Raw genomic sequence first — 72089 nt, forward strand, 5'->3', positions numbered from 1 at the left:
GCACTACTATAAAGGGATTAATGGAAAGGAGGAGATGAGAACCGGCTTGACAATATAAATACAATTTTAATTATAATCTTAACCAAAAAGTCAAACACACACAGTGGTGTCGGACCACTGTCTATAAATCTCTCTCTCTCTCACTGCCATCATCGGTCAGCCTTTATCCCTCTCAAGGGCTAATTAGCCTGATTAGGGGCCGGGTGTGTGGAATCACGACCCGGCCCCTACTTTTCAGTATAACACACAATGTTTGCTTTTCAGCAGGGCACACACTCAGGTCGGTCTCTCTCTCTCTACCCGCTCCAGCAGTCCAGCAGGCTTCCCTCTTATCCCTCTCCAGCTCTCACTGTAACACAGAACAGATGTTAGAGATAATTTCCCACAGATGTCAAACCTTACCGTTCTTCTTCTCCTGGCCTCAATCTCTACAGATGTCACTTGTCCATGCCCCCATCACCACAATGATGTATACCTAATTTTGTGTGAATTGGACAAATGGTTTAGGAGGAGTTAGAAAAATAAACACTTTCGGAAAAATATTATAGACAGAAAGTCAGACATAAACATTTTGTTTGGCTGGGCAAGAATTCAGGTGAAAAAAATATTTAAATTCTTGCCCATACAAAATCCTAAAAGTGTTTAAAATTGCACTAGCTGGTGCCGTGTGTGTGCATGCCTGATTAGCTGTTGGGATTTGGGACCACTCTGCCAAGTTTGTGATCTATATGACTTCGACAGTAAGGATTTCTCCTTCATTGAACATATTTGGCGGCAATCAAAGCTAAATTTCAGGTCGCTGAAGCAAATTTAATGATATTCATCTTGTGTTTGGCACTTTGTAAGTGCTAAATATGCTTCTCATCTGAAGCCACAAAGTGATTAGAAAACAGGAGAGAGATGGGAGCTAGTGGGGATTTGAGGAGAGAGATGAGATATTATAAGTGTATTCCAATGGAATAAATAATGGTATATTGTTCATTATTCGCATGACAAGATTTCAAGATGGCATTGTTTGTTGTAATTTTCACATTGCAATGGCAGAATAAACAGAAAAAGGCAAGAACACACAACACAGCACTTTAACAATGACCTCATCACATAATTATTTACTTATGTAGTAAATAATAAAACACATTTGCATTGACATCTGCTTTGAATGTGCTCAGAATCTGACCCTGACCCCCTCCGAATGTGGTTTCAGTGATCTAATCAAAATGCATCTTGGGAGCATTTACACTTGTCATTTAATGTGGTCAAGTGCTATCCGATGGTGATCCGATCACTGAAAATGCATGTCAATGCAAGGTGTAAATGGGGCCACAGAGTCACAAATGTTTAAAATGACATTCATATAAATACATCGACTTGTATTATTTACTTGTATATTTAATTTAATCAACTATCACAGTTCAACCACAAGTCAGCTTACAACCTCTCATGCAAGTTTAAATGGGGCCAATAAAGTGGTAACCATTCACAAGAGCTAGAACAATCATTGCTAGAACCAATCAAAACTGATTATCTTAGAATGCGATGACATCATGTAACAGCAAAACGCAATTTTTATGAGCAAAACAAGTCCAATGGTGGCAATGGCTGGCTGATGCAGTGGTAGGAGAATTAATAATTTAAATAACTTGACAAAATGGAGGATTTTAGCACACTGATCAACACAGAACTCTGCACCGACATGAGAGAATTCTCTGAAGAAATGTTTATGTAGTGCGTTTGCAATTAGTAAAACTACATGGGATGCGACCATCTGGACTGCTGTCATATGCCATGAGTTCCATATTTCCTTGGAAAATATGAAATAGAGGTTAGGTATCAATAGGTATCAGAGTAAAGTAAGATAATCTCAATTATCATCAGAGAACTGTTCCAACAGCTAAAATATGATTCATTATTATTGACAAGAGACATGATGCCTGATAAGCTGATAAATCCTGAAATGTTCAGAGTGCAGCGCTTTGCTATATTTCAGTCCTTTTCTGACATTTAAATGTCTTCACTTTTTATTTTTATTATTCAAATATTTTAAATATACTAAGTCTGGTATCTTGTTACTTAAGTGCTTGTGTAAACCGCACCCAGCTGTGGCACAATTGAACCCATTCCATGACTGTTTCGAAAGGCCACAAGGACAATTTCCCTCCTCCCCGTACCAGACCGCTCCTATGGTGGGTATACAGAGGCAGGTAAGTGCTTCAATGTCCCCAGACTCATCATGGCCAAGAGTGGTGCCTCAGGCTCCACCTCTACGTGAGGTCCAACCCGCCAGTACGTCCGATGCGATTGTACCTTTGGTCCTCCTCGCCCGGAGCTTGGGGCCGTGGCTTGTGCTCCCCAACCCATCGCGGTGGCTGAACGGGACATCCAACTCGGCTACACGATTCAGTTTGCCAGGCGTCCGTCCAGGTTCAACGGCATCTGCTTCACCTCGGTGAGGGGCAAGAACATCGCTGCCTTGCGTACAGAGATTGGGTCCCTTCTATGGAAGGACGTGATAGAGCCTGTCTCTCCAGCTGAGATGAAGAAGGGGTTTAACAGCCCCTACTTCATCATACCGAAGAAAGGCAGTGGGTTACTGCCTATCTTGGAAATGCGAGTTCTGAACCGGGCCTTGCACAGACTCCCGTTCAAGATGCTGACACAAAAATGCATTTTAGAGAGCGACCAGCATCAAGATTGGTTCACGGCGGTAGACCTGATTTGGTTCAACTGGGAAAAGAGCAAGCTCTCCCGGATCAGAGCATCTCTTTTCTTGGCATGGAGTTAGACTCAGTCTCTATGATGGTGCGCCTCATGAGCGAGCGCACATAGTCGGTGCTGAATTGCCTGAAGTCATTCAGGTGGAGAACGGCGGTCCCACTGAAATGATTTCAGAGGTTTCTGGGGCATATTCTGTCACCCACGACCAGACCTCTGAAATCTCCACGTCTGGCCCTTGGATGGCACACGGAGAACCTACGTGGCCTTCCGCCCACGGTAGTAGACACAATCACTCAGGCTAGGGCTTGCACTATGAGGCACTTGAATGCCTTGAAGTGGTGTCTGTTCGCTAAGTGGTGTTCTTCCTGATGCGAAGACCCCCAGAGATACACAGCCGTGTCAGTGCTTCCCAACAGGAGAGGCTGGAGGGGTGGCTGTCCCCCTCCACCTTGTAGGTGGATGTGGCCGCTCTAGCGGCACACCATGATGCAGTTGACGCTAAGTTTCTCGGGAAGCACGACCTGATCATCAGGTTCCTTAGAGCCGCGGGGATGTTGAATCCTCCCAGACCGCGCCTCAATCCCTTATAGGATCTCTCCGTGGTCCTGCGGGTCCTGCAGGGAGCCTCGTTTGAGCCCCTGTAGTCAGTTGAGCTGAAGGTGATCTCTTTAAAGACTGCCCTCTTGACTGTGCTCACATCCATCGAGAGGGTTGGGGAACTGCAGACGGTCTCTGTTAATGACACATGCCTGGATTTCAGACCGGAATACTCTCACGTGGTCCTGAGCCCCCGACCGAGCTACATGCCCATGGTTCCCATGACCCTGTTTAGGGATCAGGTGGTGAACCTCCAAGTGAAGCTGCCCCAGGAGGAGGCAGACCCAGCCTTGGCATTGCTGTGTCCGGTGTGTGCTTTGTGCATCTATTTGGATTGCATGCAGAGCTTTAGATACTCTGAGCAGCTCTTTGTCTGCCTTGGATGACAGTGAAAAGGCAGTGTTGTGTCCAAATAGAAAATCACCCACTGGGTCATTAGCGCCATCGCATTGGCATATCACGCCCAGGATGTGCTGCCCCCTTGGGGCTCCGGGCACACTCTGCTACCTTTTTACCCCCAGTTGTGTTCACGAAGTCATGGGCTCTGTATTTCTTTCCTCCTTAGCCCTGTGGCAGGCGAGATTGAGGATAAACTTGTTGCCGGCCCATGTGCTAACTAGGCCCTGTACTGTTGTAGGTGCTCCACGTGCGCTCGTTGCCCATATGTAGGTAGTAGAGTGTGCCCGTAGCCCCAAGGGGGCGGCACATCCTAGGTGTGAGGGAGCCAGTGAAGTTCTGGTTTCTACTAATAGCGAAATGTCCGAAAATATCATTTGGACCCAGAGATCAAAATACCAAATTATTCCTTTGGTAAGTAGCTACATTAAATTTCTGTACATTTACACAATCAAACATTTTAAGGATTTAGCCAGTTTTGAAGATGTATAAATATCAATCATTATTGCAAAATACATCCCCAAGTAATTCAAATTGACTGTAAATCTAAATTACACCATTCAGCTTTCATTTTGAAAATGTTAAAATGCTCAAGAACTGAAAGTACATCACAAGTTGCTTTTGAAAGCAAATTTCTTCACATTTACAGTGTTCAGCTAACATTTAAGGGATTTACATCAGCAATCCACAGTCTTTACACATTAAAATGCAAGTATACAATTTTACAAGTGTATACAATCTAAATAGTAAAATTATAGTGCAGTTGACTACTGTAAAGAATAATTTTCTGTATTATTTTTTTTATTTATTTCATGGCATAGAAATGAGGCACTTTAAAGTATAAGGCCAGTATACAAACCCCATTTCCAGAAAAGTTGGGATATTTTGTAATATGCAATAAAAACAAGAATCTGTGATTTGTTAATTCACTTGAACCTTTTTTAACTGACAAAAGTATAAAGAAATTACTTTTAATGTTTTGACTGACCAACTCGATTGTATTTTGTAAAAATAAAACAATAATGTATCTGATGCCTGCAACACACTCAAAAAAAGTTGGGACAGGGGCATAATAAGAGTGAAAAGTTTATAGAATATTCAAGTGATGATAACATTTTGAAACATTCCACAATAAGCAGGTAAATTGGTAACAGGTGAGGGTATTCATGATTGGGTTTAAAAGGAGCACCCACCAAAGGCTTTGTCTTGGCAAGCAAGGAGTTGTCGTGCCTCACCACTTTGTGCCAAACATCGTGAGAGAATTGTCAAACAGTTAAAAAATTAAATTGATCAACGTAAGATTACATAGAATTTAGGTCTTTCACCATCTACCGTACATAATATTTAAAAAAGTGTGTGACCTTCGAGCCCTCAGACGGCACTGCGTGAGAAACCACTCACTGCGTAAGTTACACTACTGTGTATAAATATAGGCACATGGGCTCGGGAGTACTTTGGAAAACAGCTGTCACTTAACACAGTCCACCGCTGCATCAAGAAATGCAACTTGAAACTCGATTATGCAAGGAGAAAGCCATAAATCAATTCTATGCAGAAACGCTGCAGAGTTCTCTGGGCTTGAGCTCATCTCAGATGATCCAATAGACAGTGGAAATGTTTGCTGTGGTCAGATGAGTCCACATTTCAGTTTGAGTTTGGAAAAAATTCTCAGTGACAAAGATTAAACTTTTATCAGCAAAACGTGAAAAAGCCAACATCTGTCATGGTATGGGGGTGCATTAGATCCCACAGCACAGGTGACTTGCATATGTGTGATGGTACCATTGACGCAGAGGTGTATATTGGGACTTTAGAGAGACATCTGCTGCCATCAAGACGGTGTCTTTTCCCAGGAAGTCAATGGTTATTACAGCAAGACAATGCCAGGCCTCATTCTGCACATGCTACAACAGCATGGCTTCGTAGACACAGAGAGTGTGTGCTTGACTGGCCTGACTGCAGTCCAGATCTGTCTTCTATTGAAAATGTATGATTCATCTTTAAAAGGAGAATCAAACAAAGATGACCAAAGACTGTTGAGCAGCTAAAGTCTAGTATCAAGCAAGAATGGGCAAAAATTCCACTTGTAAAACTGCAACAATTAGTATCCTCAGTTCCCAAATGATTACACTGTGTTAATTAATTAAATAGGAAAGGTGATGTAACACAGTGGTAAACATACCTCTGTACCAACTTTTTTTTTTAGTGTGTTGCAGGCATCAAAAAAAAAAAAAAAATAGCATTATATTAAGAAAATACAATTAAGTTGTTGAGTGAAAACATCGGAAATATTTTCTTTGTGCTTTTATCAGTTAAATAAAGGTTCAAGAGAATTAACAAATCACAGATTCTTCTTTTTATTGTATTTCTCAAAATATCCAACATTTTCTGGAAATGGGGTATGGCGAGCAGGGTGGTACCGAGCAGAGTCTGGGCAGAGCGAGCCCAGGAAGATAAGTGGTGAATGAGTTCCACCTGTGTGCCACACCGGTTTTGCATTCCAGTGAGGGGTGGTGGGAGTATTTAAGGAGAGGAGACAGTGGCAGACGTGGAGAGAGTGTGTGTGCCAATGTGTTATTGTGAAGCAGTGTTTTATTGTGTGCGACTGAAAAAATGCAACAATAAATACCTCCTTGCCCATTATATGAATCCTTTCATTGGTGCCAAAACCCAGGAAGGAGGGATGCGCTGTCGTGGCCATCTGTCGGGGAATGTAGGTGTCGCTGCCAGCCGCAGGGATTAGGAGGAACTACTGCCATCCGCCAGGAAGGAAAGTAGCCGTTCTGTCAGACAGGGGTCAGAGGACTCGCTGCCGTCCACCAGGGGAGGAGAGTCTGTCATCCACCAGAGGGCGGAGGAGTGGTTGAGGACCAGGCAACGGAGTTCCCAGGGAACGGCGAGCGAGTTTTTCTCTCTCTCTCACTCAATCTCTCCCCTTACTCTTTCCCTCTCCCTCCCCTCATCTCTCCCAGGCCTCCAGAGAGGTGGGGAAGACCTGCTGGCAAAAGGAACGGCCAGAAGGGAAACATCTACCCTCCAGGAGGTTTCCCCGGCCTGAGTTATGCGGTGGAGGAGTGTGTCGAGGAGGAGGGTGTGGCTGGGACATGAGGATGTGCACCCGGCCCTGAATTGTTCTAATCAGCCAGGAGGGGATAAAGACAAACTAGAGTTGCCTGTTCAAGAGAGAAAGAGAGAGAGAGAGACAGACAGACAGACAGACAGACAGACAGACACACATGGCCGCTGGGTGTGTGTGTGTGTGTTTAAGTTGATTTATATCTTTAAAGGTTGCACTGACTGCTCAGCCGGTCCCCACCTCCTCCTTGCCCAAGTATATGTTTATACTTATTGTCATCATGGCCTATGAAAAGTGGCCTTTATAGCCACCATCAGAAACACCTTATATTTTGTAACACTGAAATCCACAGCATTCCAAAAACCTGTGAAAACAAGTAACAAACCTATATATTTCCTTTGATCAGCATAATTCACAATTTCACTTTTCTGGGAAACAACTTCATGAAGTGTCATGGTAACAATAAATTATGCAGACCAAAGCAAAATTGCAAGTTTGTGACTTGTTTTAATTTTAGAATACCATGGAGTTCAATTAGTTACATGATATGAAGTATTTCTGGTGGTGGCGAGATGGACCATAGTTGTTATTAACAGAAAAGTAATGCTGTTTTTGCTCTTTTCACAGGCCATGTATACAATAAGTAAAATACAAAATTACACCGGCTTTATCCTTTAATAGAATAATGCGGGGGGAAACCCGACGCGTGCTGAAAAATGGCAGATGTTAAGGATTAAAGGCTGAAAACGGATATATAAGCAATCCTAAAAAACTAGCAGGCTATAAGCACAGACTCGAGATATGCGCCATTAGCAACAGGTAAAATACACGCAGATTAAACAGTAGAAAAACAGAAAAACCTGAAACTTGCAGTAAAGTGACAGAGGATAAAACGATGAACGTATGAGCATAAGAATAAGCAATGCTAAGCAGGCTACAAATGCAAACACTTGTGCAGTGTGCCGTCAGCAACAGGAATCAATCCTGCAGAGGCCACATCCTGCCCAGACTAGGGGGAGGTGATATGTGGCTAATACACCACGTGGGTTGTCAAGCCACACATGGGAGTGGCGCAGTGGTAGGTCCTGCCTGATGAGGGAGGAGCTCTACAAACACGGCAACCGGGGATAGTGGGATTGCCCAAGGGAGACGCTGGTCTGCCAAAAGGGGGACCGTACTGTGGAAAATACATCACAGGGAGTTGCCTGAAGTTTAAATTAAGCCTGTGGAGCCCTACCCCAGTACAGAACCCTTGTAGCTCGTAGTGGGTCTGGTCGCAAATTGCTCCGCTGAATTCGCAGGCCAGAAGGCTAGGGAGGAGGAAGGCGAGGCTTAGTGGCTAACCTGGGAGAGAAAGCGCACTGGATCAACTTGGTGAAGGGCGCTGGGTGCAAGTGGATCACCCGGTCGGCTGTTCCACATTACTGAGTTCTACCAGCTCGGACCTGACAAAACACTGGTATTGGGTGTTTCCCAGCCCGCTGCTCTGCAGATGTCTGCTAGGAAGGTGCCATTGGCCAGTGCCCGCAAGGATGCCACACTTATCGTCGAGTGTGCTTGAACCCGCAAGGGGGTGGGTACGGCCTGTGTCTGGTAAGCCAGAGAGATGGCGTCAATGACCCAGTGGGCTAACCTCTGTTTGGAGATGGCGTTCCCTTTCCGCCTTCCACCAAAGCAGACAAAGAGCTGCTCAGAACATCTAAAGCTCTGCATGCGGTCCAAACAGATACGCAAAGCACGTACCGGACACAGCAATGAAAGGGCTGGGTCTGCCTCCTCCCGGGGCAGAGCTTGCAGGTTCGTGACCTGATCCCTGAAGGGGGCCGTAGGAACCTTGGGCACGTAGCCCTGTCGCAGTCTCAGGATAACGTGAGAGTGTGCCGGACTGAACTCCAGGCAGGTGTCACTGACAGAGAACGCTTGCAGGTCCCCAACCCTCTTGATGGAAGCTAGCACTATCAGAAGGGCTGTCTTCAAGGAGAGAGCCTTGAGCTCAACTGAGTCAATCGGCTCGAAGGGGGTCTCTGAAGGCCTGAAAGGAACCTGATAATCAAGTCGTGCTTAAATCAAATCAAATCACTTTATTGTCACACGACCAAATGCACAAGTTAAATCTTTTTTTTTTTTTTTAAATCAAACACTTTGGAAAGAGGTACATGTAGTGGAAAGACGGGTATATGTTAGAACTTACAGGACAATAGCATGTTTCAAAACAGATAATCTTTTAGGGAAAAGATGAAAAATAAAATAACAAACAAACAAACAAAATAGTGTATGTATGTATGTATGTATGTATGTATCTATGTATCTATGTATGTATGTATGCAGGTATACATGTGTGCAAAAGATTTGGGTGTGGATGTTAACAATTTAAAGAGAAAGAAAGAAAAAAAAAGAAAAAGGGGGGGGCAAAGAAAACAAAAACATTGCTAATACAAATAATAAGCGAAGACATATATAAAGAGAGTAATAGAGAAGGAAGGGGAAATTGTCTGTGAATGTGCTTATTGGGTATGATGTATTATATTTTTGGGGAATTAGATGTTATAGCTGGGGTCTGTGGATATGTGCGTGGCTCATTAAAAATATATCCCATGTTTCATTAAAGGCTGATATATTGCTTGTTTTGTAAGCGGTTATTTTTTCTATTGAGATATATTCTGTGAGTAGATTAATCCAGTTATCCAGAGTGATGTGACAAGAATTCTTGGATTTCCAGTTTTGAAAGATTACTTTCTTAGCGACAGTTAGAGAAATGAGTAGCTGTTTTTTATATTTATTTGGTAGAGTAATTTGTGTAGTATCACCCAGTAGACATAGTGATGGGGAAAATGAAATTCTGCAGCCCAAAATCTGTGAGAGTTTGTTAGTTATTGCTATCCAGAGGAGTGAACTGGTTGGCAGGTCCAAGTGGCATGGAGGTACTTATATGTGTTACCTAAAGTGCATTGTGAAAAAATACCTGTATGGGCCAGTCCCATTTTAAACATTTTGTCTTGGGTGATGTGTGTTCTGTGTATATAGTTTTATATTTTATGAGTTGCAAGTCTGTGTTGGTGGTCATTGAGAAAATATTATTGCAGATTTGTGTCCAGATCTCAGAGTTGGGAGAAACAGCTACATAATTTTCCCATTTTGTAGTTGGGAGTGTTATGGAATTATCTATGTTAAATATGAGTTTGTAAAGTTTGGAGATATTTATTTTTTTTAATTTGTGAATTTTGATCAGCTCTGGCTTTTTCGCCGCGTATGGAAGTGGAGCAAATACCGCTGAAACGAGGCGGGAGCCGGGCGAATTGAATCGCATAGCCGAGTCAGATGGTCCTAGCCAACCAACGCGATGGGTTAGACAGTGAAAGCCACGCATCCAGACCCAGCATGAGGGGCACTAGAGGGACGATTGTTTTTGACGTACCGGGTGGGGCTTTCGCGGCGGGGGGGAGCAGGTAATAGTGCTTCGGGAGGCAAAGACGCGTCCCGAGGCTTGTGTACTGAGAAAGGACTCAAAGCACTTACCTTGCTCCGCACACCCGGCAGAGGGCGGGTTAGAGACTGAAAAAGAGGTCCTGGGAAGGCGTCTTGGAACTCATCAGCACTGGCCTGCCGGGGCTAAGCAAGTCCGGAGGCGAGGCGGCTGCTTCCGGGGAGCCGGGACTGTAGGATTTTGGAGCCGGAGAACGGCACGCACCGGCTGGATGACCCAGGGAGTGAAGAAATCACTCTTTCATTGAGAATGTGGATATCGCAGCCCGAAGGGTGTGCGGCAAAGGAAAATAAGGAAAACAAGGATTCTCCTCCCGGCCCTCCATGGGGACGGTGTGGTCTTGGTACCAGCTCTGGAGCGAACATCTGACTGCCCGGGCAGTCCGTCTAATGAGCATTTAGGAGCTTTATGGATCCTGGAAGGGGTTCTAAAGATGGGGGGCATACGCCGCCTGTGGGTTGCTCGATGCGGGGGCTGAGAGCTGGGCCCAGGTTGAGGCGGAGGTGCCTGTTCTTTGGCCGCAGGGGGACGCCCTTGGTGGGCAGGCTGGGCGCGCTGGGGCGACGTTGCTGCATGATGTGAGATATAGCCTCCATCTGCCTTTTCACTGCCGAAAACTGCTGGGCAAAGTTGTCGACGGTGTCCCGAAGAGACCAAGCTGTGAGATGGGGGTGTTGAGAGAGCGTGCCTTGTCAGCGTTCCGCATCTCGACCATGTTCAAGTCTGCGAGTCTTCCTGGTAGAACTGTTAATGTTGGAGCTTATTATTACCACAGTCTTTAATCATTTAGTTATGGGCCTGTTTACTACCGGGTTTCAGTACCCATCCCTAAATCAATCATACAAACTGAACCCTCTGCCACAGCAACCCACATATAATTAGCATTAACTTGCTGAACCAGAGCAATTTGAAAATTAAGATAATTGGCTTAACTGTGTTTCAGACATTGACGATTTGCCTTAGTAGACTTGCCAAATTTATTAAGGTTGGATAACTATAATTACAGAAGAAATGTATCTGAGGAAAGCTAATATCAGCTTCAAGACTCTCAACTTGACAACACAAATGTGCAGCCACACGGTATGACACATTAACATTTCTTTCACATGTGTTATCTGAGAGATATTCTCAACCGGTGGTCGGTTGAAATGTCCATTGTGGCTTTGATAAAGGTTGCTATGTTTGTGGTGTAGGTGCCGTGCAGCAGGCTCACTGAAAGGGAAACTTATTTTTTCTAACACAGTCAGCCAAGACACATCCGATGTTGGTCATTGTGAGCAGAGTGAAGCAGACTGCAAATTTGAATCTGCATCGTCTGATTGTATGATGGACACACAAATATATACCTCCGTAAAGTGTGTTGTTGATTAAAAATTTGGAGTTGAATTGTGTTTTAATTATGCTTTGGAAATAATCTGATCAATGTCAAAATGCACAAATCTTTGACTATTACTATCAATATATATATATATATATATATATATATATATATATATATATATATATATAATATAAAATAGATGCCTCACAAGTCCTCAGCTGACAGCTTCATTGAATTCTTCCTGCTCAACACCAGTTTCATGTACAACAGTAAAAAGAAGACTAAGGGGTTCATGCCTTATGTGAAGAATTGCAAAGAAAAAGCCACTTTTGAAACAGAAAATCAAAACGAAAAGGTTAGAGTGGACAAAGAATCACAGACATTGGACAACAGATAATTGGAAAAGAGTGTTATGGATCTTAAACCAGTTGAGTATTTGTGGGATCAGCTTGACTCTAAGGTGCATGAGAAGTGCCTATAAAGACTGCCACATCTATGGCAAGTGCTACAGGAAGCATTGGGCAAAATGTCACCTAACTAGAATGCCAAGGATCTGCAAAGCTGTCATTGCTGCATGAGGAGTATTTTTTATGAGAACTCTTTAAAGTAGTTCTGAACATTCTTTTTCAAATTGTAATAGTAATTTTTCACGTTATTAATATTGTAACTATACATTGTGATCAGTTGAATGCCACTTTGGTGGCAATTCCAATTTCTATATACAATACCATATTAGGCTGCTACTGTTTAGAACAGATATTGTTTAAAACAGACCTGCTGAAAACCACTAAGACTCCTGGACATTTTTTTACAATTTTGGGTATTTTTATCCAATTGAGTGAAATAGGCATTTCTTTTGTATGTGTTTGACTATAAATGAACCCAAGGAAATAGGCAAGGCTAAACTATAACCTGAACATTAATTTAAATGTTTGCTTCAAAGTCGAAATGGAAATTTCCTGAAGAATGCATGTGATTGCTAATCAACAATGTTGATGGATGCTGCTGAAGTATAGTTAAATTCAATTCAACGGGGCTTTGTTGTCATGAAAGTTTGGCGAATTTTTTTTAGTAAAGCATAATTGTTACAACCCTTCACTGTTTTTAAAAAAAAATCTAGGAAGTTAGAAGGGGAACATTATGTCACCCGTCAACAATATTTGCTATTAGAACACTGGGAAAGTAAGTGAACCCCGAAAGCAGCAGAACGTTTGAACACATTTATTATGTGTTACAACTTGCTGAAAGATATCTATATATAAACATATATATATATATATATATATATAAGAAAACAATTGAAACAATTAGTTATTATTTACAATCAATAAAAGAAACCATAGACAAACCGGCAAATTATTATAATTATCCCAGACCTGGGAAGGAAAAAGGGAATAATTGGACAGTGCCAACTCAAAGAAACGAATAAAACAAAAAGAATCTTTCTAACCCACTTTCAACTAATCTAACTAATACCAAAAGGAAAATGTAGAAAGAAAAAGTCTTCGACGCCCGAGACGTCTTATACTTCGCTACCTTACCTATCAAAACAAAAATTACAACGAATGGCACATGCCCCCTAAACCTGGTGTGTTTAAACAAATCATAAACCTAAATGTGTGCGATGTACGTCACGTGACATCTCAAAACACAGCGTTACCGCTCTCAAAATATTCAAATAAGGAAAAATGGGACGGCAAAATAACGTGTTCTCACATGACAAATTAAGCATTAACAGAGCTTAATAAATTACCAATCAAAATTGAAATCGAGCAAAGCAAGCATAACAGACAATACCAAATGCACAAGTTCAAGTTCACAAACAAAAGGCCCTGCCCCTCGGGTGCGTTCATGTCCTTTTATAGTTCCCAGATTTCCGGTAGCCATATGACTGGATCTCGCTTTCAGACGTCAGCACATCAAAACCCTCTTCTCAGATGATTGACAGCAGAGACGAACCAGTCAGCACGTCATCTGCGAAGGAGAGAGTAAAAACAGACAGCGGCAGAAAAAATACAAAAGAAACTACAAAGAATATCGTAACACCCCCACAGTCAAAAACAAACATATATTGTTTGTTATATTGAACATTCTTAACGTGAAACAAGTCATAACTCACCCGCCATAAGCCCCTTTCAAACCCTGGAAAGAGCGTCAGCCAGGACATTCTCAGGCCCCTTTTTATGATGAATTTCAAGGTTATAACTCTGTACAAACAGAGCCCAGCGCATCAAACGTTGATTGGTATTATACATCCGAGAAAGAAAAACAAGGGGGTTATGATCCGTATACACAGCCGTAGGCAAATTGGAAGAGCCTAAATAAACTTCAAAGAACTGCAAGGCAAACAACAATGCCAAAGTTTCCTTCTCAACTGTAGAGTAATTTCCTTGATGTCTATTGAACTTAAGTGAGAAAAAACACACTGGATGGTCCACGCCATCCTCACCCTCTTGAAGCAAAACTGCTCCAGCGCCAACCGCGCTCGCATCAACTTCCAACTTAAAAGAGCGATCAAAATTCAGAGCCGCTAAAACTGGAGTGCTGTACAACAAAACTTTAACACTCTCAAATGCAATCTGGCACTCATCAGTCCACGTAAAAGTTCGTTTTGGACTAAGAAGATTAGTGAGAGGGGCTACTACTGTGGAGAAGTTTTTACAAAAATTACGATAGTACCCGTCCATACCCAAAAATCGTCTCAATTCTCGCCGTGTCTTAGGTACTGGAAATTCCACAATGGCTGTAACTTTCGTCTCCACAGGCTTCACTTGTCCCTGTCCCACCTGTTTACCCAGATAGGTGACACTAGCTTGACCAAACACACATTTTGCCAAGTTGAGGGTTAGTGAAGCACTCTCTAACCTCTCAAACACTGTACGAAGTAAAGACATGTGTTCTGTCCAGTCCTTAGAAAAAATTACAAGATCATCCAAATAAACGTTACAGTTGGGCATGCCAGCTAGAACTATTTGGATTAACCTCTGAACTGTAGCAAGTGCGTTCCGTAAACCGAACGCCATAACATTGTATTGTAGGAAGCAGTCCGGGGTTACGAACGCAGAGATGTCAGATGCACGCAGCGTTAAGGGTACCTGCCAGTATCCCTTAAGTAGATCAAGTTTACTAACAAAATTAGTAGAACCTATGTTATCAACACAATCTTCCATCCTGGGAAGAGGATAAGAATCAGGTATTGTCACGGCATTCACCTTTCGGTAATCCGTACAGAAACGGAACGAACCGTCAGACTTTTTACCAAAAGGCACGGAGAACTCCACGGACTTCAGCTATGCCGGGCCAACCCATTTGTCAGCAGATACTCAGTCTCCTCCTTCATGACAGATCTTTTAATGGCGTTAGATCGATAGGCATGTTGTTTTAAAGGTCTCGCGCCACTAACATCAATATCATGTCGCAACACATTATTCTGAGACGGAACGTCCGAAAATAAAGCTGGAAAAGCAGTGATAAGATCTACCACATCCTGCAGTTGTCCATCGGGTAAATGAGAAAGACAAGAGGGCAAATTAGTTAGAATAGCTGAATTTTCTAACTTAATACACTGTTGAGGAGTATTTCTCAGCACTAAACCATCCTCATCTGAATCCACTTCACCCTCTGCAACAGGTATAAATTCCGTCATTGCCATGACAGGTGCAATCTCTATATCCTGATTCGCGAGATTACATTGCACTTGTTCTCGTTCATGATATGCTTTGAGCATGTTAACATGACAAACACGCGTTTTACGTCTTCTCTCTGGTGTCCGTATAATGTAGTTTGTCTCACTGAGTTTTCTGACCACTTCATAGGGACCAGTAAATCGAGCCGACAATGCAGACCCTTGGACGGGTAACAACACCAATACATGGTCACCAGGCTGGAAAGACCGTACGACTGCTTTGACGTCATAACAATTTTTCATTTCACACTGAGCACTTTGCAAGATCGCAAGCCTCATAAAGCCTTTTCCTGAATCGACTAACATAGTCTAAAATGTTTATTTTAGACTCTGAATTAGTCTCCAGCATCTTATCTTTAAGGACCTTTAAGGGGCCTCGGACAGTATGCCCAAAAACCAACTCGGATGGGCTAAAACCGAGTGATTCCTGCACGGTATCACGTATGGCAAACAATACCAAAGGGATTCCCTCGTCCCATTCCTTATTTCTTTCCATACAATACCTTCGAAGCATCGCTTTTAAGGTCTGGTGAAATCTCTCAATCGCACCCTGGCTCTCAGGATGGTATGCACTTGAGACCCTGTGTTCTATGGACAAAGACTTAAGAGTCTGAGCAAAAACGTGTGACAAAAAATGTGTTCCTTGGTTTGTCTGAATCACCTTAGGAAGACCAAATGTAGAAAATAACTTTATCAGCGTTTTCAAAATAACAGGAGCGGTTATTTTGCGCAGCGGTATCGCTTCTGGAAATCGTGTCGCTCTACACATAATAGTGCATAAATACTGGTTACCTGATTTTGTCTTCGGTAAGGGACCAACACAGTCTACCAGCACTTCTTCAAAGGCTTCACCCACAGCTGGAATAGAAGAGAGTGGAGCGGGGGAAATTAATTGATTCGGCTTCTCCGTTATTTGGCAGGTGTGACAGGTTCGACAGAATTTAACAACATCACGTTTCAAACCCGGCCAAAAAAAATGGTGTAGAATACGATCGTAGGTCTTAGTTATACCCAAGAGTCCAGATAACACATGCTCATGAGCCAAACATAATACCTGAGAACGAAATGTAATTGGAACAATCACCTGATACACAACATTCCAATCCAAATCATCATCGACCCTAGAACACCACTTTCGCATCAATAATCCATCATCTACAAAATACGCAGTATGTCTTGTCTTAGCAGCCTCGAAACTAAGAACAGCCGAAAAACGTTTACGCAAAGATGGATCTTCCTTTTGTGCTGATATAATTTGGGACCGAGTGATGGGCAAATCCAATGAATTCGAATTCCCCAGAACACTTTCTGAATTTTTCAGATTAGTGTTTTGTGAGGATTTCTCCTTTAATTTCGTTTCAGTCTCAGAACCTAACACGTCGTTTGTTAACGTCTGTCCCATCAACGAGTCAGCCAGAGCGACTTGATCTGTTCTCGCTAACTGAGCATGCGTAACAGCACAGGCAGAAAATACATCAGGATATAGACTAGCCACATCATCAGAAATCACACACACATTTGGGAAATCAGTCACCTCTGGTACGGGCACGACTTTGCCTCCGGCCAAATCATTTCCCAAGATAAAGGTTATTCCTTTCACAGGCAACGAATTACGAATACCGACCTTTACAAATCCTGAAACTAGTGAACTGTCCAAGTGCACATGATGCAAAGGAACTGGTACAACCTGCATTTCAATACCACGAACTAGAATATTCGAACCGCAATTTGATTCCTCGGAAAAAGACAAAACATCACACACCATAAGTGACTGCATAGCCCCTGTATCTCGGAGGATGTGAACTTCTCTCTGATCTTCCTCCCTTCCAGATAACGAAACAAACCCCGTCATTACAAAAGGTTTATAATTTGCATCAGGAATATCAGTACAGTTTGATAATTCGGATGACTGCACAGTCTTAAGTAATGCAACACTTTTAGGAGGCTGCACCTGTTGCTTTCGTTTAAGCACAACACAGTCCGCAATCAAATGTCCTTGCTTATGACAGTAAAAACATTCTCTTACCTCCCATGATTGTGGAGTTCCAGACTTTACTCGGACACTCTGATTGTGTGGCGGGGTGCCAGTCACGCTCTTTTCAGCGCGCGTCACTGAAAATACCACCTTATGGGTGAGTACAAATTCATCTGCCAGGACAGCAGCCCGTGACAGTGAATCAACTTTTTGTTCGTTTAAGTACACCACCACACGCTCAGATAAACATGCTTTAAATTCCTCCAGTAGGATGGATCTTCCTTTTGTGCTCTTAGCGAAACAAAATCATCAACTTTGCTTGCATTACTCCATTTATCAAACAAAATACTCTTCAAACTCTACAAAGGTCTGGTTGGAATTCTTTTTATGGCTTCGAAACCTTTGTCGGTATGCCTCTGGGACCAGCTCATACGCACGTAATATCGCTAATTTCACATTCTCGTACTTTAAACTATCCTCTATTGAAAAGAGTGGAAAAAACCTCTTGCGCCTTCCCAATCAACCTGCAACCTGCACCCAAACCTCCTTAGGCCAACCAAGTGACAGAGCAATGCGCTCAAAGGCGTTGAAATAGGAGTCCACCTCTGTCTCTCTAAAATGTGGAACTAGCGTAATGTGCTTACTAACGTCGAACGACCCAGCTGCTAACGATGGAGAAGCAAAAGACACTAACGGTTGAGTATAAGCAGAGGACACGGTTGCCAACGGTGGAATAAGAGCAGGAGAAACGATGGTATCTCGAGATGGATGCAGTTGCACAGCAGATCTTCCCACAATTTGCATTGCCTCAAGCTCCAACTCTCGCATTTTTACCTGTTTCTCTGCCTCAATTTCAAGTTTGCGAATTTGCAATCGCAAATCCAGCTCACCCTGACGATTCTGCGCTTTCTCCTGTGCTTCCAGCTGCAGTCGGTCCAAACGAATTTTCAGTTTCGTTTCTCCTTTTGAGCTTATAGAGACAGGAGAGAACAGTTCAAATTGAGGTAACCCCGCTCTAACGTCGGCCTCCGCCACAGGCTTAAACTCCTTACCAATCTTGTTCTCACGCCTCGGTGTTTCAACATCCACATCACACTCTGCTATATCCCCCTTGTCTGGTACCACAAGCACATTCGACTCCACTAACTGATCACATATTATGGATTTGATCTACCTCTTAAGAGATTGCCGAGCCACAACAATCTGAAAATGCTTCGCGATCGTCAACAAATCATCCTTTCTGCAGCAATCTAACATTTCTACAGTTGGATTTTCAATAAAACTTTCCAAATCGAATGTTGCCATCATACTACTAATAAAGGCCACTATACTACAAAATCAGATGTATACTCACCACGCTCCCAGTGTAAAAATAGAAAAACATGCCTCGAGGCGACTTATATTAATCAATCCGATATCAATTAAATTCCAGGAAAAATTATTATCCCGGATAAGCCCCCATTAATTTTACGACCATTCACTGTTTTTTAAAAAAAATCTAGGAAGTTAGAAGGGGAACATTATGTCACCCGTCAACAATATTTGCTATTAGAACACTGGGACAGTAAGTGAACCCCGAAAGCAGCAGAATGTTTGAACACATTTATTATGTGTTACAACTTGCTGAAAGATATCTATATATATAAACATATATATATATATACATATATATATATATATATATATATATATATATATATATATATATATATAAAAGAAAACAATTGAAACAATTAGTTATTATTTACAATCAATAAAAGAAACCATAGACAAACCGGCAAATTATTATAATTATCCCAGACCTGGGAAGGAAAAAGGGAATAATTGGACAGTGCCAACTCAAAAGAAACGAATAAAACAAAAAGAATATTACTAACCCACTTTCAACTAATCTAACTAATACCAAAAGGAAAATGTAGAAAGAAAAAGTCTTCGACGCCCGAGACGTCATATACTTCGCTACCTTACCTATCAAAACAAAAATTACAACGAATGGCACATGCCCCCTAAACCTGGTGTGTTTAAACAAATCATAAACCTAAATGTGTGCGATGTACGTCACGTGACATCTTACCTGTCCCTCTTTCCTTTCCATCTCAAAACACAGCGTTACCGCTCTCAAAATATTCAAATAAGGAAAAATGGGACGGCAAAATAACGTGTTCTCATATGACAAATTAAGCATTAACAGAGCTTAATAAATTACCAATCAAAATTGAAATCGAGCAAAGCAAGCATAACAGACAATTCCAAACACACAAGTTCAAGTTCACAAACAAAAGGCCCCTCGGGTGCGTTCGTGTCCTTTTATAGTTCCCAGATTTCCGGTAGCCATATGACTGGATCTCGCTTTCAGACGTCAGCACATCAAAACCCTCTTCTCAGATGATTGACAGCAGAAACGAACCAGTCAGCACGTCATCTGTGAAGGAGAGAGTAAAAACGGACAGCAGCAGAAACAATACAAAAGAAACTACAAAGAATATCGTAACAATAACAATAAAATTATTGTTATATTTATTGTAACAATAAAATCAAAACAACCTGGAGCTGAACACGCTCAAAACAGTGGAGATGATTGTGGACTTTAGGAGGAACACCCCATCATTGTCCCCCCTCACCATTCTAAACAGCACTGTGGCAGCAGTGGAGTCATTCAGGTTCCTGGGCACTACCATCTCACAGGACCTGAAGTGGGAGATACACATCGACTCCATTGTGAAAAAGGCCCAGCAGAGGTTGTACTTCCTTCGCCAGCTGAAGAAGTTCAACCTGCCACCAGTGCTGCTGAAACAGTTCTACTCAGCAGTCATTGAGTCTGTCCTCTGCACTTCAATAACTGTCTGGTTTGGTGCAGCTACGAAATCAGACATCAGAAGACTACAAAGGACAGTTCGGTCTGCTGAGAGGATTATTGGTTGCCCCCTCTTCAAGAACTATACACTTCCAGAGTGAGGAAAAAGGCTGGTAAAATCACTCTGGACACCACTCACCCAGCCCACTACCTTTTTGAACTGTTGCCTTCTGGCCGGCGCTTCAGAGCTCTGAACACCAGAACCGTCAGACACAGGAACAGTTTTTTCCCTCAGGCCATCCATCTAATGAACAATTAAATTGCCCCATTGAGCAATAATTATGTGCAATACACAGTTTAATTTTAATTTATATTATCCAACATATCCACTTCTGCCATTACTTACATTGCTCTGTACATAATATACTGTTTTTTGTTCTTTATATAACAGATTGTATTAGATTTGCACTACGTGTGTGTATGCGGGTATGTATGAAGGTGAGTGTATGTACGTATATGTATAATTATTTATATTGTGTTCTTTTTTGTTTTTAATTACCTATGTCTTGCTGCTGTTTTTGGTATTGTTTGTACTGTTGTAGACTGGAAGCTCCTGTCACCAAGACAAATTCCTTGTATGTGTAAGCATACTTGGCAATAAAGCTGATTCTGATTCTGAAAATTGTGTCCAAATATTTGGACAGTACACAATAACAGTAATATAAACATTAATATAACATTAAGATGGATATATATATATATATATATATATATATATATATATATATATATATATATATTGATTATGTATGCACAGTATATCATATGCATGCATGCTGTCAAAGAGTGACCACATATTCTGTTTTCTTTCGATTGCCAATTTGAGGTCACTGAAGCCTATACTTGTTTAGGATCTGTCCCTGCTTTTTAACTCTGACGGTAGAGATTGTAACACAGTTAAAGGATGGGCAAGGAGGAGGCGAGAACCGGTGTGTCAACATAAATAATAGTTTAATGATAAACTTAAAAGAAGCCACAAACACACACACATGACGGACATCCCCGTAATTCTCTCTCTCTAGAACCATCGTCACCGGCCGCCTTTATCCCTCGCATGCCTCATCAGGCCGATTGGGGACCGGGCGCGATATTCCGACCTGGCCCCGCCCCCCTCCACTCCACAGAGATATATTCTGCCAATTCATAATCTCTTTTTAGGACCAGATAATATTCTAATCTACTTTGGCTTTTAGTTTCTTCTTTCCAAATTTCCATATATGTTTCTTAAATTTGCATTATAATTAGGTCTACTCTGATTGGGGTTTGGAAAGCAGTGTTGTTGTGAGACTGGTCATAGTGTGTCTGAGGGCAGGCAATTGGTCAGGACCAACTGACATAGGGACTCTATTCTGGACTCAGCTCTTGGGTTTGGAGGGCTTTGGAATGGAGAGTGTCTAGGGGGCTGGATTTAAGGTGATTAAAAAAAAATTTTAAAAAGAGAGTGCTCTCTTTTGAATGTTGATTATCATTGAGTATCTGCCTAATTCTACTCTACATGCATTTGTTTATGTTTTTCTGTGTATGTGTAAAATGTATCTGCAAAATTCAGCATGTAAAGATTCTGTTGAGTATGATTAAAGAGTGGACCCCATACTTCACTATATAGTGCAGTGGGCTGGATGACACTATGAAATATTTTAAGCTTGCTATAAGTAGAAGTGGTTGCTGAGCTGTTACAAGGTGATTGCTAAGCATTTAGTGGTTTCGGTGTTACTTGGTGCTTGCTCTGTGATTTCAAGTGGTTGCTAAGGTGTTTGTATAAGTGGTTTGTAGGTTTATGGCAATCGGGGACAGACCATAATAAGCAATATCTTGCCCATAGCAATCACAGGAGAGACCATAATTACAATGCAGAGCCCATAATATCCATAAGACCTCCCATAATAATCAATATCTTGCACATAGAGACCTGGGAACATCCCATATTTATCAATACAGAGCCTACAGCATGCGCAAAATATATGCAGCACATCAAATGAAATGACCTTAATTACTATTTCATCAATCTGTGGCCTTTACAAAGCAGATTCACAAAGCAAAATTTGTGAAATAGCCATAGATTCAAAGCACTGTCACAACCCTGTCTGTGACAATTCTCACAATTTGTCACTGTATTAAACAATTCAACTATTTAAGAAAATCAGTTGTGTAAAAACAAAGTGCTATTTCTTTACAAGGTACCATGACAACTAGTACAGCCTCCACAAATTACATAAATCCATAAAGTCAAGTGTCTGTAATTTTACATTAACTTCTTTGTTATCACAAACAGGACAAATCTGTAAAATATTACTTAAAATTGCATAATTTACTATAAATTGCCAATTGATGCAATCTCAAATTATGGTTAATTACATGTAATTTTAAAGGGTAAAACTTAAAATGAAAGCAAATATCTGTAAACAACAGGCATTTCATTGTTTTATGGAAAAAAGGGGAAAATTTGTCAAATAAAAATAAAATAAAATACAGAACATTTCCTGTATTTTTCTTTCTTTCTTGTTTTTTTTTAACAGTGTAGATATTTCAAAGTTAAAAAAAAACTTGCCAAAAGCAAGCCCCAACAAGCCTGGTCGAGATAATGTACAACATATTTTGATACTTAACTATATACCAGTAGTAGCCATAATTTGCAATTTTGTTTTAAATTACAAATTGCTAATCACATAAACTTTTTCACAGAGATGAGCAACTGGATTGAAAAAGCAATAATCAAAGTGGGGCTTTAAGCTACTTTCAAATCCTTATTTGAATATGATAATTTGCCAAATTAATTGCCGTTGATTGGGTAGATGAAACTCTTCTTGGCTTTTATTTATTTTTTTATAATCCGTATTCCTGGGATATACAGCAAATTAGTGTTTTCCATTCATGCGCTTCTCTTTGCTCACAGATTCATCATACTGAAACTCAGAATAATGTAATCACTATAAAACAAGTGAGAAAATTCACTTTAATTCTGTCTTTTCAATTATCTACTATTTCCTTCTCTTTATTATTGATCTATCACCTCGCCTCATATCTTTACTGCTTTCCTTCTTTTTTCCCATAGTGCCCATCTTTGTCCACTTCTTTTTTTGCTTCCCAGTTCATTTTCTGTTTTTCAATTGACGGTTTTCTTGTCAGTTTAGTTCTTCTAGCATTATAGTCAGACTCCAAAAATAACCTTCTATTCACACTGGAAGACTTGGTGTGCTGAGATCTCAAGCTACTCTTCCCCGAGATTTACCTGATCGCCTTAAATTCACAAAGACCAGCTACCTTTACTGGTCATACTTGTTTCCCTTTTCCTGGTAAAAATGTGGTTTAAATTCCCCAATTGAATACTCACCATAGTTTGACTACTACTCTCTTCATGCCTTTTTTTCTGTCTTTTCTGCTAAACAGCTTAAGTCATATGCAGCTGTATCTGACATTTCCTAGATAAGAATTATTCTAAATCAGCACCACACAAAAGAATATGATGCAGGCTTTTGCGCTTAAATAATGAGCACATGAATGGTGCAACTGAGTTATGAATTTGTCCCTATGTTATCCGTTGGTTTTAACACATTTTCTGTGTAGTCTATCAAGAAGCCTTGAAAATAAGATAATGAATGCTCAAACATTTAGGATGGAGAAGAAGCATATGAATGGACGTTATCAAAGTCGATGATGGCAAAGATAATGAAATCACTGGAAACATACAATTTATGTGTCAGTAGGTTAAAGCAAGAATATCTTTGTCACTATCTATATGTATATTGTCAAACCAAAACAATAGATTCCATGGGAAACATTGACCTTAATTTATGATGACCAACAGATACATAACTAATCATTCTAACATATCCCCTGCCCCACCATGTTTAAGTGAATTTAATTTATAAAACTGGTAATTCAATGTGCTTTTACCGCATAAACATACTTGAGAAATATGATCATCAGAAAAGTCTATCATTCTCCTGCTTTTCCAAGCATATGTTTGAGTTATAGCCATTCTCAGGCTACCACTGCCTCCCAGGGCCATAATAGATCTGTATCATAATAGATCTGGCCAGCTTTTAACCCAGAGCAAATCAAGGTCCTCTTGGATTGAAAATATAGAGCACTGCAATGCAAAAACAAGTTGACATTTATTATTTTATTTTAGTTTTTAATTAAAGAGGGACAATCCAATTGTCAATAGGGATGTCCAATGGGGATTAATTATTCAACTAATTAGCCTTCTTCATTTAAAAGGGTGGGCAATTGTTATTTTAAGAAAGTGGTCTAGATAGACTATTCTCTAAGAATCAGGCAAATGTTAAACATTAAAAAGTAAAAAAAAAAAAAAAATCAAAATTTGAGCACTAGATGAGACGTGAAATATGCTGGCATTTTCCCCATCAGTTCCCTCGATTGCTAAAATTATTGTTTTAATAAAGATTTTGTAACATGAAACAATGTTTGAAGCCCTTTTTACTTTAATAATCGGACGCATGATTTTCTTTAACAGGAGGTTTTTTGTATACTGAAATTTCTTGGAAAGATATTTTTTAGGGCTGTCAATCGATTAAAATGTTTAATCAAATTAATTACATGGTATGCCAATTAATTAATCAGATTAGTCACAATTAATCACATGCAGTGTCGATTCTGGCTTACTTAATGCCCTAGGTGAGATCCGACGTGACAAGGTTCTGGCCAACATTCAATTGCATTTTGTGGACCTACAGAGCTGAAATATTCTTCTAAAAATCTTCATTTGCATTCTGCAAAAGAAAGAAAGCCATGTTTCTGGAATGGCATGAGGGTGAGTAAATGATGGAGAGAATTTTTATTTTGGGGTATAACTATCCTTTTAGACTGAGTAACCTGTCAGGAACAACCCTGGGCACCTTTCTCCCAACGCAATCTTTCAAGTTCTGTGTGGAGGCAGCATATACAGTAACATTTTGTAAATACAATACAGTAAAAATGACATTTTTTAGATGTAAAATGTATGATTTTCCTCTACAATTAATGGTAAAAATTGACATAATGTTTAACAAGAGTGTGCATGTACTTTTTACAGTAAAATATTGTTTATTATATTAATAATTTGTATTGATTCCATTCAACAAATTAAATAAACATAACAGAAAATGTGTAATCTAATTATATAACATTAAACCCCAATACCAAATTTTAATCTTTCTCCCATAATCTCTTGAGAGAAATTGAAGCTCTGTCCCCCAGATTCTGAATTAGAAGTGAGTAATGCACTGATGCCTCATGACCTTTTTCAAAGGCAGTAATCACCACTCCCAGAGTGTCTGCCACTTTAGGGGGGTATATGCTACTCCCAAAAATATTACAGAGCAGGTGGCTCAGCTATAAATACCTAAAGATATGACACCTGGGAATCCCAAAATGTTGAACCATATTTTCAAAGGATCTCAACACTCCACTCTCATACAGGTCTCCGAGCCATATGCGCGAGAAAACATTTAAATAAAAATGTATTAAATAAATACTCTTGACACGTTTGTCCACACCGAGTGCAAATGCGAGATAACGGGGTGTAACTTAACTTCTCCAGTTAGTATAATATAAAGGCTTTACAATGGCAAAATAGGGGCAAGAACTTCCTGATCAATACAAAACCTGGGAGGAGTTCTCTCAGGTGGAGTGTATAATAATAAAACAAAATCTTGGGTAGGCCTTGCCCACAGTGGGGCTGGCTGCGAACTCCTCCACAGGTTTGTGAACCATAGGGCTAGGGAGGAAGGAAATCCAGGGTCCACGACTTCGTGAATTCGACTGGGGGTAAAAGCACACGTTTTTGCCTCAGGGGAGGGGAAAGGCGCTATACGCAAGCGATACACGCGGCCAGCTCTTCTGTATTACCAAACTCTACCTGTTCGTAACTGAAAGAACACGGGACGAAACCGGATCAACCTGGAGATGGTAAAATCTTGTGAAGGTATTGAGTGTTGCCCAGCCCGCTGCACTGCAGATGCCTGCTAGAGAGGTGCTCTTGGCTAGTGCCCACGAGGATGCCACACTCCTACACCGCAAGGGGGCGGGCACGGCCTGAGTCTGGTAGGCCAATGCAATGGCGTCCATGATCCAGTGGGCAAGTCTCTGTTTAGAGACAGCGTTTCCTTTCCGCTGTTCACCAAAGCAGACAAAGAGCTGCTCAGAGCGTCTAAAGCTCTGCATGCGCTCCAAGTAAGTGTGCGAAGCATGCACTGGACACAGCAATGACAGGGCTGGGTCTGCCTCCTCCCGGGGTAGCACTTGCAGGTTCACCACCTGATCCATGAAGGGGGTCATGGGAACCTTGGGCACATAGCCCGGTCAGGGTCTCAGGATCATGTGAGAATCTGCCGCATCGAACACCAGGCAAGAGTCGCTGACAGAGAACACTTGCAGGTCCCCCATCCTCTTGATGGAGGTGCGCACAATCAGGAGGACCATCTTTAAGGAGAGTGCTTTCAGCTTGACTGACTCTAGCAGCTCAAATGTGGCTCTCAGAAGGCCCAAGAGCACCATGGAGATATCCCATGAGGGGAAGTGGCATGGCCTGGGAGGATTCAGCCTCCTGGCATCTCTGAGGAACCTGAGGAACAGGTCGTGTTTCCCTAGGGACTTACGGCTATAGCGGCTATGTATACCTTCAAGGTGGAGGGAGACAGCCGCCCCTCCAGCCTCTCCTGCAGGAAGGAAAGCACTGAACTGACTGCGCATCTCTGGGGTCTTCGGCTCGGGAAGAACACCAATTGGTGCACAAACACCTCTTCAAGGCATAAAGCTGGCCACTTTGATCCTCTGCGGACCGGAACAACACATGCTTGCCCTGGATCAATGGAAATAGCCACCGCAGGGCAAGTAGTACAGCCAGCAACTCTTGGCAGTTGATGTGCCAACCCAGTCATGGTCCTGACTAGGAACCGGCATCTGCATGCCCGTTGCACACGATGCCCCAGCCCAGTTTGGAGGCATCTGCGGTGACCACAACACATCTGGACACTTGCTGTAGGGGAACTCCTGCCCGTGAAAATGTAAGGTCTGTCCAAGGGCTGAATAAGAGATAGCTATGCGAAGTGTAGCTCGGGACTCAACCAGTGCTGAAGTGGTCTCATATGTATCAATCAGTCTATCCCGCCAGGTGGCGTCGTTTTGCGGGCACAGGTGCATCGCAACTGCCTTATCCACCTGAGGGACCTCTGTGTACCCGTGGTCCGCCCCGCTATCGAGGGTAGTGTGAGCGGACAAACCCGGAAGTCTGTTTCGGGCAGCAAAAGGTGTCCTCCACGTCCTTTTCAGTTCATCGTGCACCTCCGGGAAGGGACCTGGGGCTTGGCTATGAGCGGCACCCTGAACCGAGGAACCAATCATCAATCCACGCGTGCTCAGGGGAGGGTGGAGGGTTCCAGTCCAACCCGATGCCTGCGTCAGCCTCAGACTGGGCAGGCAGACACGAATGTGGCAGCACAGTTGAGTCATCGCCATCTGACATCGGCAGTGATGTGGTTTTCTAGAGATTCTAGAGTGGCTTTGCCACGGAAGAAGGAAAGCTGCGACCACAATATTGCCCTGGTCATATTCTCGCAATGAGAACATTAACCATCCACAAACGTTGCCTCAATGTGATCATTGCCCAGACATGTGAGGCAACGCCCGTGGCTGTCGGAAGCGGAGATATAACGACCGCATCCAGGAATCACACAAAGACGGAGAGGCATCTTTATAAAGACGCATCTTTAAAAAGACGTTCGGATTCAATGTGTGTGCTCTAATAGAGAAAATATACTCATTAGCAGGAATATACATTCTTTTAGCGCTGTCGAAGCGCCTAGGGGCGAAATCTGCACTCGATGTGTAGAAGGACAGAAATCCGCTGGAAATGTGCCATATATCCAACAGCATACGCTTCTTAAAAGGTGAATGGAACAGCAGTAGTATTCAGCTCGCTGATAGTACAACCGCTTGGCTCCGAATAAAAGATATGAATGGAATCGAATTCCAGCTCCTTTTATACCCGTATGTCCAGGGTAGTGGCATGCAAATTCCACTCGCCAATTCTCATTGCCATTTTCTCAAAGAATGGGAGGTGTTCGGGTCTATCAAGAGCAACCCTTAGTGTCACTACATCATTACAACTTCTCATTCCCTCCATCAGGGAACGGAGGTTATGACAGTAACCAAGATGTTTTGTGGAACTCATGTTGCACTTCACTTCATTTGACTGTTTGAGGAAACTGAGTATTATTTTTTTATGTGCTGGCTCCGCCTAGCGGCTGGAGTTTATTTTGCAGAGTGGCACACCTTCGGTATAGTTTTGTGGATGAATCTACATGCTCTTCAAATTTGAAACATAACTTCTTTATGCCTGTGGCTTTGAGAACATTGTCTGGGTTGTCTTCTAGATTATAAAAACATGTTCAGCACAAAATATTTCCATTACTATAAACTTCAGCTTCTCTAACTTTATAAAATAACAACATATATTAATTCTGAAACTTGGGAAATAAAGCCCAGAGTGTCTTCTTTAAAAAGATACTACAACTGTGTCCATACTCCAAAGGGTCCAGTAAATACAACCATTTAAGTTCAGGTATGTCATTTTTATGGTTTGTGCTCAAAAAGGGGGTGCGTATCAACAGGTTAAGGACACTGTATCACGTTTCATTGTTCCTTCCAAATAATAATCTGCTTATGTAGTGTACTATGTTACCACAATATATTTAGATATATTGTAGGAGCCATTCTTGCAAAAATTCCTTAATTTCCATAGGTTTCACAAACTTTTTTTTCTCGCAAAATTGCATATAGTGAGAATCAGCTGATGAACCTGATGAAACATTAACGTTGGAAGAGTTTAGGATTTTAGGTTTTGTAACACAGAAATTTGTGAAAATATGAATATGTATGTGGTAGAGATGTGTGCTTGTTGGTGGGAAGGGGGGTGCTTATAATGAAGGTGGGCAGAATAAAATCAGAGCACTGAGGTCCAACGCATGGCTCCCGCTTTCCCTCCAGCCTGTCTTGATTGAAAATAGAACAGCTGTGATGATTTAATTTACATGTTAATAACCAACAGGCCTTCCAATAAATGCCTTTTTATTGCCGCTTGCATCTCCTCCCTACACAGGGAGGATTGATAGAGTGTAGCGACGTGGGAACGAGGAGCTAGTAATTAATAGTTTTAAGCGATTCTATTAAAACAAAATTATCTAGTGATGTGCAATGAATGAATGTGGCCTTGCTGCAGGCTGAAACAGAAGAGAGTGTAGAAAAAAAAGAGAATTAAAGAAAAGAGGGCCAGTACTGTGTGTGTTTATATGTACAGACATTTACTAGAACTATTTTTTATTTTTTTTATCAACACATTTAGTTGATATTTTTGTCCGTTTTAGTTGCAAAATCCTACCCTTTATAACAGCTTTATTTTTTACATGTTTGTGTTTTATTAAAAGGTAATTCAAAGGATGTTAAAAGGAAAACAAGGCAGAATATGTTGTGAATTCTTTAAAGTTTTGTCTGGATATACCAAGTTATAACAGTCTTCTCCATCATTTGATCATAACTGATGAATTACCGTTGCAATGATCCATAGAAAATGAACACAAGTATCCATTTTAATGAATTCAAATTCACCACATGCTTTCCACTGGTGGTAATTGTGCGACTTTGATAGCGCTAAGTTTTGTGAGGCTAATCTATATAAGCCTTATTTGCATAGAAAGGAGGTGTGTTTGTGCTGAAAATAATGACATTGACAAACCAGTGTAGATAACAACTTGGACTGTTGGTGGTTAGTGAATAAAATGCAGGATTTTTGTGCTGAAATACTGCATGCTAAATTGGCGCAACTGTTTATTCATATTGAGCTTATAGACACTTTTTAGTTTGATAGTTTAACTAGATTAACTGGCCACTGTAGAAAAGTCAAAATCACAGCGGGTTTATGAATTTCTGATGCTGTATCTTTTAGTTAAGTATAACACTCATCATGCCAGTGACATTGTGTATAAGCCAAAGCTGCAAAAGAATGCATTTCCTAGTGTGCGGGTAGGGTATAATAATGACTGGCAGCCACAAGATCGATTTCTGTGCATTCCCACCAATCACAGAACAAAAAGCATCTGTAAGGGTCATGGGGCCTTTTGACCAAAAACAACAGAAAAAAAAACAAAAACAGTGTTGTATGGTCGGATGAATTGGTCTTACAAACAGACAGAGCAGAAGGACTTTTCAATTATTCAAAAGTAAGAAAAACCGACAGGAAAGAAAGTTTTCAAATGAGATCTTTTTAATTGACCAAAGTACAGTAGTTAGTCCTAAAAAGATGAAATGGAGAGGAAGTCACCTGCTTCTCAGATTTTTTCTCTTGAGAAGAAGACCCCTGTGATCGTACTTGTTTCCTCTAATGTTTCAAAATAGAAATAAAAAAATGTCACAAATTTCTGCTCAAATTTGCACAGATACAGCACCAAATTCTGCATTCAAATGCCAGAGATTTCAAAATGAACTCACAGTGGATAGCATATCTCATCAAATTCTTCTGACACTAAATCATCTGAGCTGTGCTATCCACATATGTTAACAATTGTCTGTTTATGTTTTGTTTCTAAGGAATTTTGGGAGAAACATCAGAAACAAAGTTTGTCTTGGATAAGTACACTCACTGAGCACTCTGTAACGAACACCTGTATATTACTTATTCATGCGATTATCTAATCAGTCAATCGTGTTGCAGCAGTGCAGTGCACAGGGGTCAGGAGCATCAGTTAATGTTAATTCACATCAACCATCAGAATGGGGGAAAAATGTGATCTCGCTGATTTTTGACTGTGACATGTTTGTTGCTGCCAGATGGGCTGGTTTGAGTTTTTCTGTAACTGCTGATCTCCTGTGATTTTCCCACGCAACAGTCTCTAGAATTTACTCAGAATGGTGCTAAAAACAAAAAACCTCCAGTGAGCGGCAGTTATGCGGATGAAAATGCCATGTTGATGAGAGAGGTCAACGGAGAATGGCTAAGGTAACTCAGATAACCCATTTCTGTACAACTGTAGTGTGCAGAGTAGCATCTCAGAAGGCACAACACATCGAACCATGAGGTAGATGGGCTACAACAGCACAAGACCACGGCGGGCACTTTATTAGGGCGATAGTGTTCCTAATAAAGTGATAAGTGACAGTATATGTATATTAGGCATAGGCAAAGCAATGCCAGAGGGGAAATGTTTTGGTACTTATTATACAAATTTTTTGCAAACTACCATTTACGTGCCGAATTCTATGTTTCGTTGTAGTTTCCTGATGAAATGAACACTAGAGGTGCTACAACAATTGTTTTGTCACTTTCACACAAATCACGACTGCAGCAGATTATTATGACTTTATAAACATTACATTTTTGCACTATTACCTACACACTGCTATGTAATTATATCAAAACAGTTTTACTATAATGCATAATTAAAAAAATATATACTAATTAACATTTATTTTACAGACCCACCTACATTTACACACTTGTTCCAGTGTGATTAACTTCCATGCTGGTAGCTCACCTGAAAGAGTGTTGAACTTTGGATTCAGAAGAACATAGCTCAAGACCAGTCAAGAATGCAAGCTGACAAGTTAGATGAGAGTGTCATATAATCGACACATATGATTGCTTCAGGAAATGGGCTTTTAATTTCTCATTTAGTTTTTGGACACTAAAGGATAGGGTTAGGCATTGGTCTGTTTTGTGTCTACCTCTCATTTGATTTTAAATCACTATAGGTTAGGTTTAGGATAAAGTTTTAGGTTAGGGAGGTACAAGTATGTTTTACTCATTAAAAACCTCCATCTAATATTCACCTTAAAAATCTTGTCTGATTACGACAATGTCACTTACTTTTGGCGCCACCCACTGGACATTTCACTGGCAAGCTGCAGCCAAATGTCTTTAAAGGCACGTATTTTCATGAGACCAGGATGGAATGAGATTTTTAGTACTACTGAAGAGGGGAAGATTGTCAATGAATAACAACCGAAATTTTCACATAAAATATGGCACATGAGTCATAGTAATTTTAAGTGCTTTTATAGTGTTTCTTTTTTTTTGACAAATGCGCTGTGTATAGATTCTTAAGAATGTCTCCTTTTTTGTGATCCACACAACAAAACAAGTCATACAGGCTTGGAATGACTTGAGGGTGATTCAATTATGCCAATTTGTGGTTGAACCAATCCTTTAAAACACTCCTAACCTGTTATGCAGGGATGTTATATTCATTAAACTTGTTGTGTTTTGGTACTTCATTAGACATTAAACCAATTTCAAACACCCCTCTGTTTCTTTAAAGGAATTATTCACCAATAATAAAAAGTTGAGTGTGAGAGCTGTGAAATTCCTACCACACAAGACACTTGAGTGAATAAAATGGAACAAACATCAGATGAGATTCACAGTTCCTCTTTCCGTATAATGATATCCTCAAAAACAGCTCAAGACATAAGCAAATTAATCTGCCATCCATGAAGAATTCAGTCTTGATTCCAACATCTTTGCAGTTATCTTCACCCCAGCCCCTTTCCTGCTGCACACCCTGCCTACACACTTCTGCCACTGCACTGTGGGTGCTGAGGGAGAGAAAATGGAAGGCAAATTGTTTGTGCCGTGGGCCTTGACAGCAGTGTGGGGTGGCCTTAGTATTAGCTAAGGATAAAGGGAATGAGATTTGCAGTGTGGAGGCAGCATGACACAAGTTGCAGTTGATGGGAGATAGGTAGGGGGAAATACACATCTTAAAGAGACGATAATCATCTGGGTGTGTATAGGGAAAAGACTGGAACATGGGAGATAGGAATGGGGTAAACCATTTAAAAGCTTGTCCGAAATTAAAGTCTGCACCAGTCTAATAGTCTGACATCTGTCGGGTGGATTTAATTTAATGTTAAAGAGGATCTGTAAAGAGCAACACTGGCCTAGCAGTTGGTGCACATGCTCTAGCAGATGGAGATGTGGCGTTCATGCAGGTGATGTGTTCTAGTATGACTTGCAGTGCATAAATTAAGTACAGTAGTTCCATATCTGATTCCTGTAGCTGTGAAAGGTCTGCCAATAGTTAAGTATGAGTATACAGTGAGTATATATATCAATGACTAAGATTTGTATCTTAGTCATTGATTGTATGAATTGCATTCTTAATGTCCTGTGCTTTGAATAACGTAATAAAATAAAGGGGCTAAGTAATTACACAGAATGCATATGTATATATATATATGTATAAAAAGGGTGACTTTTCTGTAACACCTGCCAAATAGTAATCCATTTTACCTCACTTGTTATAAATGCTTAATAACACTTATTAAGTAACATTAGTAACCAATCAAATTTACCTTAATGTAAAGTGGACACATTTGAAGCATTTATTAAGGAGATGCCACCATTAGAAACCGGTACATAATGTTCAGTATGGTTTAATGGTTATTAGGCTTTTTTAATATATGATATATGCTGTTAATGAGCATGCAGTCCTGAAAAGAGTTTTAGGTAACTTGGACAATGTAAGTTAGGTCAGTACTCAGAGAAGCACCATTCTTTTGACATCAATGTGACAAGGAAATTGACAACACAAGTGAGTCAAGACATTATAGTTATAAATGTGAACACAAAATTGTGTAATTCTGTAACCAAATTACATGGTCCCTCCTTTTAATCACACTGTAATAGTCTATTTTTCTACATTGGGAAATAAATCACCAATTAGGGCATTTAATGCCTTTGATTAACATAAGCATGATTGAGTGTATTTGAAAAAAGCATTTCTAACATGTACTGTAAGTTAAGTATTGCATTTAAGTATTGGTTAAGTATTGCATGAAAGTTTTCATTTTTAACACATGTTGCTATAACAGCGTATAAATGACTTATAATGCATTTGTAAATGACTTATAAGACATTAATATACCCTTTTATAAATCCTCAACAAAGGGAATATTAATGTAAAGTGTTAGTGTGATTGCTTTCAACAATAAAAGGCCCAAGATGGTGTATCAATTAAAATATACATACAGCTGCTTGTCTGTTCACTTGTGAGTCTAAACATCCCTTTGAAATATAAAGTCTTCCTTTAATTAGAAAAACAAAGAAACTGCAGAGTGCACATGTTCGAAAAATATACTGGCTTGTTATCCTTTGCATTCAATAATATACACAGTATGGTCGTATGTTTGGTGAAAGAGGGAGAAAAAAGGGCCATTTTTTTCTTACTGAGTCAAGTTGGCCCTAACCAAAAACACAGGGCTGGAGGAAAGCGAAATAAGATAACCCCAACATGTTAAACCTTTTCTGTGGAAAATTTGGAGGGTGTCCCACTTTCTCCAACTCACAAATTTCAGAGTCTTTTTGTAATATCAGATGACTGACCTTTACTGAAGTCTAAGATGTTTTTTTTTTTAAACACAGACATGTATGCAAGAACACCAGGTTATTGTTTGGCACGCAGCCCTCTCACAACCCTCAACATCAGCTGGGACCCTCCACCCCATCCTCCCACCCCGTTGCACCCACCATACACACATGTAGAGACAGAATGTCCACACATGTGGCATCTATTAGACGATTCTTAAAACGTAACATTATACCAGCAATAGCAGTCATGCATGACATTTTGATCAGCCTAAATTTTAAAGTGCCAGTGGTCAATTCCGACCCACACCATTCTTTCATATTCTTCTGAAACTTTCCACATTTTTACCGTGGGATTAATACAATTAATTTCTCCTCAACAAAACCTATGAACGATCATAACCTATAGGATAATTCAAACAAATCATGTTGTTATTCAATCCACTCACTCAGACAATGATCTGAATACAGTGTCAACATTGCCCCAACAAGAGTGAATTGGTTCATTGCTATTCAATCATATGTGAAGGAAGTAGCCCAAGGATCTCTTATAAACAGCAATTGAGGCTAATATAATGCTTTAAACTACTAAAAACGGCAACTCCTAGGCTGGATAACTGGTCTGGCCTTTGTTTTTTTATACCTGGGTCTGTGTTGTAATGTATATAGCACATTAAAGACCCTTTAAAAAGACCTGTGCAAAAAAAGCCTCACTGTAGTAGACACACTCTTTGAGAGAATGAAAGGAGAACTAAGTCCATATAACAGTGCTAATGAAACACAGGTCTAAAGACTCAAAGAAACAGCTCACCCACAACTAAAGTTTAAATTGTCAGTGATTTAAAATGTTGCCCTCCACCCTAGTTCACAAATTGAATTGGCGCTTCTGCATATTTAAACTTGCCGCATTGGTTGTGAGTAGGGCTGCCAACTTTTAGCCATGCAAATCCATGTCTTCAAAAAGGGATGTTATGCCATAAGACCTATCTGTCAAGTGTTTTGCCATCCGCTTAAATACAGGACGATAAGGACATCTTAATTTTGGCCAAAATACATGATGTTCCGGCTAATTTGGGACAGTTGGCAATCCAAGTTATAAGACGAACAAAAAACAATGCTGTTTGGTGTAACTGATGTCCAATCTGCCACATCTATGATGTATGCATTTTGAACAAATGGTGGAAGGGAAGATAATCAGTAAATAATGATCACAGTTTTTGTCTGTTCCTCACAGTCATTCAGAAGAATTGTAATATACTTGTAATATAGTCGTGTAAACTACTTTTATGTTGCTTTTCGTCCTTTATGGAGCTTTACCTCCCCTGGTCACTATATGCTTCTGTTGTAAGGGAAAGAGCAGTGTGCAGTGTTTTGCACATTTCTTTATATTTTAATTATAAAAAAATGTCTTTAACATATTATTGTAATCATAACATTTTAGATGGCGATGATGTTAAAAATGACAAAAACAGAACAAACATTAAAAAAATTTAGTATTTATTTAAACATGTATTAAACATAAGAGGAAAGATTTAAAAAAAGATTCATCAAATTAATTATAGGCTACAACATAGGAATATAGGAAACACCTGCATTCCTGAAATCATACATAATGAAAATAAGACTCTGTCTCAATTGAGACAATTTTTCTCTAGAATAGTTATTTTTTATAAAAAAAAAAAAAACAGATAATTGGAAGGATTCACATCTATGAATGGAATTTTTTTTAAATCATTGTCAAGTAATAATAATAATTGACTGTGATTGTCACATCCTAGCCAGCGCTGAAAAAAGTAACAAGTACCATGTGACAGCGCCGTCTACACACTGTTTCGGTAGAGGTCAGGACCTCTGGACAATAATTTGCACCTGATTAATTATACTGATAAACTTGAATAAAAACACACCTTTCCACCATCATTTAATCACCTCGTCGTTCAAAATCATTATTGCATTTTTCATATGTGAAACACAAGAATCAGGGAAGAGAGGATCCTTTTTGTGGCTGTCCAAGCTCCGAAAGCACACATAAAAGCACCATTAAAGTCATCCATAACGTCTTAGATTTCAATTTTTCTGAAGCCATGTGATAGTGTTGTGTGAGGAACATACTGAAATTTAAGTCTTAATTTACTTCGTCACTCATTTGAAACTGGCGTGCATGCAAGAATGACCTTGTTTACATGAGTGCACCTGACATCAATGCTTTGGGCTGTCAAGAGCTGCGCACGCAGAATGCGCTGCTTTGCCAGGTGAAAATTTAAACAAGTCAGGAGAAAAGGCAGAGCAAAAGAAATTGTGCTCATCGGTTCTTGTGTATTTTCAACATTTTTGCTGAATGTGTGAAAGTGAACGAGATTTGAGGGCCACTGCGTTAGACACTGTTATACATTTTTCGTGTTTTAGATATTTCAGGATATCATAGTATATGTAGTGGACTTTTACGTCAACAATGTAATCACAACACAAGTTATACATTCTGATTAGTACATAACATTTAATTTTAAATCATTTAATTATCGTCATGATGCATCTTTTTCATCTTGTATTTGTTATCGTTGATGGAAAAACATTCAAACATCAAACATTCGTCAACAGAAATTTTTATCAGTAATTTTAAGACTAACACCAACACATTCTGTGGACATTCTCTAAATTCTCTTCTGTTATGTTCCATGGAAAAAAGAAAATGATACAGGTTTGGAATGAGATGAGGGTGACTAAATGATGACTGGATTTTCATTTTTAAGTGAACTATCCCTCGAAGATAGTCCCTTTAAAGTTAGAGTGTACAATTTCTGGGCCACTGGTGGACCAAAAGAAATTGCAAAATAATAATTGATTCCAAACAGGCCTCCCCAAACACCTCTACCATCCTTCCTGCCTTGCCCTCTGACTGGCTTAATTCAGATAGGTAGTCCTGCCTCAAACTCACGTAATTGGTTGACCCAGCAGCTGACATATTAGACTTCTCAAATTAACAGATGTTTCGAAAGTGCCACAGAGCTACAGTGTTTACATTTTAGTAACTTAAGAATGGTTTAGTTATAGTTGTCTCTGCACATTAAACTAGGATTTTAACATAGAAAGAAAATTACACACTCAATTTTTAAAGACTGTGTTAAAAAACACAGACCACATACCAACCAAATAATACAGATTCTTTGGATTACAGAAAAAAAAGACTAAAGACTGTTTTTGGGCTCTTCAAGGACTGTAACAACAGTGTGTGTGTGTGTGTGTGTGTGTATATATATATATATATAAATATATAAAACGCAGTTACACAGGAAAAGAAAAAGAACAGGGGTTTAGGAGAAGGGGATTAGCGTTCAATGTGGAGCTGTTTATCCTGAAAACCAGTGAAAGAAGATAAAGCCCCGTAGGCCAGGGGTGAGCCGGCGTTGGGCCACCAGTGGCTCTTCAGACATACAACTGTGCCAGGTGAGCAGATTATCTCGTCCTGCTAGCCAAAAGATGAATGGAATTTGGGGGCAAAGTGGATTTCTCCAAGCCTTCCCACATGGCCACTCATTCAGGTTTTGTTAAAACCTTCATCCAAGGAGCCAAGGACAAAGTTGTGGCACATCCATCTGGTTACAGTCTAACAAAACAAAACAAAAAACACTGACCAAAGTATCAAAACTGATTTTCTAGTGTATTAGCTCAAATTTTGTTTAGTTTGCATTCAAGAAAGGATGTCTACAAACAATGTGAAATAATATTTGAATATAGCAAAAATATTGGCATTTAAATGTTCAATTAAACATTCAAAATAATTGACCCATGTTCATAAATTAATTAACATACCAAGACTTCCTGGTAAAGATTTAGATTTATAATATGTATATGCCCTGAGTATTCTCATTAAGGCCCCAGCACTGAAAGTACATATCCCCTAATGTTCTTCTAAGGATTATTATTATTATTAAGTCAAGTCAATTTTATTTGTATAGCGCCTTTCACAACACACATTGTTTCAAAGCAGCATTACAGAAGATCAGGCATTAACAGACAATAAAACTGTAATGTCTATAATGTCGATGAATCATCATTGTGTAATTTTGATAAAATACAATTGTTAATTGTGTTTAAAAATAAGTAATTAAATAATAATTGTATTAATAACCCCAGTGAGCAAGCTCAAGGTGACTGTGGCAAGGAACACAAAGAAACCCCAGAGATCAGGGTTGTGAAACACAGTTCAATCTGGCCGGTAATTTCGGTGAGGTTCGGTGTGGTCCATCCTAAATCCAAGGTTCAGACAATGGCATATGAAGTATCTCATGTCTTATGGTTGAAGTTGGCATCAGTTCATCCTCTGAAGTCCATCATAATAGACTGAAGTGATGTTTAGCTGGCACCGGCTGCATTTAGTCATCATTATTCAGCGACACGTAGCAGTGGAGTCCAACACGAAGCAGGAAAGGTGCTGATCCAGCCGTTCTGGTGACCTCAGGATAGGAGTCCCGTGGTTGATACAGGGAAACAAATAAAATAATATAAGCATAGATGCCATTAAATTTATTGCAGAGTTATAAATCATGATCAATGTTTCTGGTTTCTGGTTCTGGCAGACTAAACTAAAGCAGCCTAATTGTGGGTTGGAGGATAAATTAGGAGTATGCCTAGATAAACAGATGAGTCTTTAGTCTAGACTTAAACTGAGGGAGTGTGTCTGCATCTCGAACAATGGTAGGGAGATTATTCCATAGTTTAGGAGCCAAATATGAATAAGGTCTACCTCCTTTTGTGGATTTTGATATTCTAGGAACTATTAACAGGGCAGAATTTTGCGATCACAATGAACTTGATGGAATATAGCGTGGTAGAAGGTAACTTAAGTACTGTGGAGCTAGACCATTCAAAGCTTAGTACGTAGTTAACGGAATTTTTAAATGAATATGGAATTTAACAGGTAGCCAATGTAACGATGATAAAATGGGGCTAATATGATCATATTTCTTGGTTCTCGTTAGCAAGTTATTTATTGATCTTGGACATCCTCCCAGTAATGCATTACAATAAACTAGTCTTGAGGTCATGAACGCATTAATTAGTTTTTCGGCATCAGTAACAGAGAGCATGTGCCGTAATTTAGCAATATTTCTTAGGTGGAAGAATGCTGTTCTACAAACATTGGTAATTTGATTTTCAAAGGACAGATTGGTATCAAATATAACACTTAAGTTCTTCGCTGTTGAAGATGATGTAACAGTACATCCATCGAGAGTGAAATTATATTGTAGTGGCTTATTTTTAGAGTTTTTCGGTCCAATATTTAGTACCGCTATTTTGTCAGAATTGAGTAGAAGGAAATTAAACTTTTATTTAATTGATACACTCTGCTAATTTGGAGAATTGTGAAATCAAGGTTTTGAAGAAATATAAAGTTGTGTATTGTTGGCATATTCCAGATTCCTGATAATATCTCCCAGGGGAAGCATGTACATGGAGAAAAGCAGAGGCCCCAAAACTGATCCCTGTGGCACTCCATATTTTACTTTTGTTTGGTTTGACAATTCCTCATTTACACAGGCAAAGTGGTAGCGGTCTGCTAAATATGACCTAAACCATGCTAATGCAACTCCACAAATGCCAACATAATTCTCTAGCCTATTCAAGAGAATGTCGTGATCTATCGTGTTGAATGCAGCACTAAGATCTAAAAGCACTAGAAGAGAAATGCAGCCACAATCAGATGATAAGTCATTTGTAACTCTGATAAGTGCAGTCTCTGTACTGTGATGAGGCCTAAATCCAGACTGAAATTCTTTGTATATACTATTTCTCTGTACAAATGAACATAATTGGGAGGATACTACCTTTTCTAGTATTTGACATAAATGAGAGATTTGAAATTGTCTATAATTATCCAGTTCTCCAGGATCAAGTTGTGGCTTCTTAATAAGCGGTTTGATAACTGCCATTTTAAAGTTTCTTGGGACATGTCCTAAGCATAGCGAGGAGTTAATAATATTAAGAAGAGGTTCTGAAATTACAGGAGATACCTCTTTTAAGAGCTTAGTTGGTATTGGATCTAACAAACATTTGTGGCTTTTGATGTTTCGATAAGTTTTGTTAGCTCTTCATGACCTATGACAGAGAAGGATTGAAGTTGCACGTGAGGAAAATTATAAGACACTGTTTTCTGAGGTGCTATGACAGATGATTGCACAATTCCAATTGTATTTCTTATTATTTCAATTTTATCTGTAAAGAAATTCATGAAGTCATTATTCTTGTGCTGCGACTTAATATCTGGTTTATAAAGAGACAGTGCTAGAAAGATAATGTCTCTGCCGCATAGGCGGTGGTGTTTCAATGCTTAGAACTGTTAGTTCAGATGTCGCAGTCTCTTGTATAATACATGTGGAAGCAGAATTGCGGCATATGCGGGCAAAATGGCCAATTTTCCAACAATTTTTGCACTTAGCTTGCTTAGCTGGGGATTTGGGAAAGTTTGCTACATGTGAAGCAGATCCACAACGAAAGCTGTGTTTGTCATCCAACTTTTTCTGAGGTTCGTTTGCAGAAGAATGAGTGAACTTACGTGGTGCAGGTTTGTGTTGCCATCTGGATTTTGCAACGCCACGTGAGCTAGCATGAATCACTTTAACTGAGGCCTCGGCATTTTTGTAAAGTAAGGTCCGTTTCCAGCAATAAACATTCCCGAATGCGAGGAGTGCATGTTTTCTCTACAATTTGATCCCTGATCCCTGATCCGCAAGTACACCAAAGTCGCAGTTCACTATTAGTTCCCGTAGAGCAGCAACATATTGTACAATAGGTTCACCAGACCGTTGGGCGCGCTGACAAAATTTATTTCTCTCTGCGACCACATTCACTTTCTGAACAAATGTGTAGTGTATAAGCAAAGCACGTTTTCTCTTTTCAGGCAGGGCCTCCGCAGACAGTGCCATCACATAGTTATCAAACATACGAATCCATGCAGTAAATGGAATATTCGGCTCACCCGGTGTTTCAAGAAAAGCAGGAGGAGGTGAGAGAGCGAGTAGATCCCATCCTCGTCGCCAATATGTGGTGTATTTACCAGAATAACTTCAGGATTCTCGTCTTATCTACAAGCTCTTTATTGTACTTCTTACAACTCTTGGTAACTCTCCGTATCCTCTATATATATCACAGTACACAGCGCAATCTAGTGTTACATTTACTTCAATAAACAACAGTATTATTATTATTATTATTATTAGGGCCCAAGTACTGAAAGTGCAGAGACCCTATTGTTCTTCTAAGGATTAGTCCTCTTCTACTTTTCAAGGTTATGGGTGCTTTTGGGGCACTTAACATGCTTAAAAACTCATGAAAGTTTGCACACACATTGTTGTTGGCCATTAGGCCTGGGAAAATGGTCACCTACAGGTGTGTAGGGCGGGCTTCTCAAGCACCACCTTTAAAATGCGCTTTGTAGCACCCCCTTTTTCACCTACAGTCACAAAACTTTGTACATATATTGATCTAATCAAGCTGGACAACTTTCATAGCATTCATTACAGTAATTAGCTTTACCCAACAGGAAGTCGGCCATTTAGTATTTTGGAAAATTGCAGGCTCTGAACTTTGAAATACTCCTCCTAGGGGATTTATGCGACAATCACCAAATTTAGGCAACATTATGCCAAGACGTTGAAGATGCTAAATATTTTTGATATATTGAATAGTGTTGCCATGGCGAGGCAATAAATAAAGTGGTGGGTTCAGTTTCACCTACAGTCACCAAACTTGTTACATATATTGTTCTCATCAAACCAGACAAATTAAAAAATTACAGTCTTTAGCTACTCCTAACAGTAAATTGGCTATTTTGGATTGAAATTGGATTGGATTTTTTATTTTAATTGCAGGCCCTAATCTTTTAAATACTCCTCCTAGGGGATTCACATGACTGTCACCAAATATATGCAACATTATGCCAAGATATTGAAGATACTAAATTGCGAATTCATTTTTGATATATTGAACAGTGTTTCCATGGCGAGGCATTAAATTAATGGAATTAAATAGAAACCAGGAAGTGTCTCATATCTTCTGTGTGCATTGTGTGTTAAGGTCATAGTACCACCAACTGGCAAAAGGAAGTGTGGCACTTACAACAGATTTTGAAAAAGACTTTTTAAATAATTCCCAGACACTACTGATGCACAATAATCAAAGTGTATCTGATACCTAAATAGTGTTACCCTGTTAGTGTTACATGGCATTGTACTCAAATCTGAATTTGTGGCCAATTTGTATTTTAATAATAGTAATAATAATATATCTAATATGTTTAATCACGGTTATTACATAAATGTGGCTATGGTGGGTTACGGTCATAGGGTCTCAAGCTGGCAACAATAGATGTGGCACTTTGAATAGACTTTGAAAAAAATGATATCTTCATTGCCACAAGTCAAATTATATATTTGTTGGACTGTCCAAGGGTTCACAGTTGCCATAATTACACAATTATTAAATTTGCCACACACATCAAAATTGTTAAGCATTATGTGTGAGAAGAAGGTAAGACATGGTGTATTAATTTTTACTCTACCAAATGCATGTGTCCATCATGTATTGTTTTCCAAAAGCTACCTGGTGGAAATTAACCCATGGTGCTTGGGCCCATCATCGCTGCATGCAGATATATTTAGTATTTGTAGTTATTCATTATATATATTCATAACACACATAGTTTCTGTCAGAGAAATCATCTTATGTGTCCATGTTAACTCATAAGTGAAATTCTTATATAAAGATTGCACATGTACATATGTGCTCAAGTGCATCGGGGGAACCCTGAAGTCCGATGTAAAGGGAAACCCCATTATTGCAGTGTTGCATTTCATAGTGCATGCAGCTTTCCTGTCTTTAGCAGCTTTCAGGCACTGAACAGCTTTCTGGAGCACATGTCAATTTGCTATAATCATTTAATATACGCAGAAGTTATTACTCACACCCCCTGCTTAATGTCAAATAATGACAGCTCTATATTGTTGATCCAACGTGGTTCGAACAATGGATGTGCCACATAACATTTAGTAGCAGGTAAGTAAGGTATTTGTATTATATTACGAGGATAACAACAGTGATGGATTTGCTCTTATTTAGAAGCAGATACCGAATCTACAGAAATGGACCATGCATATGTGTTGTTGGATTGGCATGGGCTTCATAACATTTTCTGGATCAAATATCATATCCTTGATCACATTTACGTACATGTTTTCCCTTTTGATCTGCATCTTAACGGTATTCGCATTCCCTTACCCTAAGATTAAGATCAAATATTTATATTTTCCTAAACTATTTTTTGGCCATGCTCTCTGCATCTGAAAGAAGCCCTGAACTTGCAACTACAAGTCTCCCAGTCCTTCAACATATTCATACTTCCTGGCACTCACTGCTCTATTTCAAAAAGTATTGAATAAACAACTTCACCCTTATCAGTGCTCAAACGCAAACTTCTTTTGTCCTCCTGCAGGGTTTTTGCACAAACCATTCATTGGGCTCAAATGCCTTTTTCAGGAGTATTGCACATAATGTCACTCTTATCAAGGGCTCAAATGCAAAATGTTGTTTGTACTTTTGCAGGGGTACTGCACAACTATGACAAGCAAGGGCTCAATCACAAGCATTGTACACCCTTCTGCAAAGTTATTGCACAACAAAGCTTACCCATTCGCAGGGGCTCTACAATTCAATAAGCTTGCCTACCATTCAGCAAGGTCTGGCACAATAGTAGGATGTTGCACAGTGTTAGAAGGTAGTTAGGTATTGTACTGACTAACATCCAAAGGTGGAGCCCAGATGATGTCACTCACCTGGGATAAAAGAGGAGCACATGCATCAGATGTGTGTGACTTCGAGTGTTGAACTTGGCCCGCCAAGAGTGTGGGGGAGATGCAGCTTTGTGTGAACTAATCTTCTTCTTTTCATTTACACTAATTGTTTTCTGGTTTGGATGTATCACTGTTGTCTTTCTAACACCACTACTTCATGGTTGTTTGCTGAGTACAGAATACATGTGGGTAAGTAAGCTTTAAATGCATCACAGATTTTTGCTGTATTATCAGCTGTATAAAGTTTTGGAGGATAGTGTTTTCTCTACCTTTTAAAGTTTTGGTATAACTGTCTTTTTGGTGCAACAGACTTGTAGATATAAAACTGTTTTGTGCCGAGGAAATTAATCGGGTAAAGTTGTCAAAGCTCCGTAAAGCTCAGCTCCTCGAAATGGCACGCTATTATGATGTAGATGAGGTGAGGGATGAATAAACAAAAACGTCTGGTTACGTATGTAACCTCCGTTCCCCGAGGGAGGGAACGACACGTTGAGCGTCGATATTCACCTCTGACCTATTGAAAAGGGCCAATGAGAGTTGGCAGTCAGTATTTGCATACCCCGCCCCCGCATACGGGTATTTAAGCAGGGCAAATACAGAAGTTTAGTCAGGATTTTTCTGAGGAGCCGGAAATGGTCCGGCCACAACAGTGGCTCGGTTCAGCGACATGGTGGAGGAAAGACACAACGTGTCGTTCCCTCCCTCGGGGAATGGAGGTTACATACGTAACCAAACGTTCCCCTTCTGTCGCTCTCTCCACGTTGTGTCGGAGAAGCGACACTAGGGGACCCATTCCAATCTTGCCATGTGCTGAACCGTATACGTGAACTGCCGATACAGAGGCGGGCAGGGATTCATCCAGTGCCGCGCATCGTCTGTACCTGGCTGCACGTACCCTTCCCCAATGCCCCATACGAACATCGGGATCCTTCTAGTTACCCTGAGAGGGGAACAAGGAGATGTTTGCCAACATGGGAACGGGCCAGCCTGGCTGGGCCTCTTTTCTCTCTATGTTTCTTGCATAGAGCAATCACGGCCGGGGCCCTTACACGCATATAGGGAAGGGGGTCTTACCCAGACCCTGCGGAGACCACACCTGCCCTTTTTCTTGGGGAAGAAAAGTGGTAGACACGTCACACGGCCGTCTTAGGGCTTGTGTGGAAAGTATGGTGCGGTGGTAGATCCAGCCTCGAAAGGGGGGAGTTGCTACAGCACGGCGACCGGGGCAGCTGTAACTGCCTAAGGGAGACACGGGGGTCCGCTCGTAAGGGGACAGAACCGTGGAATTACACACAGGGGGAGTCCGCGCAGAAGGCCTTACCTGCAGAGCACCTATACCAGTACAGGGTAGCCATCAGGGTACCCGCAGTGGCTTGGGTCGGCGAGTTCCTCCACTGAACCGCGGACCCGGAGGGCTGGGGAGGAATCGACCAGGGTCCCGACTCGGAGTGGGGCGCCCTGGGAAAAAAGGCGCACTACTTAACCTTGACGTCAGGAAAACGGCGCTGGGCGCAAGCGATCCACCCGGCCGGTCAGTCTACGTGTTACCGAGTTCTACGGACTCGGACCTGACAAAACACGAGACGCAAACTGACTCAACGTGGAGGTTGTAAAACCTTGCGAAGGTGTTGGGTGTTGCCCAACCCGCGGCTCTACAGATGTCTGCTAGGGAGGTGCCCTTGGCCAGTGCCCATGAGGACGCAACACACCTTGTTGAGTGAGCTCGGACCCGCAAGGGTAGGGGCACGGCCTGGGTGTGATAAGCCAGTGTGATGGCGTCAACAACCCAGTGGGCGGGCCTCTGTTTGGAGACGGCATTCCCTTTCTGCTGTCCCCCAAAGCAGACAAAGAGCTGCTCAGAGCGTCTGGTGCTCTGTGTGCGGTCCTGGTAAATGTGCAGGGCGCGCACTGGACATAGCAATGAAAGGGCTGGGTCTGCCTCCTCCCGGGGCAGCGCTTGCAGGTTCACTACCTGATCTCGGAATGGTGTGGTAGGAACCTTGGGCACATAGCCCGGTCGCGGTCTTAGGATCACAGACGTATCTGCCGGACCGAACTCCAGGCAAGTGTCGCTGACAGAGAACACTTGCAGGTCCAGACCCTCTTGATAGAGGTGAGCGTGATCAGCAGGGCCGTCTTAAGAGAGAGGGCCCTGAGTCCAATTGATTCAAGCGGCTCGAAGGGGGGTCTCTGGAGTCCTGCCAAGACTATCGAGAGATCCCAGGAGGGAACTAGGCCTGGCCGGGAGGGATTCAACCTCTGGGCGCCTCCCAGGAACCTGAGGATCAGGTCGTGCTTACCCAAAGACTTGCCGTCTACAGGATCGTGGTGGGCGGCAATGGCGGCAACATACACCTTGAGGGTGGACGGGGACAGCCTCCTGTCCAGCCTCTCCTGTAGGAACAGGAGCACTGACTTGATCGCGCATCTCTGCGGGTCTTCAGTTCGGGAAGAACACCAATCTGCGAACAAGCGCCACTTTAGGGCGTAAAGGTGCCTGGTAGAGGGGGCTCTGGCTTGGTTGATTGTATTCACAACGGTCGCCGGTAAGCCGGCTAGCTCTTCCGCATCCCGTCCAGGGACCAGACGTGGAGGTTCCAGAGGTCTGAGCGCGGGTGCCAGAGCATGCCCCGTCCCTGAGAGAGGAGGTCCTTTCTCAGGGGAATTCGCCAGGGAGGAGCTGTCGCGAGAAGCCTGAGTTCCGAGAACCAAGTCCGAGTGGGCCAGTAGGGGGCCAGCTCTGTGCCAGCGTGTCTGTCCCGAGGGGAGCCTCTGTTAGGGCGTACCAGAGCGGGCAGTGGGAGGTTTCCTGGGAGGCAAACAGGTCTACCTGGGCCTTGCCAAACCGTTCCCAAATCAGCTGGACCGACTGGGGGTGAAGCCTCCACTCCCCGCCGGGCAGGCGTTGTCGTGATAGCGCGTCCGCTACGACGTTGAGCTTGCCGGGGATGTGAGTGGCTTGAGTCGCTGCTGGCTCCATAGGAGGAGACGGCGGGCGAGTTGTGACATGTGGCGGGAGCATATGCCGCCTTGGCGATTTATGTACGCCACCACCGTGGTGCTGTCCGATCTCACGAGTACGTGTTTGTCCCGAACTAACGGGAGGAACTTCCTGAGAGAAAGAAGGACGGTCAGCAACTCCAGGCAGTTGATGTGCCAACGCAGCGGGGCCCCTTTCCAACGGCCCGCTGCTGCGTGCCTGCTGCACACGGCACCCCACCCGGACCGGGAGGCGTCGGTTGTGACCAGAACGCATCGGGACACCTGCTGCAGGGGCACTCCTGCCCGTAAGAAGCAGAGGTCTGTCCAGGGTCGGAGTGTTTTGAGGCAGGCGGGGGTGATCCTTACCCGATGCGTGCCGTGGTGCCATGCTTGTCTCGGGACTCGAGTCTGGAGCCAGTGCTGGAGTGGTCTCATATGCATCAACCCCAGCGGCGCGACCACCGCGGAGGATGCCATATGCCCCAGGAGCCTCTGGAAACGTTTTAGGGGGACCACTGTGCCTGGCTTGAAGGAAGCGAGGCAGTCCAGCACCGACTGAGCACGCTCGCTCGTGAGACGTGCTGTCATTGAGACTGAGTCTAACTCCAGCCCGAGAAAAGAGATGCTCTGAACCGGAGTGAGCTTGCTCTTTTCCCAGTTGACCTGAAGCCCAAAGCGGCTGAGGTGCCGGAGCACCTGGTCTCTGTGTGTGCATAGTAACTCTCGAGAATGTGCTAAGATAAGCCAGTCGTCGAGGTAGTTTAGAAAACGGATGCCGGCTACTCGTAGCGGGGCAAGAGCCGCCTCTGCAACCTTCGTGAAGACGCGAGGGGACAGAGACAGGCCGAAGGGGAGGACTTTGTACTGAAACGCCTGGCCATCGAACGCAAACCGTAAGAAGGGTCGGTGTCGTGGCAGAATTAAGACGTGGAAGTACGCATCCTTCAAGTCTACCGCTGCGAACCAATCTAGATGCTGAACGCCAGCCAGAATATTTCTCTGCGTGAGCATTTTGAACGGGAGTTTTAACAAGGCCCGGTTGAAAACTCGCAGGTCCAGGATTGGTCGTAAGCCGCCGCCTTTCTTGGGTACAATGAAGTAAGGGCTGTAGAAACCCTTCCTCATTTCGGTTGGAGGGACGGGCTCTACCGCGCCCTTGGCTAAGAGGGTCGCGATTTCCATGCGCAGGGAACTGGCATGGTCGCCGTGTACTGCGGAAAAGCGGACGCCCCTGAAGGGGGGCGGGAGCCGGGCAAACTGAATTGCGTAATCGAGTCGAATGGTCCGGTGCAGTCAGCGTGATGCGTTGGGAAGCGAAAACCACGCTTCCCAGCTCTGCGCTAGGGGCACCAAGGGGATGAGTATTTTGGACGTACACGGCGGGGCCTCGCAGCGGGGCAGAACAGGTAATGCAGCGTCGGGTGGCTTCATTGCGGCCTGAGGCTGGGGTGCTGAGAATAGACTCAAAGCACTTACCTTGCTCCGCGCACCCGGCAGGGGGCAGGTTCGTGACTGAGGAGGAGGTCTGCTGGCGTCCTCTGGACTCGTCTGAACCGGCCGGCCGGGGGGCAGTCATAGGCAGGCAGAAGGCGGGATCGCCACGTCCGGTGTACCGGGACTGTCATAATCTGAAAGCAGATTGCTGTGAGAACGGCATTTGCGGGCCAGGTGACCCAGAGGCAAAGGAAATAGCTCTTTTATTGAGAATGTGGGTACCATAGCCCCCGTCATGAAAAAACAAATGATTCTCCTCCCGGCCCTCCACCGGGGGACGGAGCGGTCTTACCACCTCCGGAGCTAACGTCTTGGGCTCTGGGTCAGCTGTCTCAGGAACGCTTGGGAGCCTTCCGGGTCCTAGAGGGGGTTCGTGAGACAGGGGGCGTGCGCCGCCTGCGGGGTGCTCGACGCTGGGGCTGAGAGCTGGGCCCGGGTTGAGGCGGAGCAGGAGCTGGTTTCTTCGCAGGAGGATGCCCTCGGTGGGCAGACGGGGCAGGGCCCGTAGCGGCAGGTCTGCAGCGGGGCATGATATGGGAGATGGCCTCCGTCTGCTTCTTCACCGCGGAGAACCGTTGCGTCCAGGAAGCGGTTCTTGTCGGCTTCACGCATCTCGACCAGATTGAGCCAAAGATGGCGTTCCTGGACCACTAGGGTGGCCATCGTCTGTCCGAGTGCCGCTGAGCGCAGTTCCTGCAGCAAATCAGGATCAGGTCCACCCCCGTGCATGCTTCTGAGAGCTTTGGCCTGGTGGACTTGCAGGAGGGCCATCGCATGCAGGGCGGAGGCAGCGCTTCCAGCCGCACTGTAGGCTCTCGCGTTGAGCGAGGATGTTGTCCTACAGGGCTTGGATGGGAGTACGGGGCGACCACGCCAGGAGGTAGGGCTACCAGGTCATAGATGGTGCGCAACTGCCCTATCGACCTGGGGAATCGCCTCGTATCCGGGGCGCTCTCCACCATCGAGGGTGGAGAGAGTGGAGCGGGTGGCACCTAGACGAGCGGAGAGCGGGGCTCTCCATGTAGACGTCAGCTCATCATGCACCTCCGGGAAAAACGGGACCGGGGGATGCGAGGCCGCGAAGGGCGCGCTGCCCCCAGGAACCAATCATCCAACCGTGAAGGCTGTGGGGAGGACGGAGGGTTCCAATCCAACCCCACGCTCACGGTGGCCCGGGAAAGCATGTCGGACATCTGAGCGTCGGCCTCAGCCTGGGCCTGCTGGCCTGAAGGTGGCAGTCCAGGGGAGTCCTCGGCATCAGACACCGCACTCTCCGATGCAGCGGCGAGCTCATCTGCTTCGGACTCGGGAGGATAGACGGCCGGGCCGTGAGGCGAGCCGCTATCTCCGCGAGCTTGGACGGGGACCAGTGAGCGTGTTGGGGAACGGGAGGTTCGCGGGGGGCTACCGCACCCGCTGCCGCCCCCAAATCGCCCCCAGCGCCAACCGTATCGTCCTCAATCCCGTGGGAAGAAGGAGCAATGTGGGGTGCAGCTGGGGTGGCTTGCTTTCTATTGAAAGCAAGCCGCGACCGCAACGTGGTCATGGTCATGTTCTCGCAGTGAGAACATGAACCATCCACAAACGCCGCCTTGGTGTGTTCGCGGCCCAAACACACGAGACAGCGCCTGTGGCCGTCTGAAGCGGCGAGACTTCTACCGCATCCAGGAACGACACAGGGGCAGAAAGGCTTCTTGAAAAAGACGCGTCCTTTAAAGGACGTTCAACGCCGCTGTGTTTGCTCTTTTAGAGAAATTTGCTCTTTTACAAGAAATCACTCTTTTAGTACACAGTGTGTGTGTGTGTGTGTGTCTGCGCTGTCGAAGCGCTCAGGGGCAACAATGCACGGCGTGCAATGAGAAGAGAAAGCCGCTGTTGTGCGCCGTCAAATCCAACAGCAAGCAGATCATCAGAGATACAGGAGTTCAGGGTGTGTATTCTCGCAGCAGACTGCAAACAGACCATCGGCTCCGAAGAAATTTTCTGACTAAACTTCCGTATTTGCCCCGCTTAAATACCCGTATGCGGGGGCGGGGTATGCAAATACTGACTGCCAACTCTCATTGGCCCTTTTCAATAGGTCAGAGGTGAATATCGGCGCTCAAGAGAGACCCCTAGTGTCGCTTCTCCGACACAATGTGGAGAGAGCGACAGAAGGGGAACAGATCATTAATGTGATTTTATTTCACATTCACATTATGTGACTTCCTTTGGAGTGTCAGATGTGACAGCTGAGGTAGCGAAGGAACAAGCAATAAAGGGACGTGAGTCTGATATAAGGAGAAAAGAAAAAGAGATAGAGTTTGAATGTGCTAGGTTGGAGTTTGAGCAGGAGAAAGTTAACCAGCTAAATAATAGTAAATAATATTGTGCATAGTTTGACCTCACTAAATGTTTTGGATATTTCCTTTGGGATGTTTTAGAGAATTGCTAGAGAGAGACAGTAGATTGAATCTCAGTGGGTCACCCTTATTAGGAGGGAGCTGACTGGTAAGGCTCAAGAGATCTACATGGCCCTTAATGCTGTTTGGTCTCATGTGGGGAGTATGAGACCGTTAAGCATGCTGTGTTAACCCTCTGGGGTCTGAGGGTGTTTTGGGCCCTGGAGAAGTTTTGACATGCCTTGACATTTGTGCTTTTTTCAGTTGCTTTAAAACATATTAATGGCTAATATCTGATAACACTGTATTCAATGCAATGTGTGTACATGTTTGTATTTAAAAAAATAACATTTATGTGTGGTTTTTTAAAAAACTAAAATTTTAAAACATTGAAATAAGGCCATATAACACATACTCAAGATTTGTCCACAATTCTTTTGAGAACTGGATCTTGTAACCTAGAGTTTTTGCTACAAAATGATGTGAAAACTATCCTGATCACTCATTCATACTAAGCAATATAGTAATTTAACTTTTGTAAGACACTTTTAGTGTTAGAAAGGTCATATGCGAGGAGGCGTGAACTATCATGAATATGGATGTATTTCACACCTGAGGCCTATCACTGAGGAATGTGACAGAAAGACTACATAATACGACTATACATTTTCTTTACATAGACTTTATTTTTTATTACTGCAGTCTTCAGTGTCACATGATCCTTCAGAAATTATTATAGTATGCCAATTTTCTAATATGGGCATATTTAAAGTGCATTTTACTCATTTAACCTGAACACACATTTGCAAGCACAAGCTTTGTTGATGATGAGGCAGCATAAACACTAGATAAAATATAATCTAAACATTCATATTATTTGTATATCATATTACATATCATATTTATATCATACAGCATACAATTTAAATGCCTGCTTTAGCTGAAACAGGATTTAAATGTAACTAAAACTTGCCTATTAGGACATATTTAAAATTGCAATACTCTGAATCCTGGCTGGCAAGTCTGGAAACAGTCCCACTAGTAAAATATGTACATGTTTATATAAAATAGCATGTCAACTAATAAAAACTAAATTACTTATTCGTCCAAAATTGTATCCTCGGCTGGATCAAGTCTCTCTTCAAAATACAAACGTTCATCAGAGTCCCACTCTTCTTCTGAGGAAAATGTTAACTCTTCATCACTATCCAGGAGTTTCCTCACCTGTGTATCTTGCGATCTTTCAAACGTGCAGAAAAGTTAATAAACTTGTTGTTCTTAAGGCACAGTCGGAGGCGTTTACCATTTGCAATGATCGCCTCAGCACATTACCTTATGAATAGCGCCCTCTGCCTGTGGGTGTGATTACATTAGGTATAATTAGCTGAGCCAGGAGAAACTGTACATCGCTTTGTTTCATACAGATTACATTGTAGGAGAATATTTGTTTTAAATTTGAATTGTTTTATTTAAAAGTAGACATTTTAAGCTTTCTTTAGACATATGTTTCATGTTTGTGTGATGAGTATTTGCAGAGTTTCAGTTAATTTTGTGACGTGTTTCAGATATATGTTCGCTAACACGGAGACCTTTTTATTTTCTTTATTTTACAAAAGCACAAGGTTTTGTTGTTATTGTGAGGGTACACAAATAAAAGTAGACCCTTTATAGTCTCTAATGATGTCTTACACTTATTTGTATGCCCCAAAATGACTGAGTATTTTATGTTGTTTCCGCTGTAATGATAAAAAAATCCAGCAGGACGAGCCGGCGTGTCCGTCAATCCCAGAGGTTTAAGGACCGATGAGTTAGTTCCTGAGGCATATAGACAGAAGTTTAGAACTGCTAGGTTAAAACCAGGTCAAACATATGTAGATTCAGCTTGTCAACAGGAGTTGTTGTTTGACAAATGGTTGAGCAACAGAAACCTGTTCTTTTCAGGATTTGAAAAATCTGGTTGTATTAGAGTAGTTTAAGGAGATTCAAAAGCACTTAGCAGTCCATCTTAAAGAGCAGGTGATAATCCATGCTCGCACTGCAGCAGAGAGTGCAGACAACTATGTGCCGGTTCACCAAAATGTGTGAGTGGTAGCGAGTAACCTGATACATCAGAGTCAGCAGGGACATAAACGAGAAGCAGAAATGCTCAGAAGGGAAGGGAAGAGCAGTGTGAAATGGGTTTCCAATGGCCAGGAGTTTAATAAATCAGGTAAGGATGTCATTTGTTATTTTTGGAAGAAGCCTGGACACATAAAACTGCACTGCCCTGCTCTACAAAGAGAGCGTAAGAATCGCCCAGTTGCCTTGATGTCTACATCAGCACAGAGCTCAACCAGTTCCCACGCAGAGTCTGACCAGGGAGCCCTGTCATCTATGTATAGTGGGTTTTGTTTCTGTAGCTGAGGGAGAGCCTAAGGTCCCTATAACTGTGCTTAGGGACACAGGGGCTTCACAGTCTTTGTTACTCCAGGGGAATATTTTATCTGTCTCATGAAACTGCAGAAAACTTGGCAGTTCTAATTGAAGGGGTCAGAGGAGAGTATAGTGCTGTATCCCCGCACAGGGTGTTTCTCAAGCCTAACCTTGTTAATGGTGATGTTGTTGTGGGTGTGGTGCCATCCCTGCCTGTGACAGGTGTTACCCTCCTGCTTGGAAATGACCTGGCAGGAAATCAGGTTTGTATTACCCCACTTGTCAGCTCAGCCCCATGTGAACCCAGTAAGGTAGGAGAACTGGAAAAATAATTTCCAAATGCATTCTCAGCATGTGTGGTTACTCGTTCAGTCTTGTGTGATTGAGGCTGCAGAACCTCTGGGTGTATACAGCTGTTAGGAAGATGCAGGGAACCAGTCAGACGTTACTCTCTGTGGGTGGTGCCGTGCAGTTAGGTGATACTTTTTTTTCTCACTTATTGGGTGAGGGGAGCTGTAAGCAGTTCAGCAGGGATGCTCTTATTGAGGCCCAGAAACAGGATCCCAGGTTGGCATCTATTAGGGAAACCACTATTACTTGGGCGGAGAGTACAGACACAGCAGAAGGGGTATATTGGCATGATGGAGTGTTGATGCATGACCTCAAGAGTGCCTACAGAAGACTGGAGTGGGATGGTGCAAATGTTTTCATGAGGAGGTCTTGTGTTTAGCCCATTAGTCACCTATGGCTGGTCATACAGGTATTAGAAAGACCCATCAGAAGATCTTGCAAATTTTTTACTGGTCTAGATTGCATAAGGATGTGGTGGCTAAGCCCAATCAAAAGCTCAGGGTAGCCACTCTGTGTCTTTCACCCGGGTTCTGATCAAATGTGTTGAGCCTCTGCCCAAAACCATGAAAGGACATTAATTCCTTTTGACTATCATGTATGTGACTACCTGTTACACCAAAGCTGTAGTACAGTGGTGTGTACAGTGTTGGATGCTTTTTGTCTTTTGTCACTTGTTTTGGTCTCCCTCAGGATGTGCAGTCTGACCGTGGCTCCAATTGTGTGTCCCGTGTATCCTCACCCTATACCCCACAATCACAGGTAGTTATAGAGATATGTCATCAAACTTAAATAACCACGATTAAGACTTATTTTGTGCAGTTTCTGGGTGAATGGGATTCAGCCATACCCTTCTTACTGTTTGACATTAGAAACTCTGTAAATGACTCCACTGGGTTTATGCCTTTTTAATTAGTATTTGGGCATGAGGTGTGGGGTCCTCTAAATGTTTTTGAAGCCAAAGAATATGTGTCTGCTTTACAGGATCGCCCCTGGTCAGCTTGTGAAATGGCCAGGGACAAGTTTTGTGGGCCGTTTTAAAGAAGGTCAGTGATTGCAATTATATTTTTAGCACTCCTTAATATCAGCAGCAGATCAGACATTGTCACATTAATCTTGTAAAGCCTTATTACCATAGTTTGACGATGCCAGTCTTTCACAAAGGAGATCTGATCTGTCCATGAGGGTTAGTTTGTGATGGGAAAAAAAAAATTATGATGGCTCTTCCCACAACAGCATTGTCGTGCAAGGTGTAATTTATTTACAGCAACGAAAATATATACAGTGTTAACTTCAAAACCCAAAAATAAAAATGTGTCAAAGAAACAACAAACTGGAAAATAAAGATAAAAAATATATATATATGTTCAAAAATATACACACAGGGTATCTTCAATAAACTCGCTTCAGTGTATTGCTCACGTCACCACAATTGCACGCTCGTGTTTGACTTGGTTATCAAAAAGTCCTACATTTGAGTCTGGCCTCCCCTTTTATAGGTTGGAATCCCCATTTATAGGCCAGACTCCGTCCCTTCTATGGACATCCCATTTCTTGGGTAATTATAATCATCAATATTCCATCAAACTTCACCTATATACAATAGACACAGGCATAAACACAAACCTCATATAAACATAATAAAACAAAACAAAAACATAATAACACATATAACAAACATTTTCTTTTATTTGTTAGTCCCCCTACAAATGGTTTTGCCGGACTTTGAGTGGCGCAGCATCAACAGTGACGTCATAAGTGTGTTTTGCCGGCGCCACCAGCCAGTCCGACTACACCAAAACACTCACGACACACGACAAACAAATCACAGAATACGATGTGTGATCGGGATATGACTGCAACAGGGGATTGTAGTGTGTAAAACTGTCCATGGGGAAATCAGTGTGGTAAGTATGTGAGTGCGGTGCAGTAAATGTGTGTGTGTGTGTGTGTGTGTGCTGTACCCAGCAGGGATATCTACTTCATCACATCACCTCCCCCTTCTCTTGGCCACGTACTGTCCGTGTACCATGACAGGTAGTCCACTACCACATTCTGTCGTCCTGGTCTGTGCTGCACCTTGAACTTATAGGGTTGGAGGCTTAGGTACCATCTCATTAATCTGGAGTTATGGTCCTTCATTGTCTGGATCCACGTTAGTGCTCTATGCTCTGTCTCCAGATCAAACTCCCTCCCCAGGAGATAATATCTTAAACTTTCAAGGGACCACTTGATGCCACTGATGACACTCCTCCATAGTCCAGTACCTGGTCTCCCTGGGCAACAGATTCCTGCTGATGTAGTCCACTGTTTTTTCTGCTCCCACCTCCCCCTGAGACAGGACAGCCCCAACTCCTGTGGATGAGGCATCTACCAGGACCAGGACACTCTGGTTGTAGTCAGGGCTTTGTAAGACCAGGCTGGAGCATATCTTCTCTTTGAGAGTTCTGAAGGCTGCCTCACAGTCCTCAGTCCACTCAATCAGACTCCTTGCTGCTTTCGCCAGCAGGCTAGTAAGTGGTGTAGCGATGGTGGCAAAGTCAGGGATGAACCTCCTATACCAGTCCACCAGGCCTAGAAAGGATCTCATCTTCTATTGAGGGTGAGTCCTGCCTCTTGGATTCATCTCAGGGTATCTTCCAGATGTTCGAAATGTTCCAGGAGTTACTGAAGATTACCATTCAAATAAGCAGATGCCCATCCCTCACATCCCCGAAGAACTTGGTCTATAAGTGTTTGAAATGTGGCAGGTGCCCCGTGTAGGCCAAAGGGAAGAACTGTAAACTGGTATAGCCCCATCGGTGTTCTGAATGCTGTGTACTGTCTGGAGTCGTTATCGAGGGGCGCCTGCTAGTACCCCTTGCACAGGTCAAGGGTAGTAATGTATCAGGCCTGTCCAATTCTCCCCAGCAAGTCATCTATTCGCAGCATGGGATAAGCATCAAAACAATACTGTACGTTCATATTGCGGAAATCTATGCAGACATGTAGCGTTCCATCTTTCTTCAGGACAATGACTACAGGACTGCTCCACTTGCTTCTGGATGGCTCAATCACTCCCATTTCCAATATTGTTTTCATTTCCTCTTTCAAGGGTTCCACCAATCTTTCTGGCACTCTGTAAGGTTGTTCCATAAGGCACTGCAGCTGAACCCTGTTAGGGTCCTTCAGGTGCTCCAGGTTCACCTCAGCTGGTTCTCTCTGTGCCTTTGCTTCTGGTTCCTCATCTGTCACCTCCGTCACTTCCCGCTCCATAATCGACGTCCTTTGCTTCATAGGTGGCTCTTTCCATTCTTTGAGCGGGTTGATGTGATATGTCTGCATGGCTTTGCCCTTATTTGGATGGTGGATCTCATAGGTCACCGGTCCCATCTTCCTCACTACAATGTACGGCCCTTGCCACTTGGCCTGCAGCTTGTTGGTCGATGTTGGAAGTAGTAGTAGTACCTTCTGCCCAGGCTGCATCAGTCTCTGTCTTACGTTCTGGTTGTATCAGGCTTTCTGGGCTCTCTGTGCTTCTTTCAGGTTCCCTCTCACCTGTCCTTGATAACGTTCAAGCCGGCCTCTCATCTCCAGTACATAAAGAATGATGCCCTTCTCCTCTTCTCTGCAAGCAGGATCTTCCCAGCTTTCCATATCAGGTCCAGGGGTCCTTGAACTTGCCAGCCGTATAGGAGTTCGAAAGGAGAAAATCTGTTTGTAGCTTAAGGTACTTCTCGGTAAGCAAACAGCAGAAATAGGAGCCATTTGTCATGTCCCGTGTCTGACACAAACTTCTGAAGTATATTCTTCAGTGTCTGGTTGAACCGCTCCACCAAGACGTCCATCTGTGGATGGTATGCACTGGTTCTGATGGCTGTAATGGTGGTGAATCTGCCCTATTAGTTTGTATATTGGTCTGTTAGAATCTCTTCAGGGATTCCCACCCTGGAGAACAGCTACACAAGGGCTTGGATGATCTTTGGAGTGGTAATGGAATGGAGTGGGAATGCTTCACGATATCTGGTCGCGTAGTCACATATCACCAGGATGTATTGGTGTCCCGCACTGCTCAATGAAAATGTGAACTGATGCGAGTGTATGTTTTCTGCTGTCCTAAGTGACCAGCCCATGGAACGGTGTGTGCCAAGTGCAAGACAAGGGGTCAACAACATTTAGGGACAATTAAACGAGTAACATTATTGACTTGCAAGTACAACACATTATTCAGTGTCACAAACTTTTCATCACACAGATTTGATTTTTCACTGGCAGCTTTTTCAAACAGTGACTTCAATGACTCATCTCTCTTTTGTAATTCCCCAATGTTTTCTGGGATCCTCCAGCCATCAAATTTGAGGCCCTCCACTGAGGTCTCAGGGACTGGAGTACCTAGAAATGTTTCGAGGAAGTCTTGGGCCCTTGGTTCAGTTATGTACAGTGGCAGAAGTAATAACAGTCTCCGAGTTCATGGTGGCTTGTAGCAGTTCATAGAGTATGGGTAAGTCTCTGGCTAAAATCATATCAGCAGGCAAATCATCAACTATAACAACATTCATCAGATATGACTTTTCTTGTGCACACACAACTATCTCCGTGCGGGGGTACTGCCTTACATTCCCATGCACACACTGGACAGTTGTGATGGTTGCATAGTCAACATTTCAAACAAAGCATGGCGAGACAGGGAACTACCAGTATCCAACAGTGCTTTCAGAAAATGTCCATCAACAGTTACATCAAACAAAACTTGACTCTCCACTCTAAAGTCTTTATCTTTGTCCTCTTCCCTTGGGACATAACAAAATCAACTTTGCCTTTTGCATAAGACACATGATGACACACGGACACAGATGATTTGTGCCCCTGCTGTTGACAGTAGAAACACACCAATTCTTGTCTCACTGTAAATTTTGTATTTTGTACACTGTTAATGCTTTCAGCTGGACCTCATACAGTTCTAACCCCAGCAGTGTGTGGTCTCATTTGCACAGTGCCTTTGAGTGGTTGAGAGCGTGGATTCCCACGATGAGCATTCACATACTGAAGAGCCAGCTTCGCTGCTAACAGTCCTGTTGTCGGTTGATGTTCCCGTACCCAGGTTTGGTTCCTCATAAGGGGGAACCAAGGAGGAACCAATGACTTTCTGGGGTGTCTGTGCACCGAGCGGGTGCAGTTATAGAAGCAGCCGGTGTCGGAAGATCCATCCGCAAGCTCTCGACATCACTAGGGGTCTGCTGCTGTGCATCGAAGAACTGCCGCATCAGGCGCAGCAATCCCTCATTGGATGTTGAACCTATCGCGTCGACTTTAATCTGCGGTCTTTCACCTGTGATCGTAATCCACCTCAGGTTCTTTTTCCTTTTGGCGCATTCTTGCGGGTAGCCATCCCAATAGCCGCTGCCACCAAATGTTCTGGCTTTCAAGTCTTACACTTTTTCCTCCTAACATAACGATTTCATCAGCCCAGAGGACATTTCTCCAAAAAGTACATCCCCATATGCACTTGCAAAGTGTAGTCTGGCTTTTTATGGCAGTTTTGGAACAGTGGCTGCTTCCTTGATGAGCAGCCTATCAGTATATGTTGATATAAGACTTGTATTACTGTGGATACAATTTGTGAGAAATTTGTTGACATGTTTCCTCCAGCATCTTCACAAAGTACTTTGATGTTGTTCTGGGATTGATTTGCACTTCTTGCACTAAACTACGTTCATCTCTAGGAGACAAATTGTGTCTCCTTCTTGAGCAGTATGATGGCTGCATGGGCCCATGGTGTTTATACTTGCATATTATTGTTTGTTCAGATGAACGTGGTACCTTCAGGCATTTTGAAATTGCTCCCAAGGATGTACCAGACTTGTGAAGGTCCACAATTGTTTTCAGATGTCTTGGCCGATTTCTTTAGATTTTTCCATGATGTCAAGCAAAGTGGCACTGAGTTTGAAGGGAGGCTGTAAAATACATTCACATGTACACCTCCAATTCAATGCACCTCCTGCAGAAGCTAATTGGCTAATTATCTAAAGGCTTGACATCATTTTCTGGAATTTTCCAAGCTGCTTGAAGGCACAGTTAACTTAGTGTATGTAAAATTCTGAATAATTGTGATATAGTCAATTTAAAGTGAAACAATCTGTCTGTAAACAATTGTTGGAAAAATTACTTGTGTCGTGCACATAGTAGATGTCCTAAACGACTTGCCAAAACTATAGTTTGCTAATATTAAATTTGTGAAGTGGTTAAAAATGAGTTTTAACCCTTACCAGCCGGAGTGTTCAAATTTGGGGACAATTATTCTCATGGTTCCTGTCTCAATATCTTCGCTGTCCAATTACCAAATTTATTTCTGAAAACTACCAGACACTTGTGACAATATAAGCTAAAATCACTTATAATTGGTTAAGGGGTTACTGAGCGTGAATAATAAATGTATTGTCATCATCATCATCATCCTCCACTTGCCTGGGCGGAGCCAGAGAGGATGTCCCGGGAGATTACCTCAAGTGTTGGATGTACTGCTTCAAATTGAAAACTGAGGCAATCTTTCGAGGTAAGACAAGTTATTATTCATTATTCATTTATTATTGTGAATTGAAAGTCAAAACGTTTTAGTTACGGAGAATTTATTTGTACGAGTAATGCTAGTTATTTCTAGAAAAAATTACATGACTGTCGGTGTTCATTGGACAGGCAGCTAGCCTCTATTTTTAAGCAAATTTCTGTGAAACTTGCTAAATAAACATAAGCTAGCAATACCATGTACCCGTTTAGCTAAATATCAATAACTTTTTTGGACAATTTTGTCACTTCTGGATGATAGACAAACCTTTTTAGTTATGAAGCATTTATTTGTAGCTAGGTTTTTCTGGAAAAATTGACATGACCGTCATCATTGAGCCTCTATTTATATCAACCTTTTTTTGGCAGTTTCTGTGAAACTTGCTAAATAAACATTAGCTAGCAATACTATGTTACATTTGAGCAAAATATAAATATATTTTGGCCAATTCTGTTGCTTGTGAAACATCCGCTTGAAGTAATGTGAGGCAGAGAGCAGAATAAAATGTCACTTTTTTGTTGGAATCTCTTCCAAAAATTGTCTCACATCCCACAGGGTTTACTGCCTCACATCAATAAATATCCCAATCAAATTATAAAGTCAGCATTGCTGACATGTTCAGCATCTCTCGCCACATATATCTGCTCTGTGTTATGCTCTCATGGTTTTTGGTAGCCAGTATGTCACAGTTACCTTTTTATATTGGCAACAGAACTATTCATAATCGTTTCAAAACAAATAAATGTTAGAAATTCACAATTAATGTAATTTTTATGTAATTTAGGTAACTTTATAAAAAGGTTCCATCCGTTAACATTAGTTAATACATTAGGTATCATGAACAAACAACGAACAATATATTTTTACAGCCTTCATTAATTATAATGTTAGTTGATATAATCACAATTGTTCATTGTTAGCTCATGTTAGTTCATAGTGCTTTAATGTTAACTAATACAACTTTTACATTAAAATGTTTTATAGTATATTGCAACTACCATTAAGTTCATTAGTTCATGTTAACTACAGTAATTTTGTTAAATAATGTTAACAAATGGAACCTTTATGTAAAGAGTTACCATCATTTTACTGTGATGGGCATAAACATATATCTGCATATAACTTGCAAAAGTGTGGCAAAGAGCACTTTAAAAAAAATCAGTATGGCCGGTCTTAGGGTACGTTTACATGACAACAATGTACTAAATACTGAAAAGTTTTTCCTTTGCATTTTTTTAAAGTTTTGCGTACAGATGACTACGTTGACAAAACGATCCCCGTTCACACGGATCTGCGAAAACGATTAAAAATGCTGTATTATGCATGCCAGGCCGGTAGTTGGCAATGTCACTTTGTAAAGAAACACTACATGCCTGCACACATAAGCATTCTTCCACAGAGTGGTGAATACAAACAATGAAGATGGCGGAATCATTGAGCAATTTTGGCCTCAAATTTCCAGATAGGCGCACCACTAACTATTTACAAAATGTGTACAAAAAGTGTATAAAATGATAGTCAAAAAATGTTAGCTTGTTCATATTCTCAAATCTTAAATAAAAATAGTATAATGATAAATAAACTCTTCAATTGATGTCTCAATGTTATCTAAAGTGCTCCAGTATGTTACTACAACAGACTCAAGCACCATCATTCCAGTGCTACCACAGTGTTTATGTACTGATCTAATGTTTATGCAGCGAGGCAAGTCAAGACACAACCAAGAAAGACCTCCACCTAAAGGGCTGTTCACTCTGATTGCATTTTTATATCCGTCTTTTTTGGACAAGTGTAAACAGCAGACAGACGGATTTCAGTCTTTAAATATGTTGAAGTGTACATAGTAACTGGGTCTATATGTCTACATGGTGTATGAACAGCTAATAGAAAGAAAGAAAGTAAGAAAGAAAGAAAAAGAAAGAAAGGAAAAAAAAGATATATGATAACTTGTTCAGTATTTCATATCCCTATTTTATATATTATCAGTATTTGGTTATACTACCATTAAATAAATATGAATGCAAGTCAGGACAATTTAAGTCATAATTTACTCACCCCTCACAGAATCTGCTATATGCTATATCATATGAAAATAAAAAAACACAAAATATATATATATATATATATATATATATATATATATATATATATATATATATATATATGTGATATATCCTGTATATGTATACTTGTACTAACACACACATTATAGATGCACCAAAATTTCAGGTGCCACTGCTTGTTCCTATTCACCCTGTCTGGGTTTATTTTGCTAAAATAACCAGCTGACTGTACATTTTCCTTATTCAAAAGGGCAATGGCTCTGGAGATAGGGATTTTACAGATAATCAGAGTAGTCTCACAGACAGTGATTGCACATTGATAATCTGATGTCATCACAAACCACGAAATACTGTAGTTCCATACAACTGACACTGATTTTTCAGTTGTTGAAATTTTGGTGTTTCCCTGATAAATCCTATTCTTTAAAACGTGCATAGTCACTTTTGGGTATCGGGGTTTGCCTTATATGTTTCTGCATAGTAGACTTCTTTGGCATTTCAACAGTAGAATCAGCAGGGCAAGCAGTACAGCCAGCAACTCAACCCAACCCAGTCTGTGCATCAGGCATCTGTGGTGACCACGACATGTCTGGACACATGCTGAAGGGGAACCCCTGCCCGTAGAAACGCAAGTTCTGTCAAATGGCTGTATAAGTGGCAGCGTAGCGGAGTGATAGTTATGCAACGTATGCCGCGGCGCCATGCCCATCTCTGGAGAAAGGGGTCTGAAGCCAGTGCTGAAGAGATCTCATATGTATAAACATGAGCGGCTGGACTGCCGCTAAGCAAGCCATATGCCCCAGGAGCCTCTGAATGTGTTTCAGTGGAACTGCTGTCCTCCACCTGAATTACTTCAGGCAGTTCAGCACTGATTTTGCACACTCGCTTGTGAGGCGCGCTATCATTGAGACCGAGTCTAACTCCTTGCCGAGAAAAGAGATGCTCTGAACCGGGGAGAGCTTGCTCTTTCCCAGTTGACCCGAAGACCTAGAAGGCTGAGGTTCCTGAGCACCAAATCCCTGTGCACGCACAGCAACTCTCGAGAGTGTGCAAGCATCAGCCAGTCGTCGAAGTAGTTGAGTATGCGGATGCACGCTTCTCTTAACGGGACAAGAACTGCCTCTGCGACTTTCGTGAAGACGCGAGGGGACAGGGACAGGCTGAAGGGGAGGACCTTGTACTGATATGCCCGGTCATCGAAGGCATACCGTAGGAAGGGTCTGTGTCGAGGTAGAACCGAGACGTGAAAGTATGCGTCCTTCAGGTCTACCACCGTGAACCAATTTTGATGCCGAACGCATGTCAAAATGTGTTTCTGCGTCAGCATCTTGAATGGGAGTCTGTGTAAGGCCTTGTTCAGAAAGCGCAGGTACAAGATTGGGCAAAACCCACCGCCATTCTTTGGCACGATGAAGTAAGGGCTGTAGAAACCTTTCCCCATCTCGGCTGGAGGGACAGGCTCTATCACATCCTTTTGAAGAAGGGTCGCAATCTCCACGCATAGGGTGATGTGTTCTCGCCCTGCACCGCAGTGAAGTGGACGCCGCTGAACCGGGGCGGGCGCCTGGCGAACTGAATCGTATTGCGAGTCGGATGGTCCTGGCTAGCCACTGCGACAGGTAGGAAAGCGTTAGCCACGCATCCAAGCTCGAGGATCACTAAGGGGACGATCGCATCTGATGTACCTGGGGGTGTGGCCTCGCGGCTGGGGGGAGCAGGTAGCATTGCTTCAGGGAGTGTTGCTTCAACCCAAGGCAGCTGTGCTGATGGGGAGCTCAAAGCACTTACCTTGCTCTGCGAAACCGGAATAGGGCAGGTTAACGACTGAGGAGGAGGGCCTCTTGGGCCATCCGCAAGTCTCATCACTACTGGTAAGTGTGGCGCGGCCGGGCACATGAAGGTGGAGAGGCCACATTCGCGAGGCCCTAGCTGCGGGTCCTCAGTGTCCGGCGGCCATGACAACAGTGACTGTGGACACCAATTACATGACCCAAGGACTGAGGAAACCGCTCTCTTTTTGACAATGTGGGTACCGAAGCCCGTTTAACAAAAGAGAAAAGGAAACAAAGGATTTACCTCTTGGCCCTCCAGCGGGGGATGGAGTGGTCTGGATACCAGCTCTGTAGCAGACGTCTCACTCCTTGGGTTGTCCGTCTCAGGGGTACTTAGAAGCCTTATGGGTCCTCGTGCCAGCCTGAGAGATGGGGGCATCAGCTTCCTAAGGGCGGCTCCAGACTGTGGCAATGAACTGGGCTTTTACTTCCACAGGGGATTCGACCCGTGAGAAAAAGCTAATGCTAAGAGCGCTAAAGAGTGCTAATCCGCATCTCAGAACAGAATTCTGAGATGTTATTCTTCTCACCACAATTGTACAGAGCGGTTATCTGAAGTTACTGTAAACTTTGTCAATTTGAACCAGTCTGGCCATTCTCTGTTGACCTCTCTCATCAACAAGGCTTTTCCTTCCATAGAACTGGTGCTCACTCTATGTTTTTGTTTTGGGCACCATTCTGTGCAAATTATAGAGAGTGAAAATCCCAGGAGATCAGCAGTTACTCAAACTAGCCCATCAATCTAGAGATTGTTTATTATGTAAATAAACAATCTCTTTGGTCTTTTGTCCTTGCTATAGTATATAGATCACCTGGAGGGTATTTAGATTTCCTAGGTGAATTTGACAATTTTCGATCTGTTGATATAGCTTTAATTGTTGGTGAATTCAACATTCACATAGATAATGAAAATTACACATTGTGATTAGCATTTATCAATATTCTCAGCTCTTTTGGATTTAATTCTGTCATATGAAGTTGATGTTGATAATATAGAAATTCTGCTGCAGAGCAATCTCTTAGATCATTTCTTGTGTCTTGTATGCTGCAATCAGCTAATGTCACTCAATCTACATCATGTTATTGTTCAGGTAGAACTATTCTTTTGACCACTAAAGATAGCTTCACTAATAATCTTTCCCGTAGAATTGTCTCACACACTTAGTAAGTCAAAAAGTCTAGAAGAACATGATGTAATAACAGAAATTATTACTCTTGATTGGGTCACCCCCTTAATTAAAAAAATAAAATAATTAAGAAAAAAAAACCTCATGCTCTAAAGAGAGCAGCTCAGAAAATGGAACACAAGTGGAAGATTACAAAATTAGAGGTGTTCAGTTCATGGAAGGATAGTGTCTGTAGCTAAAACAGCCAGGTCAGCATATTTGAGCAAACTCATAGAAAATAACAAAAACAATCTTAGGTGTTTATTCAGTACTGTGCAGAAAGCCTTAACTGAACCAGATATTCCATCGCAGCACAAGAGTAATCACTTCATGACTTTTTTACTACTAAAATTGAAATAATCAGAAATAAATTTGGAATTATACAATCATCTGTCACAGTACCTCAGAAAACAGTGTCTCATAATTTCCTCATGAGCAACTTCAATCCTTCACTGTCATAGGTTATGAAGAGCTAACAAAATTATCAAAATATTAAAAGAAATCTTATTGAAATATCAAAAGCCACAACATGTATGTTAGATCCAATACCAACTAAACTCTTAAAAGAGGTATTCCCTGTAATCTCATAACCTCTTCTTAATATTATTAACTCCTCTCTATCCTCAGGACATGTCCCAAGAAACTTTAAAATGTCGGTTATCAAACCACTTATTAAGAATCCCCAGCTTGATCCTGGAGAATTGGCTAATTATAGACTGATTTATCTTACATTTATGTTCAAAAAACTAGAAAAGGTAGTGTCCTCCTATCTATGTTCATTTCTACAGACAAATAGTATATATTAACAATTTCTGTCAGGATTTAGGTCCCATCACCGTATAGAGACTGCATTTATCAGATTTACTAATGACTTGCTCATATCAATGGATCGAACTTCTCTTCTAGTACTTTTAGATATTATTGCTGCCTTCAACACCATAGGTCACGACATTCTCTTGAATAGCCTTGAATAGACTAGAGAATTATGTTGCCATTTGAAGACTTGCATTAGTATGGTTTAGGTCCGATTTAGCAAACCACCACCGCTTTGCCTGTTTAAACGAGGAATTGTCAAATTAAAAATGTATGGAGTGCCACAGGGATCAGTTTTAGGGCCTCTTTTCTCCTTATATATGCTTCCCCTAGGAGATATTTTCAGGAATCGTGGAATAAGTTTCAACTGTTATGCAGATGATACCCAACTTTATATTTCTTTCAAACCCAATGAAATTTCACAATTATCCAAATTAGGATGGCCAGAAATTTCATTCTACTTAATTCTGACAGATCAGAGGAACTAATTATTGGACCAAAAACATATATATAATTTGACTCTCGATGGATGATCTGTTACATCTTGTACAGTTAAGAACTTAGGTGTTATATTTGATAGCAATCTAGTTTCCAATGTTTGTAGAACATTTTGCATTTTTCCACCTCAGAAATTTGCTAAGTTACGACAAATGCTTTCTGTTGCTGATGCCGAAAAACAAATTAATGCATTTATGATCTCAAGATTATATTAATGCAATGCATTACTGGGAGGATTTCCTGCAAGATCAATAATTAAACTTCAATTGGTTAAAAATGCAGCAGCCAGAGTGCTGACTAGAACCAAGAAATATGATCATATTAGCCCCATTTTATCATCGTTACAATGGCAACCTGTTCAATGTCTTATTAATTTTTACATTCGGTTAACTACGTACAAAGCTTTGAGTGGTCTAGCTCTGCAGTACTTAAGTGACCTTCAACCACACTATTTTCCATCACGTTCATTAAGATCGCAAAATTCTGGCCTGTTAATAGTTCCTAGAATATCAAAATCCACAAATGGATGTAGATCCTTTTCCTATTTTGCTCCTAAACTATGGAATAGTCTCTCTAACAATGTTTGGGATGCAGACAGACTCATCTATTTAGCCAGGCATACACCTAATTTATCCATCAACTCATTATTAGGCTGCTTTTGTTAGGTCTGCCTGAACCAGAAACATTTATCATAATCTATAACTCTGCAATAAATGAAATGGTATCTTCGCTAATATTAATCTATTTGTTTGTCTGTCTCAACCTCGCGATTCATCTCCCAATGTTACCAGAGCCGGCTAGTTCCAGCTCCGTTCCTGCTTGGTGTTGGACTCCACTGCTATGTGTCGCTGAATGATGATGACTAAAAGCAGCCAGTGCCAACCAGACATCCCTTCAGTCTATTATGATGAGAGGATGAACTGATGCCAACTCCAACCATAAGACATGGAATACTTTATATGCCACTGCCTGAACCTTGGACCTAGGTTGAACTGCAATGCACGTCACTGATCTCTGCCTGTATCACCTTGGTCTAATGATGGACTAAACTCAGAAAATGGAATACATAGACTATCAATTAATTGTCAACAAAAGCCTTCATCAGTCAACTAACAAAGGACAAATTGTTTAAACACTGGCCCTTAACGCTAACTTAATTAAAACATTTTAAACCATGAATTTCCACAAATAACGAATATTGGCATTATATTCATGCTTTTTAGTCAGAGGGGAATTGGACCCCATGAGCCCGGTTTCTCCTTTGGATATTTTTCTCCATTAAACGTATGGAGAACTCCATCTTAAGAACTCCATCTTATGGAGTTTTGTGTTTCCTTCAGTTTCCTTCGGCTTGCTCACTGGGGCTCTAAATACAATTATTATTAAAAAAAATTCTACACAATTTACAATCATATTTAATCAAACTACACAATGATGACTCTAAGACTTTATAGATATTATAGTTTAATTTGCTGTTAATGCATGATTTTCTGTAAAGCTGCTTTGAGACAATGTGTGTTCAAGGTGTGTAGGATGGGGCTTACACCACATATTATAAGTTTCTCTACATTTGTTATAATTCCAATCATCCAGATTATTTTCTTGGAGATATGGAAGCATAATCGGTAGTTCTATCAGGAAGACTGTGAATGCTTATGCTTTCATTCAACCAGGCATCTAATTAATCCATAAAATTTGAGTTGTTTAAATCCACATCTTTTGAAGCAATTCGATCGGTTTTGGGTGAGAACAGAACAAAATGTCTGTTGGTGCTAGGAAGTATAATCAAGATTGAAATCATGATCTCCAAGGAGACTATTGATTTCAAGATTTATAGTGAAAAATGAGTTGACAAATGAGCCTGCCATCATATTCTGTCTACATGTTTCAATTTGTTTGTGTTTCAATTACAGTGCAGTGCACTTAGCCTACCTACCTCTCAACCCCATACCTCTGTGATTTCTATCCTTTCTTCTGTTTCTCACCTTAAGGTTCTAACATCTAGCCCATTTATTAGTTTTATTAACATGAAATCTTTAATCACAAAGCTCTATACAACAAATGCAAGATAAAATGAAAGCTGGTTCATATCAGAATCTTTACGAGAATTAAACTTCCACACTGTAAGCTTTATACTATTTGCCTTTTCATTTGTATTTTCTGTATTTATTTATTAATTTTGTAGTGCTTCTGAATACTAAGCAGCCCAGTGTCGCGTTGCATGCTAGTTTCTATTTTTGAAATGTTCTGAAATGATTTTTGCATACATTTGCATAGGCAAGTGAAAATTGAGTCATGAATATGCAAATGCAGGGGCTGATGTCTGTGGCAGGTTCCACTCTACCAGAGAGTGCAAACACACACACACACACAACAAACTCTCTGACATGCAAACACTTTTAGACACATCCCACGCACATCTTGACACCCCACCCTCCCCTCACACAAACAAATACCCTCACACATGCACACACTTACATACATTTTTACCTCTCATGAAGGGAGCTGTATATATTTTCTCATTGCCTGCTTATTAATAAAGTCGTACTGTTGGTCTGTTCGGGATCTCACACTTGTTTTTAGGGCATTAAGTACAGGGTTTCAGAGGCTGACACCTGGGCTAGCTTTCAGAACATATCATTCCAATAGCCCAATTATGTAATAGACCCTAACTTAATTTGTACACTGTATCCATTTTTTTCTTTTTCTTTCTTTCTTTCTTTCTTTCTTTCTTTCTTTCTTTCTTTCTTTCTTTCAACTGCAAAACTTAAATTGTTTCATACTTGCTGGAAAGAGAGTTCTTTTCACAGTAGGGTTGCACGGTGAACCCGTGCTACAGTAGTATCGTGCGGTACTACAGCTTAAAAATACCAGCAGTACCACAATATATTTTAACGATAGTACTGTAAGTAATGTTGCATTACTTTAGAATTTCTGATCAAATGAACATTTTGGCAAAGACTTACATCTACAAAAACATTATCCCTTCTTACACAAAAATCACCAATGGCCTAACAATCGGTAGTGTTATCATCATACGATTCTTTAATTGTGATAAACTCTAGTACATCATTAGAAAGATATATTACTCCAGCTTCGATATTCAGCCACTGTTTAACGATAGAAATGTTATTTTGAGAGTATTTTTTTAATTTACATCAACATATCAAACATTAAAATAAGTGTTATGAAAATGAAATCGTTATAAAGATGCCCATTAACGACGATTAGATTGCCAAACAATCTACCACTTAAATGGAGTATACTCCTGCTGATTTGTCTCTAGCAGCCTTCAGTAAACAACATGTAATTGAACGTTTAGTCCAAAAGTGTGCACATTTCAAGAAATATTTATGGATTGTTATTTGTTTACTTCATAATGCATTATTCTTCATGTCCATTTTTCACTAAATTATGCGACATGAAGCGCTAAAGTGCTCTAATACTCTGGTGGGTTCCATTCTGCCAGCTGTTATTTGCAGCGCACTGGATATTATTCTATAAATAATTAGCTTTCTGCCTCATTCTATGAATGGAATCCACATGGGATCAGTAAAAGGAGCTGTTATAATAAATCAATTATTATTGAAAGATATATGCAGTAGATAATGTGTAATTTGTCATGTTTAACATACTAAATTAATGGCGCTAATGGCTAAAGCTAAATGTAACCAAAATGAAATGACCTGGTCTTGGAAAATGTTGAAAAAAAAATTGTGTTTTAAAGTCATCACATTGTTGTGGTATGTTTTACAATTACTATGCTGTAATATGCAGAACAAAGGTTATGATCTTGCCCCCCACCACCACCCCCTAACCTTCTACCCATAATCAATTATGAGTCTCCATCTCAATTAATAAAATCCAAATTGTAGACAAATATGTTACTACTATTATATAGTATTATTCATATTATACAATATGATATCATTAGGGTTGGGAAATTTAAGGTGTTAAATTCTTAAAAGTTGACTGTTTAAAGTGTTGAAAAAACAAATGCAATTAATGCAGTATCCGTATCCGGCAGAGATTTTAAACTTCCGCAAATTAAACATCAGCATTCAATTAGTTTTATATCTGTTTGTATAGTGTCTTATAATGCATTGGCATTGTACATACCACTTAAGTTTATCTTGCCAATAAGCATGTTTCCAATATTAAGTACAACGGTGTAATTACATGCAGTTAATTTAAATGTAATGGGTGGTTAAAGAAGGCAAAGATGAATGTAGGAGTTTCTACCATTATTAAGGCTTTAAAAGTATCTCTCTCTCTCTCTCTCTCTCTCTCTCTCTCTCACACACACACACACTTGCTTATTTGCAGGTTGTGGCATCAGATATATGGGGCTGTTGAAAAGGAGGAAAGAGCACTTGTTAGAAAAATAAGTATTTGAGCTCAATGTAACTCTTCAACACTCCCATGGGATGCAATATACAAACAGGCTAATGGTTCACTTGCATTAGTGCATGTTAAAGTACTGATATTTATAGAGGTAATGTGGTGAGTGGTTCATAAGATGGCTGGTGGCTGTTATTTGCTTTGATATGCCTTCGTAAGTGAAAGATTCAAATGTGGGTACAGTCTCTTAGCTCTTTTCCACTAACAATCTATGTTATTGCATAGAAACAAAATCATAAATCTGTTAAATCATAAATATTTACTGCATGGATATTATTTAAATTGTTTAGCCTTTTTAAGCATTTTATCTGTTGTTTTAGCATTTAAAACCTGACAAACTTCTTTTTTGTTAAATTGTTTTTCTTAAAAAGTGTGCTTGTGCTTTCCTCACAACACAAATTAAGATGTATTAGGTTATTTGTTGTAAATTATTACAATGATTAGTTTTGTACATTGATTACTGTTGCAATGTTACTGTTTGTTTGTGGGGAAAATGAATTTTCAATCACTACATTCTATGAATAAATTGTTTGTGTGAGTGTGTGTATTTCGCTAGTAGTGCACTACTTAATGCACTAACTGTGTTATAAACATCTACAATTTATTCAGTTTGAGGGTTTGGAGGTAAGTTACTTAGTAGAGCTCAGTAGAGGTTTTCTAGTAGGGCTGAAATAATTAGTCGACATTATCGACAATAAAAAATTTTGAACAAAATTTTCTGTTGTCGAAAAGTCGTTTGATCTAATTTAATGTAACATAAGATCACATTCAACTTGTGTGAGAGCAGCACTGCAGTTTGCGCCTGACTGAGGAGAGGAAGAATTACACAGCTCACAGTCCAGATGCACTCT

This window comes from Xyrauchen texanus, chromosome 3, assembly GCF_025860055.1.
Source record: "Xyrauchen texanus isolate HMW12.3.18 chromosome 3, RBS_HiC_50CHRs, whole genome shotgun sequence".
NCBI lineage: Eukaryota > Metazoa > Chordata > Actinopteri > Cypriniformes > Catostomidae > Xyrauchen > Xyrauchen texanus.